This window comes from Rattus norvegicus, chromosome 7, assembly GCF_021556685.1.
Source record: "Rattus norvegicus strain SHRSP/BbbUtx chromosome 7, alternate assembly SHRSP_T2T, whole genome shotgun sequence".
Classification (NCBI taxonomy): domain Eukaryota; kingdom Metazoa; phylum Chordata; class Mammalia; order Rodentia; family Muridae; genus Rattus; species Rattus norvegicus.
The window spans coordinates 79,089,894-79,160,665 of record NC_141540.1 but is presented as its reverse complement, the minus strand read 5'-3'; the positions used below and the strand labels follow the sequence as shown (position 1 = coordinate 79,160,665).

The following is a 70,772-nucleotide window of genomic DNA, read 5'->3' as shown; positions in this document are numbered from 1 at the left end:
GACCCACTGTGAACGTGGGGAGCCCCGTGGCATTGGGCTGGCTGGCACTGGGTAGAGGGAGAGAGGCAGCTCAGCACCTTCGTCCATTTCTCCCTGCATCCTGATTTTGGACAGTGTGACCAGTCATTCTGTGTTCCCGGCCGTCAGTCCCTGCTGTGATGGATGTAACCCTCAAAGTTAGGCAAAAGAAACAATCCCTTACATAGTTTTAGTCAGGTGTCCGATCATGAGTGTGAGAAAAGGCGATCAATATATCCTGGTAATGAAACCAACATTCACTGGCCAAGGTGACGCTCTTTAGTCCTTAGAACACTTCCAGCTTCTCCATTAGCCTCTGTTTGCCTCTGGTCTACACTTTGTCCCACTAGGCCAAACAACCAAGCCAGACCTAGGGAGTGGAGCTCCCGGCCCAGGATCCTCAGCCAGCATTCTCTTATGCCTGCACCAGGTTTCCTCCTGTCTTTCCTTCTCTTTTGGGATTTCTCGGTTTGATTTCAGATGCCGCTATGCCCTGAGGATTTTTGTGTTTCCCTCTCCAGCCCACAAGTTATCACCTAAACTCCGGATCTGACAGAAACCACCTCTACTCCAATATGCCACACAGACTCTTGCATGCCTTAAGTCTACGTGTCAGACCTACAGAGAGAGAGCTCCGAGGGTAAGGGCATGGGCAGCTTTTGCAGAGGTTTGAGTTCATTTCCTAGCACCAGCAACAGGTGACAAACAACTGTCCCTAACTCCAGCTCCAGGGGATCCAATGCCCTCTTGTGGCCATCGCCCCCTCCCATACACAGTATTTAAAAAAAAAAAAAAGAAAAAAAAAAGACAAACCTTTAAAAAAAAAAAAAGAAAGCGAACTTGACAATGGCTTTCTGTCCTCCACAACCCATGACTTTTCTGTGGTCCCTTCCGGCAGTGATGGATGTCTCTCTCGTTAGACGTAGTGAGTACGTATCCAGTAAGCAAGTTACATCTCTGCCCCAGGCTCTCCGATTTGCCTCTACTTCTTTTCTTTAGGCTTCATTTTTGTAACCTTTACCTCAACACTGGTGTTAGCCCTCACTCCTCAGGTCTGTTCTCCACACTTGGCTGAAATGAGCAACTTACAATGGCCATCCCTGCTAACCCTTACCCTCATCGGCCCTGGGAACAACATTCTGTTACATCCCTTCAAGGACATACACATCCTCATCCTGCCTCTCAAGTGTGTGATTCAGATTTCTAAAGCGTATACTGAATGGCTGCTATTCCTCCACTCCATAGGCTTTGAGAATTAACTCGGGGAAGCCTTTTCTGACACTGTTTTAAGCACCCCCGAAACCATCTGTGCACCAGCTCTGTTAGCATCTTCCACAATGTGGTGATGGCTAATGTTACTTGCATCCTAGAAGTTCCTTCAACGTGGGAACATTTTTATGATGGTTCCCCAGTGTTCAGCTAATGGCTGGTACGTGGGGTACAGCCATAAAGGGATGAACAGGGATGAGACCTGGTGACTGTATGGAGCAAAGAGAAGCTAGCTGCTAGGTGCATTGTGTGTTCTAAGATCCATACCTAAATTGGGGGATCTCTAACATCGTTATTCTGACTGAAGGGAAACCAATGCCATTACCAACAAGGGTTAGCATCTGAGGTACCACTTCCCATCATGGAAGAAGTCTCCTCTCTTACTCATGCCCAAGATGACTACATCTATGACTACATCTATGAAGGACCTTATAACAATACAATCTGAGAGAAGGTTATAGAAGGACTCATATTTCCACTCACGTATTGGCCCATATTCTGTCTGCAATCCCACAGGGTCTTCAGCAACAAGTCTGGTATTTTTTTCATTGGAAAAACTGTATCGAGTACCTATTAAAGAACAAATACTAAGTAAGAAAGATAAACACGGAACTGGCACATAGCAGCTCATGTCAGTGATCACAGCACTTCAGGGGCTGAGGCAGGAGGCTTGCTGAGAGTTCCAGGCCAGCCTGAGGGTATATGTGAGGGGACATTATGAAATGGCCACCGTCTTATAGGAGTTCGGATCTGAGTCGGGGGTGGGCAGGATCCAATACTATAAAAGGGTTTTGCAATAAGACATAAGCCCTTTACTTCTAACATAAGGTGCTTTGGGGGAGAGCAAATAATTCAGCCTGGAGTTATCTAGGAAGGCTTCACCAACACAGCAAGGAGGCACTGAAACCAGAGAGGAAAAAGGGCCCTTCAGAAAGAAAAAAAAAATCATTTCTTCCAAAAACAGTCTAGCCTTTCTTTGCACCAAATCTTATGTCATTCCATAGCCTGTAAATTCCAAAGTAGGCAGTCTTCACCTGAAACTCACTATGTAGCCCAGGGTGGTCTCATTTATGACAATCTTGTTTTAGCCTCTCAAATGCTGGGCTTAAACTTTAAACCTTAAAGTAAAGCAGGGTGCAGCAGCACACCCTTGGAATCCCAGTATTTGGCAGGTAGAGGCAGGAGATTCAAGGGCTCAAGACCAGTCTACTGGGGAGCCTAGAACACACAGATTCTCAATAACGTTTGTTGAATGAATCCATGAATGGAGGCCTGAATGACAGTGCTTATTGAACAGGGAGTGTGGCATGGAGATGTATGCACTATATGACGGCTCTGGGAAAGGGAAGGACTTACTAAAAGTCTGGGAAGGTTGTGTGAGTAGCTGGTCATCTCACAAAGGGGTGGCCTTTTATCTCCTGATAACAATAGGCAAAGGTCATTTATTTAAGTAGGGAGTGTTGTGATCAGATCTTAATTTTAAGCACAGCATCTGGGCTCTGAAGAGCAAGCTGTGATGTGGGTGGATGTCCTGGGATTACAAAGAGAAATAGCTTCTTCCAAGCTAGAGGTGAAAGCACCAAACCAAGTGCCTGCCTCATGCCAATGACCCCAGTACTTGGGAGGCCGTGGAAGGAGGGCTGTCTAGGCAGTCAGGTCTACAGAGGAAGTGTCAGACAGCCGGGGCTACCTCGTGAGACCCTGTCTCCTAAAGAAAAAAAAAAGGAGGGCTGTGTGTGAAGGAAGATAGGCAGACAGAGCAACCTTGTAAAACGAACAGTATGTAAGTGTTTCTGAGCTAGGAACTAACTGGGTCCCACGTAAGTTTTGTGGCTGGACAGGCAATGAGCACCCCTTAAGACCGCATAGGAAAAGGAGTTTTGGATTTGGTGATATTGAGTCTGAAGTGACTGGGGAAGGCTTTCTCTGAATCTCCAGGCATTAAGCCACCACCACCCAGCTTCCTATCTCATTCTCTTTCTTGTTGTGATCACTCCAGGTCCTGAATGCTCCCTACAACTCGGTCTGCAGGGTGGGTGTGGGGGCACCACACCAGCAGGCCCCACATTCTCGAACGCACAGGGTTCAGGCTTGGTGGGTTTGGCTGTGACCTCTCCAGGAGGCGGCTCCCTGACAGGAAGGCAGGCAGGCTTGCCGCTGGGCACACACAAGAGCTTCCTGCGCTGTAGCAGGTGCCCAGGCCAGCTGCTCCAACCCTTCAGATTCAGATCAACAGGATGGGCCAGCCCAAGCGGAAGGAAGCCTGCAGGGAGGGACACTCCTGCAGACAGAAGCAGGGGCACCGGGTGGAGGGAGGCAGGAAGAGCTGCCTGGGTTGCTGAGTTGGCGCTCCTCCAGCGGATTCAAAGCTGGCAGTGACAGGAGGCCATTCAGTCATACCCCCACCCCCACCCCCGCTCCCACCCCTACCCAGGGCCTCTCTGGCCCGTGGGTACTGTCATTAAGTTTGTTGCTGGCTGGCTTTAGGTATACCAGAAGGAACCATCAGATAGATGCTGCTAGTAGAGCTAGCGGCCTCTAAAGCTATTCCCCTCCTTTACCTAGTCTGGTGCTTTAGCACGTCTAGCTCGGCAGGCTGAAAAGCCCATAGGAGGGCAGTGACTTTTGTCTCATGATCCGCCTGATCCAAGAGAGACGATAAAATCTCTAGTTTGCTTTAAGCCCCGTTATCACTGCCTCCGGCTCCAACAGCTGCTGTGAACCCGCACAAACGGGCAAGGGGGTGGGGCAATAGGGCGCCAACGAGGAGCCAAGAGCTCTGGGTCTAGGAGGCTACAGCCTCAGCCCTGGCTGCTGCACACAGAAGGCTGGCTTCCTTAAGAAGCTCAGCTTGCCCCCAATCCCTGGAGTGGTGAAGGGGGACAGGGACAGGAACTCGGTGTTTGAGCCAGTCAGGAATCCCACCAATAAACATGCTTTCTTCACCCCATCCCCACAAGCGGTTTCTTGGCGGGGCGTCGGCGAAGACTGTGGTCCCGCGGGTGGGGGAAGTGGAGTCCACCTTAGAAACAGCTCGAACACTGTATTTTAAACTTGAACTACACCAAACTCAAACTCGATTCTGCCACCGAGCACTCGAGTCTAGGGTTCCCGGCCACGCCACTAGCCCTAAGGTACCAGCTTCCCGTAGTCCCCACACCAACCGCCCAGAAGGACGGGAGGGACGCGCAGAGGCGGGCCCTGCTGCCAGTGCCTGTGCTGCAGATGGGAGGACGAGCCAACGCCTGCCGCCTGGGCGTGGGCGGTGAGTGCGAGCAGGTGTCTGTTCCGTGACAGGGCTCCCGCCGCCACCACCTCGCCCTGGTTCTCCCCAGTCCTCACGGTTTAGAGTGACAAAATCCGGCAAATGCTCAGAAATGCCACTCAGTGGTTCACCCGGCTCTTGCCTCCACGCAAGACCCACGAGAACCGCGCTTCCAAAGAACGTCTGGTGGCCAGGAGCCGCGCCTGCAGCCTCCGCCTTCTGCTCGGGGTCCCGCCCACTCCCTGGCGGGCCCAGACGCTGCGGGCGCGAAGGGGACTGGGCGGAGCGGGCTTCCCTCCCCACCCCCCACGTGGGCCGGCTCTCCGCAAAGCCTGGTCGCCGCCACCGCGCCTCTCGGCTATGCCCCGCCGGCGGCGCCGCCTCCGGGCATGGGCGGGGTACTGAAGACTTGGGCGAGGGGCGTCACGGAGTCAGGTGGTCCCCGTAGTTCCCCCGGGCTGGACGGAGGGAACACGGTGCCTCGGGTTGTGTACACGCTCCACTGACAGAGCTTCTTGCAGCCGGGCAGCCGCTGATCACGCGTGGCCCCGCCAGCCCATTGGCTGAGGCCTCACACACCTTTGCCGCTGATTGGTCGATACCACGCCCCGCCTTCCACCCCGCCCGCGGCGCGGGGCAGGCAGAGCGGCTACCTGCATGGGGAGGGGGGCAGACAGCGCGGAGCGCGGTGGCGTCGACGTCTAGTGTCTCAGTGCTCCGTCTGTGGCTAGGCAGCCAGCAGCCAAGCAGCTCGCGACCTACGGCCAGGCAGCCAACCATGCTTAACTTCGGCGCTTCTCTCCAGCAAGCTTCGGTAAGTTACCTGGAGATGCTGGTCCTTTCCTCCTGCTGTGTCCGGGAGCCAGCCGAAGAGCGGAGGGAGCATGAGCCCCTAAATAAACCACGCCTGAGAACCCAGGCTGCAGCGGGGTCTTGCAAGGGTTTTCCTCCCTGTAGGCTGGGAATATCATCGAGGGCATGTGCAGAAGAGGGGGTCGGAAGAAAAAGCCTGGGACGTGCACCAGGGGAGAGCGATCCTACCCCTGGGTGTCCAGGAGACAAGGGGGACTCTCGGGGATACCCCAGGAGGCGAGTGAGCTGGAGGAGCTGTCTCCCTGGGAGCGCAGTTGAGATGGGAGGGGGCGCCCTGCACCTGGCTCTGGCGGGAGATGCCCGTCTGCAGCAGGAATGCGACTCCGGGTGGCAAAGACTACTCATGGGCTGTCTACCCGAGAGGCGGGCGCCTGCTCGTCGGGGGAGGGGGGAACCCTGCCAGGTGGAGACCGCGCGGCTGGGCTAGCCCGGGGCTGGGGGAGGGGATGGCCGGCTTCGCGCGGGGTATGGATGGCACGCGGGCTCTCCGGCCGCCAGGGGGGCCGTGGCACCCCCGCAGACGTCGGGAGGGGGCTCTCATCCCAGGCGGAGGCAGGTGGCTGCCTGTAGACTACTCTTGGCAGGGTGCAGGGTCCTGCCTTGGAGCCCGACAGCTGGGCGGGGGAGTCGGGACCGCGAGACGCGGGGGCCGCGTGTCGAGGCGGGAACCGTGGGGCCGGGCGCCTGGAGCCCGTGCTGTGGGCGCCGTACGTCTGGGAGTCTGCAGAGACGCGGCTTGCGGGGGCCCAGGCTGCCGGAAGCAGCAGCCAGGGACGCCGCGCCTGCGGGAGACGCGGGTGGGCTGAGGTCCCGCGGGCCGAGTGGGCGGAGCGCCCAGGCTCCGGCCGCTCCCCGGGGGCGGCGAGCAGGAGGAGGGCGGCGGTCGGGCTTCCGCGGGGACCCGGCTCCACCTCCCGCAGCCGAGGCGGAGGCCAGGGATGGGCGGCGAGCGGGTGCGCCCGGGGAGCTCCTCGTCCCCGAGTGACCCAGCTCTGGCCTCCGCCAGGGGCGGGAACGAGGCCCGGCCCTGCTGTCGGTTCCTAAGGGAACCGCGGCTCGGGGGAGGTGGAAGGGGCGGGTGCCTCCAGAGCCGACACCGCCCAGCCCTCGCGCCGCCCGGCGCGCACTGGCGAGCGGTTGGCGGCGGCGCCCGCGGCCCCTCCCCGGCCGGGTGGAGGCGGGGGCCCGTGCTCAGGAAGTAGGGGAAAGGTGACGGCGCGGCAATTCCCAGTTCACGTTTCCTGCGCCGCCCGGAGCAGCCGCTGATCACGCTTTGTTCACATGCCTCGCCCCCTCCTCGCGCCCCCACCCTGCGCCGCCCAGCCAATCCGGGCACGGGCCGCAGGCCGGCTGGCCAATGGCAGGGGCGGGGCGCGGGGACGTGCGCGCGGCGGGCAGTGTTCCCGGTGACTCACCAGCCAGCCTCATTGAGGTTAGGGCGGCCCCATCCGTCGGTCCCCGCCAGCGAGGATCTCCCCCGCCGGCCTCCTGCGCCCCGCCCCCGCCTCCACCCGGCTTCCCTTTCCTGCCTCGCACCAGCTCTTCGCTCCCCTCCCAGCTTCCCCTCCCGGCGCACATTCTTCACCCCTGCCTGCCTTTTTTTCCACCCCTTTCTTTGAGTCGGTGACCATAGGCTTTTTACACTTACAGTGTTCATCCATTGCAGCTTACATAAAGGCGCGAACGATTATGCAATTACCTTGTTAGTGTATTTCAAGAGCATTGTCTTGTTTTCCCACCCTCAATGGGAAGATAGGCATCTTTAAAAAAAAGGCTTTCAGATTATCTTTGCCGTTTTATTTATGTATTAGGTTTTTGAGAGGAGGGTAGAGATGGCGATTCTTTTTAAATGAAGGTCAAAGAACTTTCAGTGTGAGACATTAGGTTGACGGTGTTGCACCCAGCACGATCGGTTATCAAGCCGTGTTTAAATTGAAACCAACTTGTACTCAGTTTTTGGGGGTTTCGTTATTGTTTTTCTTCATATCCCAAGAACATTATACCTTTTATGCCTGTCTAGTCTTTTGTGGTATAGAAAAGCATTGCATTGAATAAATCCGGTAAAATCATAGATGTGAAGAGAATGAGACTTGACCAAAACATTTTTTCCCTTTTTGGTTGCTTTGCGTGTGTTTTGCATTTCGAGATTCAGCTTCCAATTGCTTGGCCTTGACATTCCTGAGACTATACATGTATCCCACCATGCCTGACTGTATTTGTGTGTGTACACTTACTTTATTTAATCTTCCCATATGTGATGATGTTACCCATTTCACACTTTAGATAACTAGAGACCACTCTCACCTGGAAGTAGTTTACTTTTTAAGTCAAATTACATTTTAGGACACTGGTCTTAATCCCCTTTCTGGCAATAAGGTGGCCCTTAACTTTAAATTAAAACAATGAACATTGTACATCCCTGTGGTTTGGAAAACTAATAGCCGATGGCTTTAACTTTCGTTTGTGTAGGAGGGGAAAATGGAACTAATTTCTGAAAAGTCCAAAGAGGGAGCACATCCCTGGGACAAAGCTGAACAGAGTGACTTTGAAGCTGTGGAAGCGCTCATGTCCATGAGCTGCGACTGGAAGTCTCACTTCAAGAAATACCTTGAAAACAGGCCTGTCACACCAGTGTCTGATACCTCAGAGGAAGACAGTTTGCTTCCAGGGACGCCTGACCTTCAGACCGTCCCAGCATTCGTGAGTATTCCTCAAGAGTGGGCAGAAGTGACAGCATTTTTCAGTGTTTATGTAATGGACCTCTAATTTCTCTCCTTGTGTTTGTCTTTGTAGTGTTTGACTCCACCTTACAGCCCCTCTGACTTCGAACCCTCTCAGGGGTCAAATCTGACGGCACCAGCGCCACCTACTGGTCACTTCAGATCGCTCTCCGATGCTGCCAAGCCTCCCAGCATCGCTCCTTTTAAAGAGGAGGAAAAGAGCCCATTAGCTGCCCCTCCCCTCCCTAAGGCTCAAGCCACCAGTGTCATCCGTCACACAGCTGATGCCCAACTCTGTAACCACCAGTCCTGCCCTGTGAAAGCAGCTAGCATCCTCAACTACCAGGACAATTCTTTCCGGAGAAGAACCCACATAAATGTCGAGGCTACTCGAAAGAACATACCCTGTGCTGCTGTGTCACCAAACAGACCCAAGCCTGAGCCCAGCACAGCGGCGAATGGCGCTGAGAAGGCTGGCACTGCGCCGTATGACTTTGCTGTGCCTTCCTCAGAGACAGTCATCTGTAGGTCTTCTCAGCCAGCTCCCACGTCCCCAGTACAGAAGTCAGTACTGATGTCTTCACCTACAGTGTCCACTGGGGGAGTGCCACCCTTGCCTGTCATCTGCCAGATGGTTCCCCTTCCAGCAAACAACTCTCTCGTTACCACAGTTGTCCCCAGCAGTCCGCCCAGCCAGCCACCCGCTGTCTGCTCACCCGTGTTGTTCATGGGCACTCAGGTGCCCAAGGGCACGGTCATGTTTGTGGTACCCCAGCCCGTTGTACAGAGCCCAAAGCCTCCAGTGGTGAGCCCCAATGGCACCAGACTGTCTCCCATTGCCCCTGCGCCTGGATTCTCTCCTTCAGCAGCAAGGGTTACTCCCCAGATTGATTCGTCCAGAGTAAGAAGTCACATCTGTAGCCACCCAGGATGTGGCAAGACTTACTTTAAAAGTTCCCATCTGAAGGCCCACGTGAGAACACACACAGGTACTGACCACGTGAGCTTTGTCTCTGAAATGGGTGTGCATGTGGAGTCCGATTGCAGCCACAAGTGCAAGTGGGGGTGTTGGGGTGGATAATTCAGTATCTCTAAAATATTCAGTTTGTTCCTGGGCCTGGTGACACACCCTTGTAATCTCAGCACTTGGGAAGTGAAGGCAGAGGAAACAACATATCTAGTAGTACACATAATATATATGTATTTGTTACATTATTATATTCAGACGGGGTTTCTCTGTGCAGCCCTGGCTGTCCTGGAACTCACTCCGTAGACTAGGCTGGTCTTGAACTCAGATACCTTCCTGCCTCTTGTCTCTCAAGTGCTGGGATTAAAGGTGTGTGCCACCACACCAAGCATATCTAGTAATACTTTGATAATTTATGAACTGACCAGCCTTCATTTTAAGTTATATCTCTGTATTTATGTCTCTATATGTGGTGACGTCTATAATTTAAAGACTGTACATGTATAGTAACCATCCGGCTTTCTTTGCTTCAGGGGAAAAACCTTTCAGCTGCAGCTGGAAAGGCTGTGAAAGGAGGTTTGCTCGTTCCGATGAACTGTCCAGACACCGGCGGACACACACAGGTGAGAAGAAATTTGCCTGTCCCATGTGTGACCGTCGGTTCATGAGAAGTGACCATTTAACCAAACATGCCCGGCGACACCTATCAGCCAAGAAGCTGCCAAACTGGCAAATGGAAGTGAGCAAGTTAAATGACATCGCTCTGCCTCCGGCCACAGCGTCGGCACAGTGACGGCCAGAAGATGGAGACTCAGAATAAACTTTGGTCAGAGTCGAGCCGGTGACCGTGTCAAATGCTTCTGCAAGTCTGCGGCCCTCCAACAGGGCCTAAAGCAGAAGCCCCTGGCCTGGGGGGAGGCCCAGCCTGGGTTAGATGACGAGAAGTGCTTCAGCCACAGGCAGTTCACAGAAGGGCGGGGTTCATTTCTTACCACGTAGAGAGATGAGAACACTCGTGTCCCTTGAGTAGTTTTGGAAGGTTTCGGATGAGATGAGCACAGCACAGGTTTTGAATCACATACATATCAGGTACTTTGTTTTTGCCATTTATACTTGAGACCAGCTTTGCAGTGTGATTCTTTTAAAGCGTTGGTTTCGAGAATATAGAGGCTGAAATTACGGTACAGAAATGCAGCTAGAAAGTGAGTTTGTGTCATCTTCTCCTAGAGTTATCTTGCTTATTATTCCTAGTCTTTACAGTCAACTCCGTGGACGTGGCTAAGTATAGAAAACTATCATTTCTTCCACTGTTGTTGGTATTTGAGGTTGAACAGCTGTACATTGCTAAGGGGAGCCCAAGGATTGGAACTCTCATTAATTTAATTGCTTGGAAGTGCAGCTAAAGTTCTTTTTTTTGGCCTTTTGTTTTGAAAGTTTAGGCATTTTACTCTACCTTAGATATTAGTTTGCTTGCAGTTTTTTGTGTAGATTTGAAAACTGTACACCAATGTGTTTCCTATAGACTTAAGATACGCTGCGCTTTGTTTAGAAAACAATCTGGCAGTGAAAATATGTGTCGTAAAGAAGAGATGTCAAGAATTTGAGATGACTCCTTGAGAAAGATGGCTTATGTCATCAGCAAAGGACACTTACGTCAGACGTACACTGTTTCTATCAAATCAGGAAGTTAGTGACCATCACAGATGGACAGGTGTCCTTTTATTTATAGGAGTTTGTCAGGATGTCTGAGTAGATAGGTAGGAAATTGTTACTAGAACATTCACTTCCGACTTGACAAGGATATTCATGGTGCAGATATGTTCTTCCTGCCGCTGCAGTGTCTGGGTGTCCGGGAAACTCCGAGACTTTAAAGTGTCATAATGTGGTCACACCGGCAGTTCTGGGGATCCAGAGCCTTGCTTGTGTTCTGTAAGCTCTGTCACCGAGTTGTATCCCCACCTGAAAGCAGTGACTTTTGCTAACAGTATTTCTGTTCTGTTGTAAAGTGGATAGAAGACACACTTGGTAGTAAAGGTAAATTATTCAAAGTCCACAGTGAAAAACTCACCATACCTTCCCATTTAAACCGTTTCTGTATCTCATAGGTTTCTGACATGCAAACTTGAACCCTTGAAAAAAAGAGTTTTCTTAAAAATTATAAAAAAAATCACGAGTTACAATTTGCACAATATTTTTTGTTGTACTTTATACCTTGTTTACAATAAAGACTTTTCTTTGGTATACATAGTGGATTTATTGCATGTGATAAAACCCATTCTCCATCTCACCTTCCTACTGATCTCATCTAGATTAGGACCTGAGGCCAGGTTTCGTTAAGATGATGTAAGGGGTGTTTGAGTTAACCATAACCCAGAGAATTCACCCGCAATGTGACTGCCACGAGAGAAGGCCGACCTGTCACTCACTCAGACCAGGAAGAGATAAAACAGACAAACTGCTACTTAAGCTGCGTGAAAGGCCAGCCCCCTCTGCAGAGAAACACTTGCTAGTCCCTTAGGAGAATGGTAACTAGGGTGTGATTTTTTTTTTTTTTAATGAGGTCATTATTTTAGTTGGTCTAAAACTCACTGCTCTTGACAACATCTGCAAAGGCCACCTTAGTCCCTGATGAAACCTCTGGCTCACTTTTTGAGACAGTTTCATTGTAGCCCAGGTTGGCCTGGAACTTACAGCAATTCTTCCTGTGCCCCTGGAATGCTAGGATTAGGTGCGCACCACACTTCCAAGTTCGCATAAGTCTTTCCCCGTTTTGTCTGTTTTTACCATCCATCTATGAATCTTGTTTGAGGGAAGTTATGGTATGTAATTCCTCCATCATATATTCCTTGAGATTCTATACGAAAGACTAACTTAGATACTTAGCTGTTCGTGTCAGTATGATTTGTGGAGACGGATGTCATTCCGTAAGTTATAATAGTTTTGTGACTCAGCTGTCCTGGTGCGGTCCTTGTGACCTCCTGCATGGTTAACCATTTTGATGGATGAGGATGGGAATTCTACGATTCAGCCAGTCCTTTCCTCTGGAGCAACAGTTATTAGCAAGTGGTTATTGAACGAGTGAGAAAGTACCCCTGTAACAGTGGCCTTGATCCTGCCACCCTCCTTTCTCTTGGCCTGTACATGGTGGGGATTTACTTCCTTGTTTTCTGATACCGTCTTGTAGCCAGAGCTGGAGTTTTCTCCTTCAGTCCTTCCCTGCTACCAGCCTGTCTAATTCGGCTCTTCACAGCCCCTCTCTGGTTTTCTCTCTAGTCTCTTCCTGATAACCAGTCTTTCCTTTTGGAAAAGGGAAACTTGATCAAGGCACCTCTGTTAAACATTTCAAAGACGTGCAGAACACTCAGAGTGAAGCCCAGATGTTTCTTTCCCTCCTTGTGTAACCTGAGACAGGTGGTCAAGGCTGGCCTTGAACTCCTGACTCCTGGCCTCCACCCGGATGTGCAGAGAGCTTTGCTGTGCACCACGGAACTCAGCTGCTTTGGTTTTCATAAAACCAGGTTAGTCTTGCTCTGTGGCCCTGGCTGGCTTCAAATTTGTTGCAGTTTTGCCTCGTGGACTCCAGGTCTAAGCCACTGCCTGCAACAGTACTGGGTAACAAATATGTGTCACATATGTAATCTACATTTTCTGCTAGGCTGGGGCCCACCTCTGATTCCAGCACTGGGGAGGGTGACTGCAGATACAAGGTCAGTTGAGTTTACGTATCAAGTTCCAGGTAATGAGGACAACGTAATGAGACCCAGTCTTAGATTATTTCCTAGTAGATGCATCAAAAAGAAGTAAAGTGAAAATAAAACTAATTTTTAACATTAACCCTGTATATCCAAAATATTTCCACATTGAGTCGATGTAATGGCTAACGATCTATAGTCCATCTCTTCTCAAGTTATTCTTAGAACCCACTCTCCCATGCTTACAGCACCTCCTACTTACGACCACGTTTCAGGTGCTTGGTAGGCACAGGTGGCTGGTAGCAGCTGCTTGGGGCTGTTTATGGGTCCCCAATACCTGGTACCATTAGGTTTCTGCCAGCCCCTCCCCTCCAGCCCCACCCTATCCTGTACCCAGTGTCCAAGCTCTGAGCCTTATTGCTACTCCACGTGTGCGGAATGTTTTCCTTGACCTTCTCCCCTGACATTTCCACTATCAGCATAATCATTGCCCTTTACTGAAATTGCTTAATGTCTGCTTTTTTCCTTGACTGTAAAACTCCGTGATGACAAGGAGCCTCTGAACCTTGCCCTCAGCGTCTAGCATAGCAACTCACACATAGCAGGGCCTCAATCACTGCTGAACTGAAAGGGAACCTGTGGAACCGCGGGACGGGAATAACTAGATGTTACGGGACATGCAGGCTACGGACAACAGCCATGAGACGCTGAAGCCTGCCCTTCGATGCCTTGTTGGTTGGAAGGGCCTCCTGCACATTCCAAACTTAAAGAAGACTGATAGAGTTAGCAGTCGTGGCACATCTGTTGTGGCTTTTTTTGTTTGTTTTTGTTTTAAACAGGGCAGGGATAAGATTTGGTAGGGCTGACACACAGGCCCTTCAGGAGAGTCAAATTCCTCGCCTGGAACTGCTGGGAAACGTCACGTTACCATTTCCTCTCATCTTGCTCTCAGGATGTGCAGGGAGCACAGAGGAGCCTTGCGGAGAATTTTGGGCAAACCCTGTGCCAGGGAGGCCACAGTCTACCTGAGAATGTATGGGAAGTCTTCCTTCTGCCACTCAGCTGGTAATGCTCTGGTACCTAAGTCCAGTCCTGGTGAGGAAGCCCGGGCTGAGACATGACCTTGAGCTGACTAACGGCAGGGCCTCCCCACCACAGAGCAGGGGAAGTGTCAGCAAATGAGTGTGGGTCAGCTTGAGAGACTTGGCATCCTAGGATTCTCTGGAGAAATCTAACTCATAAAGCAAACATTTTACACACATCAACACAGAAACACACATCTCCGAGAGGTTTATTTATTATAAGGAATTAATTATAGGGGCCAATAAGCTTACAGTGAGCATGCTGAAATCCCAGAATCATAATGCAATTCTAGTACAGATGCCAACAGGCCTGAGACTCACTTATGGGGCTTGCTTTCTTATTTTTGACAAAGAGTCTTATGTAGCCCACGCTGGCCTTGCATTTACAATGTAGTAAGCATGACTGTGAACTTCTGATCCTCCTCCCTCTATCCCCTTTCCATGTGCTGGGGTTAAGGCTGTGCACCACCATGTGCGGGAGACTGAACAAACACTTCTTGTGTAAGCGAGCTCCCCATCAGCTGAGCTGTAGCCTGTTCTCTTGGTTCATTTTGTGAGCTTTCACTCTGTAGCTCAGGTTAGCTTGGGACCCACAATCCTCCAGAGTGCTGGGATATAGGGGTGTGCTAACCACCCACCTTCCATTTGAGTTTGGAGGCAAAGGAAAAACAACCTTGCTGATTGAGACCCACCCACATTAGAGAAGGTAAGTCTGCCTTACTCAGTTTATCCAGCTATGCCTTTAGAGACCCACCAGGATATTAGACCACAGATAGGCATTCTGTGGTCCAACCAACTGATGCACAAAATTAAGCACCATAAGCTGTGGATTCCAGTTCACCGCTGGAAAAGGTGCTTCGTAATTCTGAGTCTTGGTACCCACCTTCGACAATGGGGCTAAACAGACAGGCCTGTTCTGTTTCCCTCCTAGAGCAAGCAGCAAGCTCCAGTGAGATTTTGTACACAAGAGCCCTTGAGAAGCATAAACCATTGTGTGTTTGTGGTTGTTATTCCGAGGTCCATGTGTGGTAGCATGCAAGTGTCAGAGAATGCAGTAGGATGCCCACCAAGGGCATCCATCTCTTCTGCAAGGAAAATCCACCTGGAATTGGATGCTCACAAAATTCTGGTACCTAGATCTAATTATTTGGGTGCCCAGTTACAGGAAGCTCACTGTAAGGAAGTCAATCTAATGGTAAGGAATACATAGAACACAAAACCATAAGCATTTGCCATTTGATTAGAAAGCATAAGTTAGGACAGAGACATCCTAGACACAGACAGGTCATCAACCAAGTTCATGAGTCTACCCAGTTTCCTCTGCCCTGCTCAGAGTGACCCAAGCAACAGTAAATTCTGCAGGTAAGTCCAGCTGACTCATAGCCTCCACCTAGACACTCCTTGGAGGAGCTACATATGGTAGAAAGTTATGCTCTGAACTCTGTCACTATCCCGTGGAAATGTGGATAGGTATGAGGGACAAAGGCATCTTTCTCCCCTAATAAATATCTGGTCTACCCTGATACCATGGTTTCAAGTGACAGAATTCCAAAGAGTCATAAATAACCCTCTCGTCTTTGTTTCATTCTAGCCCAAAGAGTTGAGCGGAAAAGGGCTGTGTGTTGCTCTAAACCTTAAAACCTTCACTGCTCTTTACTGGGAGTTAGAAACTTACTGCTTTCCCCAGTGGGTACCTATGACCCAGTGCTGGCTGTCCAGCCTGCAGTGGGACTCTGAAAGGAGAAGGGCTCCTCACTACATAAAAGGTGGTGCTTTGCCTCACTGTGACGTTCTTGAAAGAATTTACTTTTCAATTCTAAGCTTAGCCACTAGCAGAGCCAGAGTCTACATTTGGGAAAAGAAGTGTGAAATTCTGCAAAGAAAATGAAGTAAAGAAAAAAACAAGGCTGAGATTGAAGACCCGGACCTGCGGTCCTACAGAGGGAGGTGGAGGCAGAAAGATCACATCAAGATCCTGTCTCAGAACCAAAACAAGGCAGTCAAACAGAACAGAATAACATGAGGAGGAGCCATGACCCCGTGGTACACTTCAAGAGAAGTCATTCTTACTTATCTGATTAGAGTATCAGAACCTTGAATATCGATTTCAGAAAGAGCTTTCACAGCCTTGCTGAAAGATAACCATGAGCACTTCGAGTTCATTGCCAACAGACAAAGAAAAGCAGGGCGACCTTGTGAAAGGAGCCCCCTGGGGTCATCACCCAGGATGCTGCTCTCAGTTCTCTATGACCCGTAATCAGGAACCCAAGCAACCAACCTAACCGTGCTGTGGCTTTGTTTCTCCATCTCTAAGTTTCATCTGACCTACTTTCCAAGATAGACTCAGACTATGGGAAGAGGTGAGGGATATCGGAGGGCAGCAACGGCTGAGATTATGGAGATTATGTAATACTCTGGCTTTCACCCCGGAAGGAGGAGATGGGTGGAGTAAGGGAAGAGAACGAGGAGGAGAGGGGGAAGGAAGAGGAGGAGGGGGGAAGAGAAAGAGAGAAAGAAAGGAAGGCAGGAAAAAGGAAGGAAGGAAAAGGGAAGAAAGAAGGAAGGAAGGAAGAAGGAAGGGTGGATGAAAAGAGGAAGAAGAAAAAGGAAAACTGGGGAGGGGACCAGTGAAGTTGAAGAGGACTATCTACATTTCACGGTGGCTCTTACACTGCTGCAGCTGAGATCAACTATCCAGTCAGAAACTGCTCCTATAGTTAGGGCCAACAATCTGGTGTTACTCTAGCCTCGTCCCAAATATTCTTAGTTCGGGGAGTGGCAATCTCTATCTTGAGTAGGTACTCAAGCAGTCTGCTACACTGACAAGAGAGCCAGGCTGTGGAACCGACAGAAGACTGAATCAACGACCTGTGATTTCCAGGGTCTCTCATAAACAAGCTGTCTGGGAAATCCCACCGTCATGTTGTGAGGACAAGCAAGCCTGTGTGGAGCTTGACATGTGTGGAGGTGAGCATGGTGGGGAAATGGAGCCTTTGCTAGTAGCTGGCACTTTCCTAAGCCATAAGAGAACACCTTAGAAGGGTGTCCCTCAGTTTCACTGAGATTTCAGGTGACACGTCAGGGTAACTTACAAACACAAATTACTACTAAGTTGTACAAAGTGCCTACCTGGCAGAGCTGGCAAAAGGGTTCAGTCCCGAGAAATGGCACTCAGTTTTGTCAATTTCCATGCTGACTGGGAATGGGAAGAATATGTATGTTTGTGTGAGTGTGTGAGGGAAAAGTGTCTGCATCAGTGTGTGAGCATTTGTGAGGATGTAAGGGAAGAGCATGTGACTGTGTATGAGAGCATGGGACACTGCAAGAGTGTGGGGGGGAGTCTCAGAGAGAAAGAGAAAGACAGTGTTTGTGTGTGCGTGCATGTGCATACAAATGTATACATGTGTTTCAGAGTGTGTATACATCCATTCCTGCTCGTGTGTGCACATGCATGTGTGTATATGCGAGTGTGTGTGTCTATGCATGTGTGTCTTTGTGTGTACATGAGTGCATGCATGTGTTTGTCTCTCTGTATGTGAATGTATGCATGTGTGTATGTGCGTGCTTGTGTGTCTCAGAGAGAAAGTGTGTGTGTGTGTGTGTGTGTGTGTGTGTGTGTGTTTCTTGGGTTGCTGCTTTATTTTTGTTTTAATTTTTGAGGCAGGTCATTCTTTTTTTTAATTCTTTTTTTCGGAGCTGGGGACTGAACCCAGGGCCTTGCGCTTGCTAGGCAAGTGCTCTACCACTGAGCTAAATCCCCAACCCCAAGGCAGGTATTTCTTAAGTAGTCCACTCTGGTCTCAAACTTCTAAACCTCCTGCCTCAGCCTCTCAAGTGGTAAGATTGCTGTCATGTGCCATGACGCCTGGCTTGGATGATATATTTTGAGGAAAATGTTACAGTTTACATATGAAGTGCTTGCCAAAAGTGTTGTGCTTAGGGGTGGACACTCAGCTGATGGTGCTGCTTTAGGAAATTCTGGGAGCTTTAGAATGTGGGACGTATCTGAGGAAGTAGCTTCCGGTGGAGTCTTGATGGTATCTTGTTCCAGGCCTCTGGTCTATCTGTTTCTTGTCCACCATGAAGTGAACAGTCTCCCACCATACCCCTGCCACCAATGCTCTGCCTCCAGCTAGACCCAGAAACACTCAGCTAAGAGACCACAGAGCCTTCCAAACTGGGAGTCAAGCAAACCCTTCCTCCTTTAACTGGTTCTGGGGTTCCTTCGGATGAGTTTTGGGGTTTTTGTTTGTTTGTTAGTCTTGCTTGTATTTCTTGTAGTCCAGGCTGGCTAGAAACACATCACACAGCAGATGGTGGCCTTAAACTCTGAATCTTCCTGCCTCCATCTAAGAGCTGAGGTTACAGGCAATGCCACTACACCCAGCTTAGGATTTGATCCAACTCTATAAAAGTAATGAATATGAAGGATTTCTGGGGCACTGGAAGAACCATTGCTAAGATTTTATTACTAACAACTGTTAAGTTTCAAACCGAGGACAAATGGCTGAGGTGCCTACTTAATATATCAAATCAGTCCTGGCTGCCAGATTCTCCCAGCATCCCTCAGTCTCTACCTGTTATGAGGTTTGGCTTGAATATCCCATCTTCTACCCTGAACTCTCCAGCCCAGCAACTGGGAAGCCCTTCCCCCAGAAGCTCTTCCCTATGTAGTCTAGCCATTTGGCACCTTGGGCCTCCTAACTACTGCACCCAGGGTCCCTCTTTCCCCTCTGCCTCCCCTGCACCCCCACCTGTCCACACATGGCCCTCATTCAGCCTGGTCATGTCCCCTCTGGACTCTTCCAGATGTCCCTGTCCTAGCCTCTACCTATACCACTTGTCTATCACAAACCTTCTCCCCCACCATTCCAGGAGCAGTCCTGTCCTTTCCTTTTATTTACTTATCTTTTCACTCAAGAACAGCAGTAATAACAACAACAAAAACTCGACTGGAGCCTAGTGTGGTGGTGCATGTCTTTAACCCCAGCACTTGGGAAGCAGAGGCAGGGAAATCTCTGTGAGTTCATGGCCAACCTGGTCTACATAGGAAGACCCTGGCCAGTCACGAGTGCTTTAGCAAACCCTGTCTAAAAAGAACAAGCAAAAATCCTGAAGTAGATGTTGCAGCATCTGTCAGGAGGCTGAGGGACGAGGACTGTAGCAAGTTCGAAGCCACATAGTGGGTTCCGGGCCAACTCGGGCTACCCCATGAGACCTCCCACCGGCAAAATAGAGTGGCTGAAACACAGAAGTTTACCTCCTTGTAGTTCCAGAAGGTAGAAATCTAAAATCAATGTGTTGGTAACACTGATTTTTCTACGTCTCCCTCCTTGGCTTTAGATGCAATCTCCTCCCTGCGTTTTTACAGGATCTCGTCTATATCCGTCTAAGACAGTATCTGTCTCGGTCAGGGTTCCTATTGCTGAGATGAAGCACCGTGACCAAAAGCAAGTCAAGGAGGGTTTATTCAGCTTACACTTCCACATTGCTGTTCCTCACTAAAGGAAGTCAGGACGGAAACTCGCACAGGGCAGGAACCTGGAGGCAGGAGCTGATGCAGAGGCCATGGAGGGTGCTGCTTACTGGTTTGCTCACCTGTTTTCTTATAGCACCCAGGACCTCCAGCCCAGGGATGGCACCACCCACAATGGGCTGGTCCCTCCCCTATCAATCACTAAGAAGATGCCCCCCAGATGGATCTTAGGAGGCATTCTCTCCATTGATCCCTTCTCTCAGACAACTCTGGGTTGTATTAAGTTGACATATAGCTGGTCATCATGATGTCCTAATTTTTTTCTTTAACAAAGCTCTCATATTGTACAGGAACAGCTCCATAGCTCAACTTAACATTAGTTCTTTAAAGGTTGTATTTACTAATAAGTCACATACTGAATAATAGGAATTGTAGGGGAGGGTATAGGCCAGTGGTTAGAACACTTACCTAGCATATGCTAAGTTCTATTCCAAGTACCTCCCCAAAGAGAAAATAAAAAGAATTGGAGAGGAAGCATAATTCAGCCTATAACATTGGTCAACATATGTGAGTCTGTATTGTTTCGTGTCAGTACACCAATAGCAGATGCTTTATAAACCAGTCTAAGATGTAGTGTTCACGTAGCAATCTGGGGAGTCAGATTTTTCAAGCGTGTACACAGTCACTTCATATTCCTGTGCTCAGCAGAATTTCCTTCCTTGTATATTCATAAGCATTCTTTGATAGCTGATCTTGTCAATCTGATGGGATCTGGCATCACCCAGGAGACAAACCTCTGGCCGTGTTTGTAAGGATGTTTCCAGAAAAGGTTAACTGAGGAGGGAGACCCACCCTGACAGGGCAGCGTCATCCTGTCACCTGAGGTCCCTGCCTGAATCAAACGGAAAGAAGAAATTGAACACCAGCATCCCCCATTGTTTCTATGCTGGCTGCAGCGTGACCCCCTCACACAACACATCTGCAGCTGCTTGCTGCTGTGCCTTACCATGGACTGTATCCCCTCAAAACTGAGAGCCAAAATAAACCGGTGTTCTGTAAGCTGCTGCCGTCAGGTGTTTAGTTACAGCAACTTGAAAGGGAGCTGACACCGGCCCTTCTCTTCCCCCTTTAAGCTTATCTCCAGACGACAACCTGCCCAGGGCAGCAGTCAGACCTGGGGTGTGCAGCTACATTGTCTGAGCCATGATTGCCCTTTTGTTAATGTATATTTGGCCTTGTTCAGTTTGATTTTTCTAATTTCTAAGTGCTCATTGCTACTGTGTGAATGTGTGTGCACATGACCCTGTGTGGGAGAATGAGTGTGTATGTGCCACGGCACACATGTAGAGGACAGAGGGCCGCTTTATGGAAGTGGTTCACTCTGAGCATTATGAGGGTCCTGGAATTGAACTCAGGCCTTCACGCTCATGAAGTAAGTGATTTCGTCCTCTAGGCTGCGTAGCTGGCCTTCAACGTGACTTTTCCGAGGAACTGTGTATCCTCTTCTAAAATTTAAATTTAGTTCAGCAGGAAAATGCAGAGAGGTCCTGGTCAGCCTTGGGGGCTAGAGGTGCAGCCTGGCAGTGCCATCCGTTCTTGGTAGGTGTGGTTCTGCGGTTCTGCTGATTTTGGTGAAGGTTGACTTCCACGAGCATTTGCTGCTGCTTTTCTGACTCAAAGCAGCGTTGCGCTGACCCCTTGTGGCTGGACAGGGCCATGACTCCAGGATGGTCAAAGGGTTGTGAACAGATGTGACCCTTTCAAATGGTCACAGTCTGAAACCTCTAATGCTAGGTCCTCTAGAACTCTCTTTGCACCATTGCTGACAGATAACTTCCTGACTGATCGGCCTTAGCAAAGGATCTAGTGTAACAAGGGATCTCCAAGAATGAAACCTTTATAAAGCACTTATGGAATCGTTTGTTACTACGGTATAGCCCGTGTTTGTGTGATGCTCACTGACAGAAATCTTTTTGCCTCAGGAGGCTGCTTATTTCCTCCTCCTGAGGAATACTCTTATCTATCAAGAGGTAGTGAAGAAGGTTGGCTTACAGTGTAAAAGGATCCAGTGGTAGGCCTGGCAAGATGAGCTGGTGATTATAGTAGTTGGGAGGTGAAGGGGCTCAAGTTTATCTTCAGCTGCACATCAAGCTTGTGACCAGCCTTGCCTCCCTGAGACACAGCCTCAAAAAACAAATAAGGACAATAACCCACTCCCCAAACCAGCCAAACAACAAAAACCCATTAAACTCTTCTCGTAGGACAACACACCTCAATGCCTACATAATTAAGAGTACCAAGATCTCATTTGGCTCAGCTGCAAGGTGTTGTAGTGTCCATGTAGTCTACAGGAGAAAAGAGGCAAGATGGCCTCCTCCCTTTCACACACTGCCAGAGTGGGCCACAAGCAAAGGTTGTAAACCACCGTTTAATGTTGCAATGGTGTGGGTGTGACTGGTTTAAGTCACAGGAACTTCTGAAACAGATGCTTTCATTCCGGGACCACTCACCTGAAGTTTCCCATGTGTAGGTGAGCTTGACAGGTCTTACAGCCAGCAAGAAAGGACAAGTGTGCAGCTTCTTTCTTTTTTTCCAAAGAAAAGTACAGTCCAGCCCTAAGAAGCCCGAGGCAGAGACAGGAAGACTAATACTTCAGGGTCAGTCTGTGGGCTACATAGTTGAAGGCTAGCCTGAACCACACAGTGAGATCCCCAGACTGCTAAGTAGGTAATATTGTGACCCTCTCTCCCCACCCGTATATTGTTGAGTGGGTATATATGTACACATCTGTGTGTGTGCAGGCACTTGCACATGTGTCACACCAGCACATGTATGTATGCATAGCTTGTGTGTGTGTGCATGTGTGTGTGTCTGTCTGTCTGAGTGTCTGAGTGTGTGTGTGTGTCTGAGTGTCTGTGTGTGTCTGTCTGTCTGAGTGTCTGAGTGTGCATGTGTGCATGTGTGTGTGAGAGTGTGTCTGTCTATCTGAGTGTCTGAGTGTGTGTGTCTGTCTGTCTGTCTGAGTGTGCATGTGTACATGTGTGTGTGAGTGTGTCTGTCCGAGTGTCTGTCTGAATGTGTGTGTGTGTGTGTGTGTGTGTGTGTGTGTGTGTGAGCGTGCGTGCAAAGGCCGGAGGTCAACCTTGGGTGTTGTTTTTCATATGCTCTCATTTTTTTTATTTGTGCATGTCCTCATAAAGTTTTATTGAACTAAGCTTTTCAAAATACTTCTATTTCAACGTATTTTTATAGTAAAATGTTGAAGAACCTCTTTGTGTGTTTTTTTCAAAACTAAAAAGATCAAATCTATAAATCATAGGCACAAGAAGAGAAGGACACATTACTGGGAATAACATTGTATCAGTGAAATGTAGCATGCATTTTTCAAAGCACAGAGACTTGTTTGTGGTCATTTAGATACAATAGTAGTTTAACTACCAAACATGCCACATCTAAAAATAACCAGTTTGTGACACATTTTACTTTACATTTCTTTTGTAGCAAAGAGAAGAAGTTGAAGACTTGAGGAGAGAAGCCCCTGCCATAGAAAAGTCTCAGATCAAGAAGGGCAGATTCTACCGCAGATGCTCATAAGGAAAGATGGGAACAGTGATATATTTTAAACATTTAGAGGTATAACTGCCAATCTGAGTTACTCTACCCTACAAGGTTATCCCTCATAATGGCAGGAGATAGACCAGACATCAATAATTAACACAAATTAAAATGATTCATTACCACTGAAACAGCACAGGAAAGATACTTGAATACATCCTTCACACTGAATTATAACATGAACATAAGGGGTTGGGGATTTGGCTCAGTGGTAGAGCGCTTGCCTAGCAAGCGCAAGGCCCTGGGTTCAGTCCCCAGCTCCAAAAAAAAAAGAAAAAAAACAAAAAGAAGCTTAACATGAACATAAGAGGTAAAAGGAAGATATAGAAAACCCAAAGACACCACAAAAAACAATTACTAGAAAGGTATCAAATATGCAACAAAAAAAAAGAAAAGAAAAGAAAAGAAAAGAAAAGAAAAGAAAGGAAAAAAAATCATGTGAAATGGGCTGGAGAGATGGCTCAGCGGTTAAGAGCACCTGACTACTCTTCCAGGGGTCCTGAGTTCAATTCCCAGCAACCACATGGTGGCTCATAACCATCTGTAGTGGGATCTGATGCCCTCTTCTGGTGTGTCTGAAGACAGACACAGTATACTCATATAAATATAATAAATAAATCATTTTGTTAAAAAAAAAAAAAGGCCTGGAGAGATGGCTCAGCAGTTTAGAGCACTGACTGTTCTTCCTGAGTTCAATTCCCAGCAACCACATGGTGGCTCACAACCATCTGTAAAGAGATCCAGTGCCCACTTCTGGTATATCTGAAGACAGCTACAGTGTACTTATATATAATAAATGAATAAATCTTTAAAAAATATGCAACAACAGACAATAATTAATATATAATTTCAATAATAATTGAATAACAACAGTCACATTCTCTAATCAACACACACACAAGATTGCTTTAAGAATCAGTCATTACTCTTGTTGTTAGAGGTGGAATTATGTTTGTGTGGCTTTCTTCTTTTGGGTTAGTTGAAAGATTACTTTCTTGCTTTTTCTAGGGTGCAGTTTCCCTCCTCGTGTTGGAATTTTCCATCTATTATCCTTTGTAGAGCTGGCTTTTTAGAAAGATATTGTGTAAATTTGTTTTGTCATAGAATATCTTGGTTTCTCCATCTATGTTAATTGAGAGTTTTGCAGGATACAGTAACCTGGGCTTGCATTTGTGTTCTCTTAGGGTCTGTATGACATCTGCCCAGGATCTTCTGGCCTTCATAGTCTCTGATGAGAAGTCTGGTGTAACTCTGATAGGTCTGCCTTTATATGTTACTTGACCTTTTTCCCTTACTGCTTTTCTTTCTTTGTTTAGTGTATTTGGTGTTTTGACTATTATTTGAAGGGAGAATTTTCTTTTCTGGCCCAATCTGTTTGGAGTTCTGCAGGCTTCTTGTATGTTCATGGGCATCTCTTTCATTAGGTTAGGGAAGTTTTCTTCTATAATTTTGTTGAAGATATTTACTGGCCCTCTAAATTGGGAGTCTTCACTCTCTTCTATACCTATTATCCTTAGGTTTGATCTTCTCATTGTGTCCTAGATCTCCTGTATATTTTAGATTAGGAGCATTTTGTGTTTTGCATTTTTGACAGTTGTGTCAATGTTTTCTATGGCATCTTCTGCCCCTGAGATTCTCTCTTCTATCTCTTGTATTTTGTTGGTAATTCTTGCATCTATGACTTCTGATCTCTTTCCTGGGTTTTCTGTCTCCAGGGTTGTCTCTCTTTGTGATTTTTTTTTATTGTTTCTATCTCCATTTTTAGATCCTGGATGGTTTTGATCAATTCCTTTACCTGTTTGGTTTTGTTTTCCTATAATTTTTAAAGGGATTTTTGTGTTTCCTCTTTAAGGGCTTCTACCTGTTTACCTTTGTTGTCCTGTATTTATTTAAGGTGTTATTTAGGTCCTTCTTAAAGTCCTCTATCATCATCATGAGATGTGATTTTTAAATCAGAATCTTGCTTCTCTGGTGTGTTGTGGTATCCAGGACTTGCTGCAGTGGGAGAACTGGGCTCTGATGATTCTAAACGGCCTTGGTTTCTGTTGCTTAGGTTCCTGAACTTGCCTCTCACCATCTGGTTATCTCTGATGTTAGCTGGTCTTGTTGTCTTTGGCAGTGGCTTGACCATTTTGCACTCTAAGGTGTGTCAGCACTCCTGGGAGACCAGTTCTTTTCTGGTGGGATCTGGACACAGAGAGCTGTGGCACAGGGTCAGCTTTGGGCGCAGACAAAAACCAGAAGGATCAATTTCTTTCTTTTTTCTCTTCTTTTCTTTTCTTTTCCTTTCTTTTCTTTTCTTTCCTTTCCTTTGAGACAAGGATCTCTTAACAGCCTTGGGCTCAGCAATTAGGTTAGACTGACTGACCATCAAGCCTCAGGAATTTAGCTGTCTCTGTCCTCAGCACTAGGATTACAAGCATATGCCACCACATCTGGCTTTTTAAAAAATTTACATTTATTTACTATCTATTTGTGAGGTCAGGCTGCCATCGTGCTTGTGTGGAGGTCAGACAACTCCTGGGAGCCAGTTCTCTCCTACTGTGTGATCTGCAGTAATCAGGCTCAAAGTTCTTAAGCTTGCAGAGCAAACACTCCTGTGCTCTCCCTGTCTGTTTTAAGGAAGGTTTGCTGTGGTTACAAACCCTAATTGCACTACTTTTTTACCTGACTGTGGCTTTGGAGGGCAGTGTGGAGGATGAGGAGGAAACACAGGCTGCAGGGCTCCTGGCACAGTGAGGACCACAGGAAGTTTGGGGGAGACTACAGACAGCACCATATTCTCAGCTACTCCATCCGCCTGGGCATAGATCTCACTCTCCTAGTTCTGATCTTTGCCTTTAAGGTCAAATTGTGGACTTCCATGGAAGACAGACTCCACACTCCAGTGACCTGAGTGCTGAGCCTCTGGCCAACATGCTGGGCTTCCTCGGTGCTGGAATGAAGAGGTGTTGATGGTTTGGAGTTCTTTTCTTTTCTCCTTTTTTCTGAGTTTCCATTCTGTGGGCCTTTTTTTTCCAGGCCTTGCTCAGCAGCTGTGTAACAAATGCTTTTTAAAGACAGCTGGAGGGGCCTGGCCCAAACTGCCCTGCATGTCTTGACCAGTGTGCAGGCACCCTGGGTGGCCTCTGCAGTTGTATCTACAAGGGTCAACAGCCGCTGAGGGAGAAAACTGAATGGAAACTTGACCCTGGCCCCCAGCGACTCCGCTAATCTGGTTCAATGCTGGTTTAGCACTGAACTCCCTCAGGGGCTACATCTGGGGTTAGGGTTTGCCAGCAAGAACAGTTTTGGATCAGGGCTCAGCCCAGCCCCAGACTGAACCAACCCCCAGGGGAAGAACAGGGGAAGCTGAGACCCCCTCCCATTTCATTCTCCACTGCTTTGAAGGTGAAAAGCAAATTATCACGCTCCTGAGTCCAGCCTAAGGTTCTTACCTCATCTTGAACAAACTGTTTTGCTTCCTGGAGGAAATGCCGAGTTGGTTTTTCTCAGATATGAAGTGGACACCACTAATATTTACCCAGACAAGTTTGTTTAAAGGACGGCTGGATGTGGCACTGCGTTTGAGTTATCTTGCAGTGCCAAGTTCTCAATAAAAGTTAACTACAAGAGAAGGTGTGGCTGTGCTTACCTGGAGTTACCCTGGGCAGGGGCACAGAGAACAGCAATCGCAAGTCTGATGCTGACCCGGGCTATAGCAGGCCCAAAGCTACTTCTGAGAACTTGTCTCAAAAACATAAACAGGGCTGGGGATTTAGCTCAGTGGTAGAGCGCTTGCCTAGGAAGTGCAAGGCCCTGGGTTCGGTCCCCAGCTCCGAAAAAAAAAAAAAAAGAACCAAAAAAACATAAACAAAGAAATGAACACAAAAATCAATTCATGCTAGCTTATGTTGTCTCCTAAAAATTCTATTCCATGGGGCTAGAGAAATGGCTCAGCTGGTTAAGAGCACATACTGTTCCTGTGGACTCTCAGTCATCTGTGGCTCCAGTCCTGAAGATCAGACACCTTCTTCCAACATATATGCAGACAAAACACTCATACACACAAAATAAAAACAAATAAATCGGAATATAGTTAATACAGCAAATAAAATCATCATCATCATCATCATCATAGCGTGTGTGTGTGTGTGTGTGTGTGTGTGTGTGTGTGTGTGTGTATGTGTGTGTGTTGTTAGGTTTGCACAGTTAGGTGCCAAGTGTCTTTACCTGCTGAGCTATGTGCCCATCCAGGACATATTCTCTTAACACTCACCTCCCTCCCCATCATAACCACATTCTGTCAGTGTATAGAAACTCATGTTTCTTCCGGCTGGAAACCTCTCCTTCCTCTCCCTCCTTTAATCTTGCTCATTGTGAATGTCCATTTCAGGGTAGCAAAAGGGAACGGTTTATTCTGAAACCAGCCAGGAAAGGCCTGTGTAAACTTGAATAAGTTTGCGAGGGCTGCCAAGTAAAGGACCACAGACCTGCTCCTCGGTCACGGACAGAAGGGTGTGAACAAGCTGAAGGACCCCAGGGAGGCTTGCTGGCCTGAATCCCTTAACATTCGCCACCAGCTAAGGCCTTGCCCTCACCTGTCTGTCTGTTTGTCTGTACTCACGCGCACACACTGAGAGTGTGCATGCCCTTTGTTGCCAGCGTGACTGAGGTGGCCTTTTTCATAGGACAAGCAGGGTCTGCCCAGCCTTCACCCTATATGACCGCTGCCTTCACTAGCCGGTTCTCAGACAGTAGAAGCCATGCCCTGCTACTGTCCTCGGGGACCTCTGGAAACCAGTTAGCACAGAATGCCTTTGCTTTGGGGACTTGGGGTTTTAGGCAAGAACATAAGAGAGAGAAACTGAAATACATCATGTGAAAAACATTGAATTTTGCAGTCACTCAGTTGTACAATTGCATTTTGTCTCAGTCTGCAGAGGCACTGGTTCCAAGTCCAAAGCCCTCATGCACATAAAATAAAGAGGAATGAATCTTTGAGAGCCTGGAGCCCCTGGAGTTTTAGGGTCCTGGACACAGTCCACTGTGGGTATAGGCAACAGGATGATAATAATGGAGAGGTTCTCGGCAGGGGCTCATTAGTGATTTTTTTTTATCTTACGCAGTATTTTCTTGGAGTTTCAATTTTGTGTGTAACAAGAATGTTTATTTTTAGAAGAGATTTTCAAGGGAATATCACCGAGAAGAAGAGAAATGTCCAAAAGTGTCTCAGACCATACACGAAGGAAGACACTGCAGTCGACCATCGACTGTTGGGACTCATACCTTTCCCACACTTCATTCTGTGTGGGCTTTAGTCAGCCATGTGAATTCCCCTTCATGTCCCATAATTGCGCTCTTGTGAAACCCCCTCTCCCTCAATTCAAGGAAGACCTCCCTGAGAAACAGGACCAGTACAGCCTCAGAGAGGTGGGGAGCACAATATATATAAATGCCCTGCACTGCCTAGGCAGGCTAAGAGGCAGGGCCATTGGTTTCCTGAGCATTGGCAATGGAATGCTATTATCATCCAAGCTGGACAGCGGCAGTAACAGCCTTCATCTGAAGCCTGAGGTACTTTTCAACTAATGCATCTTGGGTATGAGAAGGGAAAGGTCAGGCTTGAAGGGTTTTAAAGACAAGAGGAGGGCTGTAGTGAATAGACGGTCATGTTTATTGGTTTGTGACAAGGCCTCATGCAGCTCAGGCTAGTCTCAAGTTCATTCTATAGCCATGGGTGGCTTTGAATTTCTGATCTTCCTGCCTGTCCCAAGTGCTGGGACTATAGGCATGTGCCACCATGTCTGAATTTATGCGGTGCCGGGAAATAGCAACCCCCTCCCCCCCAAAAAAAACTAAAAACAAAATTGGGGTAAAAATCTAAAATTAGTGTGAGTGGAGTAAGAGTCTGGCTTTGCCTAGCTATCCATGAGGCCTGAGTCCCCTCAAGAGCCCTGAGGAGAAAGCTAGCACAATACAGAGGAAGAAAGGAAGGAAGGAGGGAAGAAGGGAGGGAGGAAGGAAGGAAAGAAGGAAGGAAGGAAGGTAGAAGTCAGCAGGGGAGGGTGCCGGCAGCAGGCCAGCCAGTGGGCTCCAGGCCTTGGGCATGTCTTTTATTTTCATGGGTCAGTACCTCCTAAGAGGACCTCCTGTGCAGTTTGGGTGACAGGCTTGAGGGATGTCAGGGGTGACAGGCATGTTTTTCCTGACAGCTTCCACGTTCTCAGCTAAAAAACAAAATCCCTCCTTTTTGCAGAACACAAAAGCTGATGAGGCCTGCAGGGTGTGAGCACTGCTCTGGTCAGTCTATGTGCTTCTTGAAATGTATAGCACTCTGAATCCATGGATTGCTCTGGGAAGAGTCTGGGGATGGGCTTTGAAGATGCCTTCAGGAGAGGTTGTTAGGCCCATCACATCTGAGGACCTGGAGCTTCTCCCAGGTCCATGCAAAGGACCACTTAGACTGTGGTCTGGTGTGGATTCTGCTGCCCGGGCTCTTAACCTCCACCCTTCTTCTGCCTTGCTCCACTGTCATTGTGGTAATAATATCTCAGATGTCGGACGTGACAGAAACAAGGGAAACAAAAGCGGTTACTGAAAAGTAACCCATGCTTTTCTGAGACAGGGGGATTATGCAGACTTCTGGGAAGGTTCCCAGGTCAGAATTCTGGGAGACTGGACGGTCGTTTAACGGAAACATGGGAAGGAAGATCAGATGGAGGTGAGGGCACGGACAGGGAGAAAGCTCGATGACATACTTGAGCCAGTCCTGGGAGGGTCATGTGGTGGTGGAAGTGTTAAACTGCTGAGGCTCATGACCTCTGATGGCCTGGTTCTCAGCTCGAGCCTCCTGGTGAGAAAGGAAGCAGCTGTTAACAAGTCTGAAGTCAGTGTCTACCCTGGGCAGATTCCAGCCCCAAGTGCCAAGCTGTACTGGTCTGGCTGTCTGGAAGAGAGAGGCACCCACTGCCAGGTGGTCTGGTTGGTCTGTGTGCAAACATCCAGATGGCATAGATATGACAGAGCTTGCCTGGGAAGATGGCAGGTCCCAAGCAAAAGTGCCAGAGGCCTCATTGGGGGTAGCAAGTCTGAGGCCTTCAGGAAGCTTTGCTCTGTGGGTCCGTTTTGCTACAATATAATGATATTTATTAATAGTGAGTGTAAGGCCAGCCTGGCTACATTTCAAGAATTCACTCTCCCCAACTTGGCAAATTATTTTGAATAGCCAGGCATAGAGGTATAGACCATTAACCCAGCACTTAGGAGGTAGGGCACAGGACCAAGAGTTCAAAGGCATCCTTTGATACATAGGGAGTTTGAGGCCAGCCTGAGCTACACAAGACTCTTCCTCAAAAACATTAACAACAGTAAAGAAACAACACGGAGTCACAGTGGAGCATGGTGGTACATACATGTCTGTAATTCCAGCACCTAGGAAACGGAGGCAGGAAGATTAGGAACTCAAGACCAGCTTGGACTGCATGAGACTCTCAAAACAACACAAGTAAAAAGATTTCCTTTCTGGATTAGCATCCCTACAGAACAGAGTAGGAGCACACACGGGTATCATTTCTGAAAGTGTTTCATGGTGCTCAGGCTGGCCTTGAACTTCTGATCCTCCTACATTCACCTTCCACATGCAGGTTTATGTGGTGCTGTGCATGCCAGCCAAGTGTTCTGCCAACTACATTCTATCTCCAGCCCTTAAATTGATATTGGTATTCCCCTGTTCAGATTAGCACTATTCACAATAACCAAAAGCTAAGTGGTCTGAAAGTCCATCAAAAGAATTCTAAGTTAAATGTGACAAGGGCTGGTGAAATGGCTCAGAGGGCAAGAGCCTGATGACCTGAATTTAGCCCCCTGAGATCACTGCCACGGTGGAAAGACTGACTTCTAGAGCTGATTTCTTTTTTTTTTTATTCATTTATTATATGTAAGTACACTGTATCTGTCTTCAGACACACCAGAAGAGGGCATCAGATCTCTTTCTGATGGTTGTGAGCCACCATGTGGTTGCTGGGAATTGAACTCAGGACCTCTGGAAGAGCAGTCGGGTGTTCTTAACCACTGAGCCATCTCTCCAGCCCTAGAGCTGATTTCTTATGCACACACACACACACACACACACACACACACACACACACACACACACACAGGCCATGGTGTGCTTGCATTCCCAGATACACACATTTATCACATATACACACAATAACAATAACCAAGATAAAACTTTTAAATAAAAAATTTGGCATATAAACACATGTGATGTCATTCAGCCTTCAGGAGGAAGGTACCAGTGGCACATGCTACAGCATGGATAAAGTATGACAGCATCACGCCAGATGACACAAACCCACAGTCTGGTCCCACATCTATAGGATGGCACTAGTGAATGAGTACACTGAGAGAAAAGGGCCACTACTGGGGACCACAGGGAGGGGGAAAGAGTGGACAGGAGCTCACCTGGTAAGACGCTTGCAGTGACATACACAGGCCCTGAGTTCAATTCTCAGAACCAGAAGGGAAAAAACACAGAAAGAGAAAAGGTGACCTCATGTTAAATGAAAATGAACGCTAATATGGAACCTGGAAATTTAGAAATGGAGAGCTGGAGAGATGGCTCAGTGGTTAAGAGCACTGACTGCTCTTCCAGAGGTCCTGAGTTCAAATCCCAGCAACCATCTCAAAAAGCCCTCAAACTGAATGTTTCTCCACTCTACTGAAGGACCCTAGGGGCTTTCGCCAGCCTTACACCCACCTGCCTCTGGGCAAGGCTAGGCGGGAGCCGGCTGAGTCACCTGATTACCTGGTTTGGGCGCCCATGGCAGGGGCAAACTGTCTATGTGTTGATTGTCTGTCGGTGTTGGTTATCTCATTCTGTGTTCTTGGACTTGGACTGATGATATTTTTGGACATGAGACAGACTGAATCTACCCTGTTAAGCATCCTATTTAACCACTAGGGGGAAGTTAAGGAAAGAGGAGAAAACCCGTCAGTAGTAAAGAAGGGCAGATTAGTTACTCTCCTTGGAATGGCCCACCTTCAGAGTAGGGTGGCACCCGTAGGGACCTACCTTCCATTTGCAGGTGATCAGAGCAATAAACAGCCTTTAGGTCAGGATCCCTTGGGCATCTAGACCCTGGTTACCTGGAAGGATCTAGTGGAGGACTCCCCATCTTGGATAAAAGACTTTTTGTCTCTGAGACTCTCACAAGTCCTGGCATGAAGGAGAAGAACCCCACGGACCAGCGAGTCTGTAAAGAACATCCTCCAGGACCCTTCCACAGTGGATCTGATACTGATGGATCCTCCACCCCCTTACCCCACTACCATGACCCCGGTTCCCATGGCTCCTCTCCAAGGATCTCCCTTGAGCTCTCATCCAGCATCCCTTTACTGTCCCCTTCCTCTGGCCCCAGAAAGGGGGCAGGGTGAGGAGAGACCTTCCAAACCAGGACCAGACATGGGGACCTGGAACAAATGGGTCACTTCACCTGATACAACAGTGGCCCTCCCCCTCTGAGCCTACAGATCCATAGATGAGGATGGCACTCAGACCATGAAATATTGACCTTTCTCTTTTGCCAACTCTTATAACCGGAAGCCCCCCCCCTTTCAGATAACCCCAAGGGGCTGATTAATCTCAGACTGTTTTATTTACTCCTCAGCCTACCTGGGATGATATCCACAACTCATGAGAGCACTCTTCATGACCAAAGAGCAAGAGAGGATAATGCAGGAAGCCAGAAAGAACGTCCCTCAGACACAGGGGCACCGTTCATTGACCAGGCTGTCATTGACAGCAGGTTTTCCCTGACTAGACCTGACTGGGACTTTAATACAGCAGGAGGTGAGGAGCACCTGAAGATCTACCACCAGACTCAAGGGGGCCACACAACGATCCACCAATTTGACCAAGGTATGTGAGGTTAAGCAGGAACCAGACCAGTCCCCTGAGTCTTTCTAGAGCAGCTCATGGACGCATTCCGCCAATATACACCCTACAACCCCAGGAGGAAGGAGCACAAAGCTACTGTGACTGTGGCTTTTATAGACCAGGCTCGTAGAGATATCAGGGAAAAGCTTCAGAGACTAGAGGGACTACAGGATAAGTCATTGAGGGATTCAGTGCAGGTTGCTGAGACAATCCACTGCAACAGGGAGGCAGGAGAAGGAGCAGAGAAAGAGAAAGGAAGGAGATGAAAAGGGGAATGAAAAAAGAAAGATGACAGGAAAGGGATTTACACAGAGTCTTGGCTACAGTAGTTAGGGAAAACAAAGACAAGAGACTCCAACCAAAGAGACAGAAAACCCCTTTGAAAGGACCTGTGCATGTATTGTAAGGAGAGGGGCCACTGGATGGGAGAGTACCCTAACAAACAGAAGCTGGGGGACAGGAAATCCCAGGCTTTGGGAGAAGCACCTCCAAATGGTGAAGGCGTTAGGCCTGGGGGAAGACAGCAGCTAGGGAGGACAGGGTTTGGATGTCCTCTCCATACCCAGGGTAACTCTGAGAGTGGAGGGGAAACCCACTCAATTGTTGGTGGACACAGGTGTTCAACACTTGGTCCCCCTCCAAGCTGATGGTCCCATTCCCAAGTAAAAATCTTGGGTCTTAGGAGCCACTGGCAATGGGCAGGGTACCCCATTCATTTATAGTCATCCCAGACTGTTGGGGCGAGACTTACTCTCCAAGATGGGGGACCAGACACACTTTTTGCCCAATGGGCCGCAACTCGCTGGCCCAAAAGGAAAGCCCATACATGTTCTGACTTCCAGATTAGACAATGAGTGTAAATTATTTGAAACCACCTTTACTCAGAACCAGGACTTGACTTTGTGATTGGAAACATTCCGGTCAGCCTGGGCAGAAGTGGTGGGGATGGGTACAGCAAAATGTCATCTCCACCTCCACCCGCTACCCCCCACCCCACCCTCAATGGTGGTAGAACTCAAGGTGCAGGCTACCCCAGTGTCTCTCAGACAATACCCTATGACCCAGGAGGCACGAGAAGGAATTAAGCCTCACATCTCCAGGTTCCTCCAGCTTGGGGTGCTGCTTAGTGCCATTCAGCCTGGAACACACAGTTCCTGCCAGTTAAGAAGCCGGGCGCTAACGATTATCACCCAGTCCAGGACTTACGAGAGGTAAACCGTCGAGTGGCTGACATCCACCCTACTGTGCCTAACCCCTACACTCTGTTGAGTTCTTTGCCACCTTCCAGAATTTGGTACATGGTCTTAGACTTGAAAGATGCTTTCTTTTGCCTGTCCTTGGCACTCCACAGTCAAGAATACTTCTCCTTTGAATAGAAAGACCCAGAGGATGGGACCACAGGTCAGCTGACGTAGACTAGATTCTCCAATCAATCTGGCCACCTTGCTACCCGATCCCTACCTCGAGCCACCACAGCACAAGTGTAAAGCAATATTGGCAGAAGCCCATGGGTGGAGAAAAGACCTCTCTGATGACCCCTGCTCAGAGCCAAGGCTAACTGGTTTACAGATTGGAGCAGTTTTCTCCAATGAAGGTCAGGGACGAGCGGGTGCCACCGTGGTGGACTGCACCAATGTCACGTGGGAGGAATCTCTTGCCCCTACCTTAACTCACCCTCTCCTGGCACATCAGCACAGAAAGTGGAGCTAATTGTGCTCACCAAGGCCTTGGAACTTGGGGCCAGCAAGAAAATTAGCAACTATATGAATAGCAGTTAAGCCTTTGCCACAGTCCACGTCCACAGGGGCTATATACCAAGAGAGAGGACTGCTCATGTCAGAAGGGAAAGAAATAAAGAACAAACAGAAATCTTGGATCTCTTGGATTCCCTGATGAAGCCGGCAACTGTAGTATTCATTGCCCAGGACATCAGGAGGGAAGAGACTCAGTGATCTGGGGCAATAACCAGGCAGATCAGGTGGCTCCAGAAGTGGCTATTCAGGACCCTGTCCGGGTTATGGGCCACTGAGACACCCGCTGGGAAATGGTATTGGACTAAGGGATGGCCTCACTGAGAATATACAGCAGAAGAAAAGGCCCAAACTGTTAGCCACCCCACCAACTGTTACTGAGAGTGTAGCGCCCACCTCATCCGGCAAGGAAGACGCAACACAGATTCTTCTCAACAGCCTTTACTGCAGGACACCTTCATTGCTGATATGGGGACCACGAGCGGCAAAGTCGCTCGCCTTATATACACAACAGTATGCTAATAATCTCTCAGGGATTGGCGGGGCATGAGTCAGCCCACTATCACCCCACTGTCATCCCAGCTACTTGTCCTCCAGAGATTGGCGAGGCACGAACCACCCCATTAGCATAGTACCGCCCCAGCCAGACTGACGCCAGGTGCAAAACCCCACGCATGCGCAGTACTATTGTTCACCACAGGAGGGTGCCGGATCACCTCCCCTGAAGAGGGGACAAGCCTGCGCATGCGCGGTAAGTTGTTTACATTCAGACGGGGCTGGATGTCGGCACCATCTTTGCTTTACCGCGCTGCTCCCTACATGAGAGGAGGAAGAACAATGGTGCACTCAAAGGGGAAAACTACACTCCCTAGAGAACAAGCAAAAGACTCACTTGGCCAAATGCACAAATGGACTCCTTTAGGGGATCAGAAGCTCATCTAAGCAGTCGAGGGATCTACGGTATACATAATGGACCTTAGGTTTTTAGCCAGAGAGACAGTAGAGCAGTGTAAGGTATGTCAGCATGTAAATGCTCATGCAGCCAAGAGCTAACAGGGCAAGGGACCTAGGGAAGAGCAGCCTGGGGTATATTGGTAGGTCAATTTCACAGAAGTTAAGTCAGGAAAATATGATTACAAATACCTCCTAGTGTTTGTAGATGCTTTCTCTGAATGGGTAGAGGCTTTCCCTACCAAGCAGGAAACAGCTACTGTGGTAGCCAAGAAGATATTGGAAGGAATCTTTCTGAGGTTTGGAGTGCCCAAGTTAACTGGACCAGATAATGGTCCTGCTTTTGTTTCTAGGGTAAGTCAGGGATTGGCAAAGATATTGGAGACTAATTAGAAGCTCCATTGTGCATACTGTCCCCAGAGCTCAGGACAGGTAGAGAGAATGAACAGAACCCTAAAAGAGACCTTAGCTAAATTGTCCTTGGAAACTGGCACTGACTGGGTGGTGCTCTTTCCCCTGTCCCTGTTCTGAGCCCAGAACACCCCCTACCATCTTAACCTGACCCCTTTTGAGATTCTGTTTGGTACCCCAACTCCCTTGGTGTCCACTGGGTCCTCTCTGAAGGTATCCCAACTCACTGACAGGAACCTCTTCTTGGGGCTCCAAGCCCTTCAGTCAATACAACATGAGATTTGGCCCAAACTCTGCCTTATATGCTCCAGGAAAGCCAGAGACCCCTCACCATTTCCAGACTGGCATTGGGCACAGTCGCTGGAACCCCAATGGAAGGGATCCTTCCTGGTGCGGTTAACCACTCCCACAGTCCTCAGGTGAACCATATTGCAGCCTGGGTACACGTGTCCCATGTGAAACCTGCAGATGCCTTGCTCCCTGGGACCCCCACTGGTTGGTACAAAAGAGGGGCAATCCACTCAAGCTCAAGATTGCTCGACCCTGATCATGTCTGCCTGGTGGTACCTCTGGATTTTGATCCCTTCCCCCATCCTATGCAGCTCCCATGTGCCTGTCCATCAAACCTGGACTGTGGTTTCCACTGGAACTGGAGATGAGTTTGCCTCCGTGATGGACTCCAAACCCTTCAACACCTGGTGGCCTGACTTCACTTTCAACCTGTGCCAGCAGGCAGCAGGACTTGACTCATGAGACATTCCCATCCATGATACCACCTGCAGGAGACCCCCATTTACGTTTGCCCTCGAGATGGAAGAAGCCGGGCAGAAGTTCACCAATGCGGGGGTCCAGACAAGTTTTATTGCACTGCTTAGTGAATGCGAGACAACAGGAGACACCTACTGGAAGCCCTCCTCCTCTTGGGACTTGATCAGGGTAAAAAGAAAATACACGACTGGGGGCCCTACCAGAGGGACCAAGGGTATTGGGATACTCCCTGGGCAAACACCACCTGTAACCCAATAATGATCAGATTCACTCAGAAAGGCAAAGAAGCAACAGGATGGATAAAGGGAAAAACTTGGGGACTCAGGTTGTACCAATTGGGGTATGATGATGGCCAAGGTGAGAAAAGGGCTAGCCAAACAGAAGAGAGAAAGAGAGCAGTCAGGGCTGGTTCAAGTCTTGGTTTAACTCCTTCCCTTGGCTAGCCACCCCATATCCACCGTGTTCTCATATCCACAGGACCCCTAATTGTTCTCCTGCTATTGTTGACCTTTGGACCCTGCGTATTGAACAAGCATATAGCCTTCATAAAAGAGAGAGTAGGAGCAGTGCAGCTGATGGTCCTGTGCCAATGATATGAGACCCTGAGGGCCTGAAGAATATGAGTTAGTCAAGGCTAGGCCAGGTTCCAGCTTCACACCTTGGGTCAAGGCTAGGCCAAGTCCTACTCTCCACCCACAGCAACATTCTTGAGTAAAAAATTCTCAGAATGTACTGACTGATCGTCACCCGACCCCCTGGAAAGTCCCAGGTAGAGTTCAAATGTATGTCTTGATCTGCCATGCTTGCTAGTCAATAGATTTAAAGGTTAATATGCTTAGCCAGTAAGTTTGAACTGTAACCTTCCTTGCTGAGGTAACCTGGGCCACTAAAAGATATAAAAACTGCTTATAATAGCCATTCAGGGTGGCCTTCCAGTCACTTGCCTTGAGGGACTAGTTGAAGGTTGACCCCAACAGCCCAGAGAATAAACCTCTTGCTTTTGCACTGGACTGTGTCTCGGTGTCTCACTTGGGGGTGTCTTGAAGTAAGTACCACTGACCGAGGGGCGGAGTCTCACACAACTTCCTGTGCATCTCTCTGCCCGTCCTCCTGACTTTCTCTTACTCTCTGCCTCTTGACCTATGGTTGACTTTATTTAATCTTGTATACAATAATGAAGATAATAATTACAATAATTACAGTAATTAAGCTCTTGGATTAAAGGTGTTTTCTAGGGTTGAGCCACACCACAGCTAGAAAAAGGTTTTTCCAGTAAACAATACAATCCTGGGGTTCACAGTGTGATCAGCTATCCTGCAACAGCTGGTCCAAAGGCTGCCAGTCATAGGCATCTGTCATAGCTTCCAGTCAGACACGTGACCACTCCGAGAAGGCTGAAAGATGCAGGAACAGTGTCCCAACCACTAAGGTCTGAGTTCTCGGAGAAAATCCCTCTACAGTGAGAGGCTATCGTCCCCAGAAGTGAGGCAAGATAGAGAAGAGCCCAGTGGCAGAGCACCAGACAGAGATTATGGTCGGACACACGTCAGACTCCTTGAGAGGACACAGCACTGTTCTTTCCTTCTTGAGCTGCATCTGAAGTAAAATGACCACTCCAGGTTTCGTTCCCCCCCCCCCCAAAGACAACATGCTTAAATCTCTGCCCCGTGGGCAGCTATTTTTGCTGCTGTTGTTTATAGCTCACGCCACAGTGAGTCAGGGTGCTTGTGGGCCACAGAATGACAGAACGATCCAGAAGCGCCCTTAACCTGTTATGGTTTGAATCTTAAAAGTCCCTGAAGGCTCTTGTGTTTAAGGTTTGGTCCTCAGGGACAGAGCTATTGGGAGCTAAGGGACAGTAGAACCTTCAGAGTGTGGAGCCTACTGTGGAGAAGCCAGTGGGTAGGTGGGCATGCAAGTGTGTGCTCGAATGCCTGTGCATGCATGTGAACGTGTGTGCTCCCTTCTTTCAGGTCCCAGTGAGGTGAGCAGGTTTCCCCAACAGTGGTCCCTGCTGCTGCGATCTGCCTTGCTGCAGACTGGAAGAGGAGATCCTGGGTGGCCATGGGCAGAACGTTCTGAAATGGAGCCCAAATCTCCCATCCCTTGTGTCACTTTTCTCAGCTTTGTGTCACAGGGGCAGGAAGCTGTCCAAGAGCTCCTCCCTCAGGTGGCATTGGGATCCCATGAGATCCCTGTCACCTGTGCTACATCCTCAGGTGAAAGCATCCCTTGGGATGGATGGAGCACTGATAATTGTTTTTCCGAAGTTCCCTGGGGGTTTCTCAGTGTGCGAATGGGGTTGAGGGCCACTGCCTCTGCAGCTTCAAGGTGACAGCCGTGTCCTTGTCACTGGAATTGGTGTCCCATCTTATTTAGGGAGCATTTGTGTTCCTATGCACACTATCATGTCATTGTGGCTAGATGGCTCACGTGATTGCACAGTCGGTGATCAGAAAATAGCAGCTCGATGGGACTCACATTCCAGGCCAAAATTTGCAACCAAAGACATCCAATCAGTGGAGTGACAGATGGTGGTCCCTGTCCCGGGGAGTGTCCGTGCTTAGGGCATTATTGGAGTCCTAAGCTCCAAAGTATCATCTGTGTCAGAAGGGAGCTTCTGGGAGTAGCCAAGAGCACTGGCGTTTTTGTCCTGTTTTGTCTGTTTGTTTTGAGACGGGGGTCAGGTCTCCCCGTGCAACCCAGGCAGGCCTCGAACTCCCAGTTTGCCTGCCTCATAACCTCTGAGTGCTGGGCTTATGATCATGCACCACTATGGGATGAAACTTAAAAGTGACAGTTTTGGGGCTGGGGATTTAGCTCAGTGGTAGAGCGCTTACCTAGGAAGCGCAAGGCCCTGGGTTCGGTCCCCAGCTCCGAAAAAAAGAACCAAAAAAAAAAAAAAAAAAAAAAAGTGACAGTTTTTCTAACCAGGCTAGTTCCCAAATAATTGAGTTGGAAAGCTACTGATTTATTCAACAGTTTTAAGCACAATAACTGAGTACATATTCTTAACCCTCTACCCTCTCTAACTACTTCCCAGCCACTTGCTCCGGTTTCTTGCATCCAGTCTCTCCTCTGCTCCCTCTGCTGTGCCTGTCTGTGTTAGTGGAGGACTCCCTTGGTGACTCCTCCTCATGCCCGAGCTCATGGCCATCTTCTTACTTTTTCCTAAGCCTCCCTCTCTTGGACCCGCACCTGCTTCAGGGCCAAATCCTTCTCCCTGGCTCTTCTCCTGCAAGAGGATCATAAGTCCAGCCTTTCTATCTCCTCTGCCCAGGCATTGGCTGTTCAGTCTTTTATTAACCAATGAGAGATAGTTGGGGAACATTCGTAACTTAATACAGGAGATTCCTCAATATCCATTACAACGCCTGGGACTCTTGCACAGAAATCAGCATCTGAATACACTGAGCAGAAGACCAACAGCCAAGGTGCTCAGCCCAGAGGCAGTGTCATTTTAAACAGGGCCATGGATATAAGAGCCTGCAGTGCAAGGTCTGCTTAGGGCAGCTCGGTTTCTGTGATACAGAAGCTGCCTGTGTGTTCAGTTTAGGTGGCAACAAATACTCAAGTCTTGCTGGGTTTATGTTCTAATGTTATTGTCTTAGGGTTTTACTGCTGTGAACAGACACCATGACCGAGGCAACTCTTATAAGGACAACATTTAGTTGGGGCTGGCTTACAGGTTCAGAGGTTCAGTCCATTTTCATCAAGGCGGGAGCATGACAGCATCCAGGCAGGCATGGTGCAGGAGGAGCTGAGTTCTACATCTTCATCTGAAGGCTGCTAGCAGAATACTGGCTTCCAGGCAGCCAGGGTGAGGGTCTTAAAGCCACACACACACCTACTTCAACAGGGCCACACCTTCTAATAGTGCCACCCCTGGGGCCATGCATGTGCAAGCAATCACAGTCATCTTGTAGCATAAGTACACAGAATTTCTTAGTGCTTTTGTTGTTCAATAAGAATATATTATTTATGTAATCTATACATATATAATCTATATGTAAGCATTTATGTATATGTATATACACATTTTGGTTCTTCATGTTTTTCTAAGACATTGCTCACACAAGGTATCAGCTTACAGGACATGCCACTAGGCTTCTCCCAGGGACCTAGCAACTGCTTACCTCATCACCTGTTGGTATCAGGAATTGCCTTTAGCAGTGACACTGACAAACACCCCCCACCTCTCAACCCCCACAGTCCTAACCACCCCCTCCAGAAAATTCATATCAAGCCTCCAGGGCCTAGTACCTGTCTCTTGGCCTGCGCTGGTGCTGGCTTCACACAGCACAGCAGTGTGTATCACAGTTTGTGAGAAATAAGTGGTTTGCAAAAGCCAGAGTCTGGGATCTGGATGTAAGCTTCTCACACGTTATAGGACTGTACAGACAGCTGGGCCACTCAGTGACAGATCACATGCTCAGTGTGCCTGAGGTACTGGGTTCAATACCCACTGAGCCACCTCCCTAACCCAACCCATCATTCATTTCTGAGGTCAAAATTATTCTCTTCCCAGTGCTGGAAGGAGAACCTAGAGCTTCGTGCTTACCACACAAACATCCCACCACTGAGCTACATTCCCCAGCCCAGGCCAAGCCATTTCTGCAATGTCTTTCTCTTGGAAACTCGCCATCAGGATGCCTACACGTGTGGGCGCATGCTCTCTGCTCAGTTGCTCTTCCCTTGGTAAGGTTAATGTTTGGTAGACCAATGTCACATGGTTGTTCACTGTAAACTGAGGATGTCGCCACAAGTGTCATTCAGACACATTTGACACCATTCGCCACGAGTGAGCCCCTTGGCATCTCATTTCACAACTTCTAATGTGTGAGGTGAGCATGAAACACAGAAGCAGACGGTGCGACTAATGACCACCACTCTGTGGGGCCTTCAAGGGCCCCAGTCACTACTGCGTATCTATGGTGTGGCTAACCTTCCTGCAGGAGAAGCCCTTCCTTCCCTCTCAGGTCCCCACCTCCCAGGAGGAAAGCAGAGTAAACCATTCACACCAGTCTCCTGTTGTCCACAGAGGCACAGTATTCACAGACGGTGGAGCTGGCGTCTGCACTGTGTGAGAGGCAAGTCCGCAATATTCCTTCCTTTTTGCTCCAAGAGCAACCATGGAACCCAGGCCTGGACTCTCTGCACAACTACCCCGGGACAGAGATGGCACAGATATAGGTCCCTTTGCGATGTCTTGTCGAGATAGTTTAGGATGTGGCAGGGAAGCCTTTTTATTCCTTGGTGTCCAGGAAACTGGATATGATGGATGGTGGACACTATGCCCCTGAGAAGAAGGAGCTGTGTGAACAGAGAAAGCCTGGCCAAGGGGCAAACCCCATCTTCCCTCGAGAACACTGGATCCAAGCCTTTGGAAATCTTCTGGACTTCTGGCTATCTATACCTATGGAAAACTTTTAAAAAATAAATGGCTTGTGTGTGTGTGTGTGTGTGTGTGTGTGTGTGTGTGTTATGTATGCATGTGTGTTCACGTGTGTGTCCAGTTGGGCATGCACACACGTGTGCATGTACATGGAGCCCAGGGATTGACATTGGCTGTCTCTCTGGAGTCCTCTTCATCTTATGCATTGAAGCAAGGCCTCTCGCTTGGATTCGGAGCTTGTCAACTTGGCTAGTCTAACAAGTCATCTTGCTCCTAGGATCCTGTCTCCGCCTCTCAAGCCTGGCATTACGGTGAGGCCACCACACCCAGCCAGCGTTCACATGGATGCTGAGGCCCAAGCTCTGGTCCTCACACTTGCACGAGAAGTGCTTCGGCCCTGAGTCATGTATTTATTTTTCTTATGTTAAGAAAGTGTGCTCGCTAGTTTTAATGTCAACTTGAAACAGGATAGACTCATTTGGGAAGAGGGAAACTCAAATGAGAAAATGCCCCCTGGCAGATCGGCCTGTGGACAGATCGGCCTGTGGGCAAGCGCGAACATTTTCTTGATTAATGGTTGGTATGGGTGAGCCACCTTATAGAAGACAGTTCCCCCTGGACTGGTGGTACAAGGGGCAAGCCAGTAAGCAGCGCTCTTCTGTTGCCTCTGCAGCAGCTCCTGCCTCCAGGTTGATGCCTGTTCTGACTTCCTGGGATGACGAACTATAAGCCGCAAGAGGAAACACACCCTTTCCTCCTCAAGCTGCTTTTGGTCCTGGTGCTTTATCATAGCATCAGAAACCTTAACTAAGACACTCAGTTTGAGGGGTCCTCATTGAATGGTTGACTGGATAAGTGAGCGAATGAATAACATGGACATGTTCAACGGACAAGAACCTAACAGAGGCTGGGTGCCGGACTGCAAAGCTTGGGGGGGTAGAAGCAGGAAGACACAGGAGCTCAAGGCTCTTCCAAGCCAGCCTGAGCTGTATGGAGCCCAGGTTCAAAAGGAAACAAAGTTTATTTTTAAATCAAATAAACTTTAAAAACAAGCTAAACAATAAGGAACATAAACAAAGATCTTCTAACTAATTTTTACAAAGCTCCTCCTTGTGCCCACTCTGTCTTTCTAATTTGAATACTGTGCCATGGGAATCTAATGGTTGCAACACAGCAGCCATATTTGGACCTTGGGTGTATTTGTTTTCTAGGCTGCTGTAGCAAATGATCACAGATTGCTTGGAAGAAAACTTTGCTTTCTCACTGTTCCAAAGGTCAGAAGTCTGAACTCTAGGCCAGCAGGACTGGTTCCCTGGGGGCTCTGAGGGAGAGCCTTTGCATAGCTGACTCCTGGCCTCTGGCAGCTGCCAGCCATCACGCCTTTTCTGGCTTGCAGACGCATCAATCTCCTCTGTCAACACATCGCTCTTCCTGTTTCTCCCTCTGCCCACTTTTGGTGCTGGAGATCAGACCCAGGGCATGAGAAGCACACACTCTACAGTGAGCTGCTTCTCTTCTTGCTATTCAACCCAGGGTGTCCTTGAACTCACAATCCTCCTGCCTCTACTTACTGGTATTATATTGCTATGCCTAGCATTGTTTGGCTGGTTGGTTGGATTTTTGTTGCTCCTGCTACTAGGGTTTTATTTTATTTGGGGCTAGCATGTATTTCTTGTATGGACTAGTGAGTTCCTCATGATATTCTAGTGCATGCATACAGTATGCACGGGTTGAGTTTTGACTGCTTTTAGACAGCTCTCGCCTCTTACATGTAAGTGAAGACAACCTTAGGATTTGATTGTCTTCAGAAAAAGCAGTTTAGAACTGGATCTCTGACTTCTCTTTTCTAAACTCCTTCCAGCTCAAGTGCTCGACTCTCTTTTCTGTTTCAAAAGAATTTTTAAACGATGTTTTTAACTGAACTAGAATTATATCATTTCTCCTTTCCCTCCCTCCAGCCCCTGCCAGCCACCCTCCCTTGACCCCTCCCATGCCTTCCCCTCAGGTGGATAGCCTCTTTTTCTTTGATTATTACTTTTACATGATATATTTGTATGCATGTGTATGGCCAATTATATATAAATACAGCTAGTGGAGTCTGTTTTTGTTGGTGTGTATATGATTTCAGGCCTGGGCTCCCGTGACCTGTTGGTCTCTACATTGTGTCCAGTGTGGTTTTCTGTGGTGATCTGCTGTGAAGAGAGGCTCTGAATGTGGCCCCAACACTGGTAGGTGTAGTTAATAATCCCTATTCTCACCCACGGGTCTATTGGTCTTCACCACCTGTCCCTATTTCCAGGGTTTTGGTCTAACACTAAGCAAAAAACAATACCCTGTCTGGCCCATCCCCAGGCCTCTCCCTCCTCCCTTCCTCATTGTTGCTGCACTGCTGCAGTTCCTGGTTCAAGCCCGGTGAAAAGCAGGTCTGGCCCTGTTCCTTGCCAGGGACTCCATGCGACCCCTACGCTTGGCACACTCCTGCCCCCTGCAGCCCCTGGTTCACAGCAGCAGGAAAAGAGAGTCTGGCCCTGCCCCTTGCATCCTGCCAGGGATTCTGCTTGCTGGGCCACAGCCTGGAGAAAAACAGCTTTCACACTGTCTTTTCCAGGGTGCTCACACCGCCACCCGAGTACCAGGCTGCGCACGCCTGTACACTCATGCTTGTGCCTCTCCCTAGCTCTGCAGATTTTTCATTCCTACCCTGTCTTGACATTTGATACTTACTAGTAATTTACTTCCTGAGGAACGCCAGCGAGTTTGGGAGCCCGCGAGAATACAAACGGATGGGACATACCCTATTGGATCTGAGGCAGTACCTGACCAAGATCCTGGATGGAATTATAATTCCACAGGTGCTATCCTAGCCAGAGGTAGATTTATAACCTGTCTCCTGGCCGGTCTTTACAGGACAGTCTTAAACATCGGTGATTTTTGAAAAACTGCAAAAGGTCATTTCGTAAAAACAGGAAAACCCATCCCAATTTTTAGAACACCTTACAAAGGCTTTATTGCAATACACTAATCTAGACCCTGAAAACTTAGAAGGTAAGCAACTTCTGATGACCTATTTCTTTTCCCAGAGCTACCCTGACCTAAAAGACAAACTTAAAAAGCTAGGAAGAGGGCCCCTAACTCCACGGGCACAAGTTTTAGTGCTGGCCTTTAACGTGTACCCTGAGAAGAGATGAGAAGGCTCAAAGACTAAAATACCATATGCTGGCAATGGCTATATGACCAGCCCCAGCTATTGCCCCAGACTCCTGGTCTTCTAAGACTAAGGGACCACCAGGCTCCTGCTAGAGATGTGGTCAACAAGGTCATTGGCAAGGGCTTGACCTAATCCCCACAAGCCAAGGGACCATGTCCTAGGTGTCATCAAGAGGGACACTGGGCTGTCAGTTGCTCTCATGTTGCACAGGACAGGGGGACACCACGTTCAGATGACCCTTCAGCAGATCTCCTAGACTTGACTGTGGACGACTGAAGGGGCCTTAGTTCCCTGGACCTGACCACTGCCATCACCAGCTGAGCCCTGAGTAACTATCATGGTGTGTATGGGTAACCCATCTCCTTCCTCTTGGACACTGGGGCCACTTACTCAGTCCTAATGAAGTTTTGGGGACCCACTTCTCTCTCCCATTCTCTTATGGTTGTGTAGGGGGCAACCTTACCTTCCTTACCAAACCCCACCGTTTAGGTACATTTTTAGGGGTGTGCCTCTCACCCATTCCTTTTTGGTAGTGCCAGCATGCCCTGTCCCCTTTTTGGGAAGGGATCTTCTAGCTAAGTTGGGAGCCTCTATTTTGCTCCACCCATTTGCCCAAACTCAAGCTCGCCAGCAGCCTCTCTGCTCCTTCTAGCCAGCCAACCTACTAACACGGACATGTGGCTTTCCTTTACCAGATTCTCAGGTAGACCCCAGGTATGGGAGGTCCAGAACCCCTCTGTTGCTAAACAGTCTTTCCAAATAGGATCTGGAAACTGCTTTCTATCTGTCTTTTTGTTGTGGCAAACTGTTTTAAGACATCCAGGGGTTGGGGATTTAACTCAGTGGTAGAGCACTTGCCTAGCAAGCGCAAAGCCCTGGGTTCGGTCCCCAGCTCCGAAAAAAAGAAAAGAAAGAAAAAAAAAAAAGACATCCAGGACACGTTCTGTAGGACAAATTCTTCCTTCTGCTCCACAAAAAGCTTATCTTAAAGAATGTTCATCCTGTTAACTCACACTACAGGAAACCCACTCAGACCTACCTCTCGTGGACCAAATAGACTCCACCCAGATAAGTACATCTGCCTAAAGTTCCCACTTTCTACCTATTCCAAAGGGTGGGATTCCTCTGGGTTTCAAATGTACATCTAAGAAAAAAATGTTCTTTTCTCCCAAGTGTGCTTAATCTTATTCTCTACCTGTGTGTGTGTGTGTGTGTTGTGTGTGTGTGTGTGGTGTGTGTGTGTGTGTGTGTGTGTGTGTGTGTGTGTGTGTGTTTCAGCATCTTGTCAAGTCCAGACACTTACTACACCTGGGACAGCTCCAGAGAAGCGACTTCCAGATGTTTCAGTCTCCTCTTACAGACACAGGCGCTTCTATGGGACCTGTTCCTTCTGACCTCAGATAGTTCCACAGACTCTGGACAACAAGGAAATAGCCAACTCTAAGACTGGACAAATATCCCATACTCATTTTTCTAGGTTCCCTAGAGACATGTTGCCCCCAAAGCAAGCAGGAAGTAGTCAGAGATCATGACCACCCTATTCCTACTCTAACGTCGCCTCTAATTTTTCTTTTTTAATTTAATCAAAACAGGGGGATGTTGGTATTCTGTCTAAGCTCCACCCCCACAGCTACCTGGTAATAGCCAGGTATGCTCTGCTCCACGGTTGCCTGGCAACAGCCATCTGTGCTTGACTATATAAGGGGGTGCTCGCCCCTTCATCTCCCTCTTGCTCTCTCTTGCTCTTCCTCTTCTCGTGCCCTGTTTGTCCCTGTCCATTCTCTCCCCATTCCCCTCTTTCTCCCCACGTGCCCATGGCCAGCCTTTCCTCTCTTCTTCTACTCTTCTCTCATTAAAACTTTCCACGTAGAGCCATGTTGGATTGGTGTGTTCTGATTGGATGAAAGCCGAGATTTAAACCCCAACAATCCCCATCAAAATTCCAACTTAATTCTTCATAGAATTAGACAGAGCAATTTCAGATTCATTTGGAATAACAAAAAACCTAGGATAGCAAAAACTATTCTCGAGAATAAAAGAACTTGTAAGGGAATCACCATCCTTGACCTCAAGCAGTAATACGGAGCAACAGTGATAAAAACTGTATGGTATTGGTACAGAGACAGGCAGGTAGATTAGTGGAATAGAAGTGAAGACCCAGAAATGAACCCACACACCTGGTCACTTGATCTTTGACAAAGGAGCTAAAACCATCCATTGGAAAAAAGATAGCATTTTCAACAAATGATGCTGGTTCAGCTGGAGGTCAGCATGTAGAAGAATGCAAATTGATCCATTCTTACAGCCGTGTACAAAGCTTAAGTCCAAGTGGATCAAGGACCTCCACATCAAACCAGATAGATACACTCAAACTAATATAAGAAAAAGTGGGGAAGAGTCTTGATCACAAGGGTACAGTGGAAAATTTCCTGAACAAAACACCAATGGCTTATGCTGTAAGATCAGGAATCGACAAATGGGACCTCATAAAACTGCAAAGTTTCTGTAAGGCAAAGGACACTGGCATTAGGACAAAGCAGTAACCAGCAGATTTGGAAAAGATCTTTACAGATTCTACATCTGATAGAGAACTAATATCCAAAATATACAAAGAACTCAAGAAGTTAGACTCCAGAGAGCCAAATAACCCTATTAAAAATAGGGTTCAGAGCTAAACAAAGAATTCTCAGCTGAGGAATATTGAATGGCCAAAAAGCACCTAAAGAAATGTTCAACACCCTTAGTCATAAGGGAAATGCAAATCAAAGCAACCCTGAGATTTCACCTCACACCAGTCAGAGTGGCTAAGACCAAAAACTCAGGTGACAACAGATGCTGGTGAGGATGTGGAGAAAGAGGAACACTCCTCCATTGTTGGTGGGATTGCAGACTGGTACAACCACATTGGAAATCAGTCTGGAGGTTCCTCAGAAAATTGGACATTGCACTATCTGAGGATCCAGCTATACCTCTCTTGGGCATATACCCAAAAGATGCTTCAACATACAACAAAGACACATGTTCCACTACGTTCATAGCAGCCTTATTTATAATAGCCAGAAGCTGGAAAGAACCCAGATGCCTTTCAACAGAGGAATGGATACAGAGAATGTGGTACATCTACACAATGGAGTACTACTTAGCTATCAAAAACAATGACTTCATGAAATTCATAGGCAAATGGATTGGACTAGAAAATATGCTGAGTGAGGTAACCCAATCACAGAAAAACACACATGGTATGCACTCATTGTTAAGTGGATATTAGCCCAAAAGCTTGAATTACCTAAGAAATAATCCATAGATCACATGAAGCTCAAGAAGGATGACCAAAGTGTGGATGCTTCAGTCCTTCTTAAAAGAGGGAACAAAAATATTCACAGGAGGGGATATGGAGGCAAAGTTTGGAGCAGAGACTGAAGGAACAGTCATTTAGAGCCTGCCCCACATGGGTATACTGCCCATATATATATACAGCCACCAAAACTAGGTAAGATTGATGAAACTAAGAAGTGCCTGCTGACAGGAGCCGGATATAGCTGTCTCCTGAGAGGCACAGGCAGAACATGACAAATACAGGGCGGATGCTAGCAGCAAAACACTGAACTGAGAATGGGATCCCTGTTGGAGGAGTTAGAGAAAGGATTAAAAGAGCTGAAGGGGCTTGCGACCCCATATGAACAACAATGCCAACCAACCAGAGCTCCCAGGGACTAAACCACTACCTAAAGACTATACATGGACTGACCCTGGGCTCCAGTTGCATATGTAGCAGAGGATGGCCTTGTTGGGCACCAGTGGAAGGAGAAGCCCTTCCTTGGTCCTGCCAAGACTGGACCCCCCAGTGTAGGGGAGTGTCAGGGAGTGGGAAGGTGGGGTGGTTGGGGAGGGGAGCACCCTTATAAAAGAAGGGGAGAGGGATGGGATAGAGGGCTTATGTCCAGGAAACCGGGGAAGGAAATAACATTTGAAATGTAAATAATAAAATAAAATGCCAAAGGGAACTAAAACAAAAACAAAAACAAACAAACTAAAAAGACAAATGATTGCTAATGGGTGAAGAGTGTTCTGAAAGAAACCTAAAATCCATTGTGGTGATGGTGATGGTTGCCCAATTCTGAATACATTAAAAAAAAAAATCACTGGATTCTGCACCACAAGCTGGCGAAGGCTCTAGAACGCCTGGCTGAAGCCTGAACTTGAGGGCTGAGGAGCTCTGTGCAGAACTCTTAGTCAGGAGCAAGAGCTTGTTCTGCTGCTCAACAACCTGCACATGACACTTGAGTAATTCCTCTACCCTCATCTCTTCTTTTCTTTCTTCCTTTGTTTTCTCAGGGTGAGTCTTAAGAATCTTACTACATGTAACCAAGGCCGGCCATATGCTCCTGTCTCAGCCTCCAGAGTGCTGGGGTTGGCTTCTGGAGCAGCCTTCCTCCTCTACTTCCTTTGGGAGTAGAACACATAACAGTGAAGGTGGATGTGGGGTCCTGCTGATTGGGGCATCGGGTTCCTTAGGGCGAGTCTGATCTTCTCCATCGTTCATCTAATTTCTTCTAGTCACTTTACAGCACTGCTACTTGTAACAAAGCACAGTCAATGCAGCCAGCAGCCAGCAGCCAGCAGCCAACAGCCAGCAGCCAGCAGCCAGCAGCCAGCAGCCAGCAGCCAGCAGCCAGCAGCCATCAACCAACAGGAGGAGGAGAAGGAGGAGGAGGAGGAGGAGAAGGAGGAGGAGGAGAAGGAGGAGGAGGGGGAGGAGGAGGAGGAAGAAGAAGAGGAGGAGGAGGAGGAGGGGGAAGAATGAGGGAATGAGAAGAAAGAGGAGGAAGAGGAGGAGGGGGGAAGGAGGAGGAGGAATGAGGGGAAGATGAGGAGAAGGAGGAGAAATGAGGGGAAGAGGAGGAAGAGGAGGAGGAGGAATGAGGGGAAGATGAGGAGAAGGAGGAGAAATGAGGGGAAGAGGAGGAGGAAGAGGAGGAATGAGGGGATGAGGAGGAGGAAGAGGAGGAATGAGAGGAAGAGGAGGAGGAATGAGGGGAAGAGGAGGAAGAGAAGGAATGAGGGGAAGAGGAGGAGGAAGAGGAGGAGGAGGAGGAGCCACCATGCCCCTCTCAGGGCTCTAGCTTTTTTATACCCTTTCAAGAGTCCCCAGAATTTCAAATGTCACTTGCATAAACTATCTGAAATTGACAAGATCACACCCCTGCTGGAGCACCAGACAAATTGTCAGCTGCTATGGACCATCTGAAGCAGTTCCATATCCCATACCTGGGATTAAAATAACACAAGGTCTGGAGAGATGGCTCAGCAGTTAAGAGCACTGGCTGCTCTACACAGAGGTCCTGAGTTCAATTCCCAGCAACCACATGGTGGCTCACAACCATCTATAAAGGGAACTGATGTCCTCTTCTGGTGTGTCTGAAGACAGAAACACTGTACTCTCATACATAAAATAAATGAAATCTTTTAAAAAATGAAAACACATTCCTATAACATGTCTGTGTTTTTAAAGAAACTAAAATTCATGCTATAGACCTTTACATCACTCAAGAAGTAGTAGAGGGGATTACCTGATACCCAGGGACATCGGAAACTTCTTAGGCTCCTTCTCTGCAGAGGGGGAGAGAAATGGGACTATACTCTAGAGGGATTCATCTGTAACTTGTGGGGGAATGACTGGGTCTGGGGCCAGGCAGATTCTGGGATACGGCTCCTCTATGTTCTGAGAGGGCTGGGACAAGTTATGGGACAGAGAGGACAGGCTGTGTGGAGACAAAACAAGTCACAAAGCCTCTTAGAACATCCCCAGGACTGCTCCAGAATAGAAAGAAAAAGTGTTTGGTCTCAGTCTCTTTGATTAATTTTTCCCTCGTTAACAACCCTAGGTAGGGAATGAGTCCCAGACCAAGGCATTTCTCTGAAGAGTCTTTGGTCTTGGTTGGGAATTTCAGAGGGAGTCCCCTCCTGTCTGGGGGAAGGTGAGAACTAGAATAGGCTGGGGACAGCTTGACTCTCAGCTCCTCAAGCCTTGAGGTTCCTTTCATTTAGCATGTCAGCTGTTAAATGTCGGGGCGTTGTTTTCTGAGCCCCAATATCATCCCGAAACCCTATGATCATTCTTTTGGTTTCTTTTAAAAATTCTTTGTTGTAATTGTGTATATGCATAGGCGTGTCTATATATGTACACATGCATCTCTCTCTCTCTCTCTCTCTCTCTCTCTCTCTCTCTCTCTCTCTCTCTCTCTCTCTCGGTATGTGTGTGTCTGCGTGTATGTGTACATGCAGGGTCAGATGCCCATGCGTGCATTATGACCCTTTGAAGGCCAGAGATTAATGTCAGGTGTCTTTTGTCATTCTCCACTCTATTTTTGGGGACAGAGCCTGTCATTAGACCTAGAACTTACTGTTTTGGCTGGACTGGCAGGTCAGCATGTTCGAGGGATCCCCCTGCCTCTACTCCTTTGTGCTGACTGTAAGTGGGCCTGCTATTTTATGTGGGTGCTGGTGATCAGAACTCAGGTCCCCAACTGAGCCATGCCCACAGCCCCAGGTTCCTTTCTTTTTTTTTTTTTTTTTTTTTTTGGTTCTTTTTTTTTCGGAGCTGGGGACCGAACCCAGGGCCTTGCGCTTCCTAGGCAAGCGCTCTACCACTGAGCTAAATCCCCAACCCCCAGCCCCAGGTTCCTATTAGCATTTATTAATCACAAACGTACAGGCTTCATTATGACAGCTTTCCCTCCTCCTTCTCCCTGCTTGCTTTCCACCCTCCAAGTACTGGGATCATAGGCTGAACTCACATGTCTCACTCATTGCCACATTTTCATGCATGTGTGTTTGGTCACACTCGCACGGGGAGCAATCCTTCTTGCTCAGTCTCTCAAGTTCGGGGGCCTATAGGTCTGTGCTGTCAGACCCCACTGAAAAACCATGACACTCTTGCACCTTAGTTTAGAAATCTAATCTGGAGGGACTCATCTCCTTTCCTGCTTTTATTTGACACCCCCCCCCAACTGTTATTATTTGCCAACTGGGTGGGGACAGCTTTGTAACGATAGACGCCTACACTGAGTCACAGCCCTTATTAGGGACTTCGGGAAAAGGATCTAGTGCCAGACACTTGTGCCCCGTATGTTAAAGATGTCGTCGTTTTGTATCTCTTGGGGCTGTGCAGGTGTCCAGGAAGAGGTGCTTGCCGAACATTCCACATCTCCTTAGTACATACCGAGTCACCAGTAATCATTTCTGACACGTGAAAGCTCTGTGTGCGGGGACACCTTGTGGCAGTCCTCTCCCTGGGGAGCTGTCTCCTGAACGGAGGGACTCCTTGTTTTGTGTCCTTGGTGGTTTTGTCTCCTGTGGATTCAGGTTGTTTTGTAGCCTCAGAATCACTTCCTCGGCAAACTTGTTTGTCCACCGTTCAGCACGTTGAGCAGTTCTTTCCTCTGATGACTGAAGCAGCGGTGCCCAGCACAGTCAGAAAACGGCACACAGAGCCCTTCAATGCTCAGCCCAGTCAGAAAACGGCACACAGAGCCCTTCAGTGCTCAGCCCAGTCAGAAAACGGCACACAGAGCCCTTCAGTGCTCAGCGCAGTCAGAAAACGGCACACAGAGCCCTTCAGTGCTCAGCCCAGTCAGAAAACAGCACACAGAGCTCTTCAGTGCTCAGCCCAGTCAGAAAACGGCACACAATCCAAAATGCTGGCTTCCCTGTTTGGAATAAAAGTGTGAGAGTCAAGCAAATCTGGTATCCAAATGATTTCTGCAATGCAAACATACTGACACCCCAAAACAAAGGCACCCCAGCTTCCTTTATCAGTTGCTCATATTTTCAGTCTGTCATTCTTGGACTTTATTTTAGTATCTATTTTGTTTAAAATATATTTTATTTCTACAGCACAGTAAAGTGATCATAGTTCAGAGTGCGTCTAATCTCCTTGATTTAATAAGTATGTATCATATGCACAGTCTGAATATCACACTGTACTACAGATAATCTGTTTTATTATATAGTGGTAATGTATTCTTTGGGCGTGTGTGTGTGTGCGTTGAAACAGGCTTTCTCTGTGTAGCCCTGGCTGTCCTGGAGCTCTAGCCCTGTAGACCAGGCTGACCTCAACCTCAGAGATTTGCCTGCCTCTACCTCCCCAGCACTGGTAGGTGCCCCAGCATTGTCCCCACTTAATTAAGAGAATGAACTCCAGCATATGGCTTGATTACAATTACAGATTCTCAGTAGTGGTAAGAAGTTAGCTATGGCTTGTGGGGTTTAATTAATTTTTAATATTTTACTTTTCTGAACAATTTAGGAGAAACAGAGAGACAGGAGGAGAGGGGGAGGGAGAGAGAAAGATAGATAGATAGATAGATAGATAGATAGAGAGAGAGAGAGAGAGAGAGAGAGAGAGAGAAAGAGAGAGAGAGAGAGAAAGAGACAGAGACAGAGACTCTCAAATAGCCTAGCATAACTTTGACTTTCTCTTGAGTGCTGGAATTACATGTGGCTGGCCAAGCACATATACTTTTAGTCAAAAAGTTAATGGAAGGCAACTTTTCAAAAAGAAATACATAGTTGAAATGAAGAGAGAATATAGATGCTATTTTTTTTTTAATTTTAAGATTTTGGGGCCAAAGAATAAAGCAGCTAAGCTATAGAGCTGTCTCAGCTAAGCCCAGGGTGTGTTCTGTTGCACTGTAGTAATGACCCTTGTGCCCTGACCTGGCTTCGGCAAGCGACTCTGCTCTAGGAAACTAAGTCATTTCTGGGACCCCAGTTTGTCCCGTGAAAGCTGTAAAGCATGCTAGAGTTCTGAGGGTCAGCTTTATCAAATGAGGTGTTTGATTTTCTCACATTACTTGGAAATACTTCACTTTGGCTGAGAAGGAAGACTTCACCTGAACACCCTAGCTCTTGCTTTCTGGCCAGCCTGTGGGAGGACTGGGCATCTGGAATTGATGGAGAACAATCCCTGATTCCCGGAACTTCACCGTCTGATAAAGAGGGTCAGATGTGAATGAAGATGCGTTAAAGGAAGATACGGTCCAGGAGTGGTGTCATGCAACTCGATCCTAGCACTTGGAAGGTGGAGTTGGGACTATCTTTGGCTACATATTGAGTTTGAAGTTAGCCTGGGCTACATAAGACCTTGACTCAAAAACACAAAAATCAGGCTGGTTAAATGTGTCAAGGTAAAGTCACTTGCTGCTAAGCTTGATGGCCTGTGCTCCGTCCAATCCCTGAGAATCATTAGGTAGAAGGAGAGAACAGATACTGAAAGTTATCATCCTCTGACTTCCTCACAAAAACAGTGGCATGAACTTGTACACCTATGAGATGCACACACAGTAAATAAATGTAAAAACAAAAGTAAAAGTAAAGTTTAAAGTAAAAAAAAAAAAAAGCAAATGAACAGAAAGAAAGATGTTGGAAAGATTACTATTCCAGATCTCATTACAGAGCCATAGTACCAAAACAATATGGAACTGGCACAAAAATAGACATGAGGACCAACTAAACAGAACTGAAGACCAGAACATGAACACGAAGCTTCAACCCCTTAGTATTTGACAAAGATGCCAAAAACATAAACCAGGAAAGGAAAAGCATCATCAACAAATGGTTCTAATCCACGCTAGCCAGTGTTCCCATCACCTTTGCCTAAAGACTAACTCCAAGTGAGCTAATGAGTTAAGCAAACTGTCTGAGACACTGACTGGCAGAAGAGAACACAGACAGTGCCCTTTGTGATGGGTGAGGAAAAGACTTTATGACTCCATTTCCCCAGAATCAAGACCAACAATTGACTACACAGCTAAAAAATAAAAATCAGTGGGCTGTGGTTAAGAGCACTGACTGCTCTTCCAGAGGTCCTGAGTTCAATTCCCAGCAACCACATAGTGGCTCACAACCATCTGTAACAGGATCTACTGCCCTCTTCTGGTATGCATGAAGACAGTATACTCATATACATAAAACAAATTAAAACAAACAAACAAAAAAACAGGTGAACAGGAAGCCCACAGGATGGGGGAGAATCTATGCCACAGCCATCCAATGGAGAGTTTAGATCTAGAATATACAAAAACAAAAAACAAAAAACAAAAAAAAAACAAAAACCAAGCAGATCAAATGACTTATTAAAAAATGATTTGATCAGAGAGTTCTCAAAGAGAGAAAACCATGGCACAGGAATCTTTTAAAATGTTCATTGTCCCTAGCAAAGAGGGAAAGGCAAATCAAGACAGCTTTGAGACGTCTTCCTTGCCAAGGATGGACTTGACTTGAGAGGGGTTCTGAGGAAGGGGTGTCTGGGAGCAGCCAAACAAATCATGGGTTACAAGCTGAGGAGGTGGCCCATGTCCTGCTTTCTCTTGCCGTTGTAAAAACTCTGGAGAGCTCACCACCTGCCTTTTCTTTACGTATCAATTTAGTCATTACCCAAGGTTCCCTTCTGATTATCCTATGAATCAGCATTCCATGACTCCAGCCCCAGACAGCAAGCACAAGCACAGACAATACGATAAGATTCCTGTCACGTCTGGACCTACACTCCCTCTGTCCCAGGCTGACTTTGAACTCAGGAATCTGCCTGCCTGTATTAGCATAAATAAAAACCTCAGCTGGGTGGGATCCGGCCCTGGGATCACCGTTCCCCAAATCTATTTCCTTCCTCAGTATCTTTCTGACAAGTTGGCCCATAGTGCAGCTGCCTCTGTTCCTTTAGGTCTGTGAAGCTCCTTATACAATTCATATTGCATCCATACATTCTGCACAGTTGAGAAATTATATATTTTTGAACTCATGTTTGCAGCATTCCTTCCTGTACAGATATGGCATGAGGAGACTGCTCCCAGCCTGCTAGCTGCGAGGTAACTAAAGGATATCTGAGAACCCAGCATGCTGGGACAGCGTGGGTGTCTGACTGGGACAGCATGAGCATCCTTTCTCTTCAGAGCGTCCAGGTGTTCTGCCAAGCAAGTGCAAACCTGAGGAAGTGGCCTGCGCCATCCTTTTCTCATGAGCAAGTAACTTTGTTTCTAATTATAAAAAGCAACACATCTGAGAGATGAACTGCAGACAGATTTCTCAGTCTGCAAGGAGGTTTGGGTCACTCTGAACCAATGTAAGCTATTGCTAGAGAAAAAGGACTTGGTGAGAACTAACACTGGGGAATCTTTAAAAGAAGCTGACTTGGCTGTGTACCCCCTGTGTCCTGGTTAATGTGCCTCTACCCTTGGGACCCCAACACATTACACACTGACACCTTCCAATAGCCTTAAGGGCCGTGCTGAAGGTCACAGTGTCCTACTATTTTACTGAGACATTAGACATGCCCTAGCCTCCCACAAGCTATCTCTGACTATCATTAAGTCATTAACCTTGGCAGAGAGAATATTCTTTGAAGGAGGATCAAGAAGTAGCACACACACACACACACACACACACACACACACACACACAGGCACGTCTCACACCCCCAGTAACCATCAACACTTGTGGAGGCACCTGCCCTGCTGATTCTGGCTCTGTTCCAGGGGCAGGAACCGCGTTATTCTGCCCCTTACATGGCCAAGCAGGACCCTAATCATAATAGTAAAGACCAACAAAACAACTGACACTTAATGTTGGAAAGGATCTAGAGAGAAGAAACTCTCAGTGTTGGCTTCTGTCTCTATCCCTACATGTCTCCTTTTGTGCTATACCATATTGTTTTCATTATTATGGCTCTGAAATGCATCTTGAGATCTGGAATAGTAATACAGTAAAGAATTGTTACTTTTTTGTTATCTGTCTTATTTTTACTTTAAACTTGTTAAAACTTTTAGTTACTGTATGTACACACTCCTGGGTACACACGTTCATGCCACTGTGATAGAAATATGGGCTTAATCAGGATTGAAAACCTGGTACCGACACTCTGAAAATCAGCACGGGGAATCTTCAAAAAGCTAAAAAGAAGTCTACCATATGACCTACCATTCACATGTGCTCAAAGATCTCCACAGATATCAGTCAGCCATACTCACCATTGTTTTGTTCATAACAGCTAGGAAGTGGAAACAGCCTAAATGTCCCTCAGCTGGCAAAAGGATAGTGAAGACGTGGTATATACACATCGTGGGACATTGTGCAGACGGAAAGAAAAATGAAACCACGAATTCTGCAGGTAGGTGGATGGACCTAGGAAAGATCATGCTGAATGAGGTAACCCAGACCACATGTTCTCTCTCACCTATGGTTCCTAGCTCCAAATCTTTGGGTGTAAGTTTATAACCTGGAATAACTGCAGAAACAAGGAAAGTACAAAGGGACTATGTGGAGTGTGGGTGGGGGTAGGAGTGATAGAGGGGGAAAGAGTTGGCTATAAGTGATCAGAAAGGGAAATCTGGGGGCCTCTAGTGATAGTATAGGAAGACAGATACACAAAGAAGGTAAAGTAATAGTAAGAATGTCTGAAGAAGAGGTCAGAATCATACAACTTAGGGTTTTATTGCTGTGAAGAGGCACCATGACCAAGACAACTCTTATAAGGACAACATTTAATTGGGGCTGGCTTACAGTTTCAGAGGTGCAGTCCATTATCATCAAGGGGAGCATGGCAACATCCAGGCAGGTATGGTGCAGGAGGAGCTGAGAGTTCTACCACTTCATCTGATGGCTGCTAGCAGAATACTGACTTCCAGGCAGCTAGGAAGGTGGTCTTAAAGACTATCTTATCGACACCTATTCCAACAAAGCCACACCTCCTAATAGTGTCTGAGCCACCATATACAAACCATCACAACTAACTACCTAAAAATATTTATAATACATGATATATATATATATATATATCAATCATCTGGACACTGCTCCCTCTAAGAGCCAAAGGCCACCTAACAATAATCCTAAAATTGTTGACCAGCATAGTTCAAGAGACTCCCCAAACATTACAGACTATTGTTATTGGCCTTGGTTGCCCACTAAAGGCAGAAGGTAAGTCTTTATTGCTGAAGACACCATGCACTTTGGTCACAGGGCCCAAAGCACCCAGCCCCACCCCAAGCTGGGTCTGACCTGAAAACCTCCTCCCTGAGGACCAACTTTCATGGCACAAAAGGCACCGTGTAAGTTTTCAAAGGAGGAAGCAACCCATAGTCCTCCTATGACAACTATGAACTAAAAACAACCACCACCATTGCACAGTAACCCTTCAGGTACAATGGGGCACACACACCTTGGTGGAAACCAACAGCTCTCTAATTGGACCTAAGACCCATTCAATAGGAGGGAAATCATGCCTGGTACTGGAAACCTAGCCAGCTACCCAGGGTTAGAAAAGTCAGGGCTAGAAGGAGAATCTACAACTGTCACTTTACTAAATTCCTAACTGCATTCTGAATATTTGTCCTTACATCCACGGATAAGTGTTGTCATTGTCCTTATTAAGGACTTTAGTTTGCAACAGACAGAAACCATCAGTTATAAAACTACAGCCAATCAAAATAGAGTTGTAGAGTCCAGTTTCATCTACACTGTAGCTCCTGTGTCCAGTGCTCAAGGATCATTGTGGAAGAGGGAGTGGAAAGACCGTAAGAGATGGAGTAACAGGGAGATTGTGGTGAGATTTTATCTCCTGGAAATGTTAGGAACTACACACATTGTCTTACCACCATGACTGCCTCACCATGACCTGACAAGAATGACATCAATACCCGTGGTGGGCGGGGCCTTAACTTTAGACAGAGAACTACAGTCTAAGTGGCTAAGGAACGCCACTGAGAGCAGGAGAAATGTTCTCCCTAGGGGAGAGCATGATAATTGGCTATCCAGTACCAAATGCAGCCCTGGAAACTTGTGTCTAGAGGTATAAACATTACGCAGACTAAGAAGGTTGTATTTACGTATTTAGGAACATAATACAATATAAAATATATTTTATTAAATGTATATTTATTCTAGTATATTTACTATGTTGTAGTTTATTATGATATAATAAATGAACACAGCACACATTGTATCATAAAATAGTATATTAATTACCTTATGTTAAATGTTATATATAAATGTAACAACAATTAAAGAAAGAGACCATGAATTTGGAAGTGGTAGTACATGAGAAGTTCTGGAAGGAGGAAAGAGAAATGATGTAATTATAGTCTCAAAAGATTTTTTAAAGTTTGAAAATAAAAAACAAAACAAGCAAACCAACAGAGCACGTGCAGTGCCAGCTAGGCACAGTGGCCACATCAGTAGTCCTACCTGAGGTGGGATGACACTCACTGAGCCCAGAAGTCCTGGACTAGTCCCTGGAGAGGGGTCTCTTGGCAGAGCTGCAGGAAAGATGCTGGCCTGAGCCAGAAGTAGGCAGGGTGTCTGTTTTCAAAGCATCTGGGTAGTGCCAAGGTAGGAGGGGAATCAGCTTTTAAGAGACAGAGTAGAGGTTGGCTGAAGTCTGTTAGTGGTTACCCAGCAAGGTCAGGAGTGGTCAGCATTGAATTACACGGGCCCCACTGCGGTTGCCCTCAACATCAGGAGAAGCACGGGGACTGTGGCTGGAAGGTTTCAGCCGCAGTTCTTTATTCGTCCTGCAAGACTTTTGTGCTCCCCAGTGGGCTGTGAGGTTTCCTCTGGGGACACCCTTCATTTTTCTCCGGAGCCACCATCACCTCCCCACTGTTTCCAGGATGGGGCAACCTTTCTCTTGTTCGGTCAGATTCAAGGACGTCCATAATACTGTGATAGAATGCTGCAGTGCCAGCTCCAGGCTCCAGTCTGTGGATTCATGCCTGAAGCCACAGCCTTTTCCTGGCTGATAAGAAGGGTAACAAAGGCGGGACGTCAGAGCCAGAAGGAAGTAACGCCCCAGGGAGTTGCTGATTCTGTGTCCTGCCCAGAGACTGGAGGGGAAATCAGTCACATTCACCCAGCAGAAGCCACCCTCAGTGGGCTCTCTCTACTTCAGAGCATTTCTGAAAATTCCCTGACACCTGGCTCTCTGCTTGCCCTTCTGGCATCTTCTTCCTACAGCCCACTTCAAAGTAGGCGTGTTTACTCTCTAGTGTGCATATGAGTGCTCGTGAAGCACACACATGTGTGCATGCTCACAGAGAACAGGTCCTATCAAGTTTTGCCTCTGTCCCTCTCCACCTCATGTTTTGAGCAGAGTCCCTCGCTGAACCTACAGCTCACTGTTACACCCAGGCTGACTACAGGGTGTCAGGCTTTGGACTTTATACACAGATGCTTGGATCATCTCCAGGCCCATGTACTAATGTGGCTGGCATTTTTACCCACTGAGCTGTTTGGGGTATTTCCCCAGCTCCAGAATATTACTATTATTATTATTTCTTCCTCCTCCTCTTCCTCTTCCTCTTCCTCCTCTTTTCCTCCTCCTCCTTCTCTTCTTCCTTCTCCTCCTTCTCCTCCTCCTCTTTCTCCTCCTCCTTTTCCTCCTCCTTTCCTTCCCTTTCCTTCTCTTCCTGCTCCTCCTGCTTCTTCTATTTCTTCAAAACAGAGTCTTACTTTATATCACTGAGTGACCTGGAACTCACTCTGTATACCAGGAAGCATGGCCTCAAACTCACAGAGATCTTCTGTGACTGCTAAGATTAAAGGCATGAGCCACCAAGCCAACCCAGAATATTTACCTTTCGGTTTATGTTGAAGGACAGTTGATCACATTGAACCCCCATGACTGTGAATATTGTCTTGTTGTGGCTCAGCCCTAGCGAACGCTTTTAACCCAAGAGCTTTCCATGAACAGGATTAAATAGGTCAAGAGGCAGAGAAAGCAACCAGTTGACAGAGATTGAACAGAAGAAAACCCAGGAAAAAGGAAGGAGGGTCTTGGAGTTGAAGGGTATTTAAGACAGTGTGGAGAAGGAGAAAGGACTCTATCCTTCTGAGATATCAGTGGAGTAGGAAGGTCACCTGAGCCCTTTCTCTGCCTCTCTGAGCTAGCAGGCTTTCATCCCAGCATCTGGGTCCTGAGTCGTCATTGGTAAACTGAACATTTGGGCTTTCATTTTAAAAACAAGAACAGTAAGCACACAGTGTCATTGGCCATGAGAAAAGACTCCCTTACGGCCTCTCATCCCAGTCCTGGATGACTGGGCAGCTCAGTGGACACACCTGCCTCTGCCTACAGGTGGCTTTGCCAGTTGGGCAGTGGATTAGTATCCCTCAGACCTCAGGCATCGGCCAACCCATGGGCATAGCATGGGGACCTTGAGGAAGAAATGAAGAAGGTGAATCACAGGGTGGCAGATAGGCACAGTAGGCTGGGTGACACTTCCCACTGTGTGACAATGAGCCATTTTCTCAATCTCTCTGAGACTTGCTTCCCTCCTCTGAAAAGTAAGACACTGTGACACATAGTGTGAGCATTTGATAAAATGTCATTCCAAACACAGGAAACTTCTAGGCGGATACATGCAAGATACCGAGAGTTCTTGACTTGCTCCTGATCGTTAAAGAAATCCCGAGAAATGGTACCAGAGTGGCTGCCGTTCAGAAAATAGCAACAAAATCGCCCTCTCCCCCCTCAGGTAAGACCTGAGGGAGCAAAGCTTTCTCTTCTCGGGGCAGGGAAGGCCTTCCTGGGCATGACACAAAATCCAGAGCCACAGGGGAGGAGAGGATCAACTTTCACAAAGATGAAAGCAGTGGGCACAGTTGGAGATTAATGACAAATTCCTGAAAATCTCCACAACTGCATCCCAAACTGATAATTCCCTTAATAAGTAATTTCTATATGGCAATGAGGAAAAGACCTGAAGAAGGTGTAGTTCCGGCACTCAGGATGTGAGGGGAGGAGGTTTGAAAGCTCTAGGCTCTCCTGTAAGGGGCTCAAAAGCTCTAGGCTCTCCTGTGAGGGGCTCAAAAGCTCTAGGCTCTCCTGTAGACCCTGCCTAAAAATAAAAGCAGAAAACAAAAACTACAGTGCAATGTTGATTTCAGCTCTGTCTTAATTAGGATTTCCATTGCTGTGGTAAGACACCATGGACAAAGGCAACAGGGGAACAAAGGGTTTATTTCAGTTTTGTCTTAGGGTTTCCATTGCTGTGGTAAGACACCATGGACAAAGGCAACAGGGGAACAAAGGGTTTATTTCAGCTTTGTCTTAGGGTTTCCATTGCTGTGGTAAGACACCACAGACAAAGGCAACAGGGGAACAAAGGGTTTATTTCAGCTTTGTCTTAGTATAGGGTTTCTATCGCTCTGAAGAGACACCATGCCCAAAGCAACTCTTATAAAGGCAGACATTTAACTGGGTCTGGCTTACAGGTTCAGAGGTTCAGTCTACCATCATCACAGCAGGAAGCAAGGCAGCATGCAGGCAGACATGGTGCTGGAGGAGCCAAGAGTTCTACATCTTGATCCAAAGGGAGCAGCAAACCTCTCTTTCCACACTGGGTGGAGCCCTAGCATAGGAGCAGCCTCCAAAGCCTGCCCACACAGTGACGGACTTCTTCCAGCAAGGCCACACCTACTTCAATTAGGCTACACATCCTAGTAGGCCACTTCCCGTGGGCCAAACTTTCGAACTACTACAAGCTTACAGGTTGGACTCCATCCCTGAAGGAAGTCGGGGAAGGAACTCAATCAGGGACCCGGAGGCAGGCTTGCCTGCTATTCCACACACATTATGTCCAACCAAGTAACTCACTTCCCAGCCAGAGAGGTACAGTAGGAACCACAGGGTGCTGCTTACAAGCTGGTTTGCCGAACAGCTTATGCTCAGCTAGAGTTCTTTGCACTCCTGTGGAATCAATGCTGGCCACAGTAGGCTGGGCCCTCCTCCATTAATGAACAATCAAGATACACACACACCCCTGTCCATAAGCTAATCTGATCTGGCAATTCTGCAATTGAAACTCTCTTCTCAAGTTTCTCTAGGCTGGGTCACATTGATAGTTAAAGTTGAAGATATCAATCAAAACCTTTCCATATCTGGGACCAGCGAAATGGGTCAGTGGATAAAAGCTCATCAGCAAACCTGTCGACCCGAGTTCAATTCCTAGGACCTACATGGTAGAAGGAGAGACCGATCTCCCACAAATTGTTCTCTGACCTCCACACACATGCTCATTCACATACCCACATGCATAAACACACATGTACATTAAATAAATAAATAAATGTAAAACTAAAACCACCCACAATCTTCAAATTGACAAAGAAAGACGCTAACTTTGGTCATACCAAATGTGAAGTCCAAAGGCATACATTTTCTCATACTGGGATGGAAACGAAAACCACTTTTTACAGAGGGCACTTTGGTAAAGTCTCAAAACCTAAAATTCATATATTGTTGGTTTAGCAGTGACATTCAGGACTTTATCCTGTAGATAGATTTATGTAAGAAAAAAATAAGAAAATTACGAGCCACTACACGTCTATGAAAGGAGACTTGGCTAGATCTAGTGTGATCTCATCGTACTGGTGAGTTCAGGGGCTGACTTTGTACATTGTAATATGGAAAGCATATGCTAATGTGAAAGTGTATGCTAATGTGAAATGATATGCTGATATGAAAGTGTATGCTAATATAAAATGATATGCTAATATGAAGTGACATGCTAATGAGAGCATGTGCTAATGTGAAATACTATGCTAATAAATATGAAAGCATATGCTAATTAGGAGAGCATATGCTAATTAGGACAACATTTGCTAATTAGGGCAGCATATGCTAATGTGAAGATGGGGGCAGTGACTGCCCATGTTACTGCTGGCCAGTGCCATTCACAGTGAACATGAACAGATAACAGAGTCCGGACATACCCAGACATTCAGTGTTATGAACTGTGCCCCAAACCTCCTCTGGTCTCATACCTTCCCTCAGATTAACCTCAGTTAAGGTTTCCCTTTTCCCCACACCTCCCATCTGTTTTAGTGTTCATGTTGTTCAGACTTCATACTGAGCTAAATTGAGTGCCACCTCCTCCAAGAAGCCCTCACTGGTTCTCCAGGTGAAAGTGAGTCTTCATCTTGTAAACTCTCAAGTATTTTAATCATTTTATGGAAATCTTTGAGGTGGGTTCTGAAGAGAGGAAAAGAAAGAAATTGATATTTACTGGGAGACTACCTTGTATCGGCATAACAGGCCTTTCCTCCAAGCTTCTCCATCTAATTTTATAAGCATTTATGATTTCACATAAAGCATTCCTTGAGAGTAGGATTCAGAGGGGGCTTCAAAGGCATAGCCTAGCTCAATTCATCCAAGAAATGACTCGTGAGCCTCTCTGGCACATAAGGATTTATGTGTGGTGCTGGCCAGGGCAGGGCACACAGGGCAGGGTCTTAGCTCTCCAGCCTGACCTCAAAACCCTCAGTGGAGTAGTGAAGAGGTGAGTAGAAAAGGCTTCCTGGATGGCAGAGAGTGAGTGAGTATCTCATTGAGCCTGGTTTGATGCCCACCTACATTATAAAATCATACAGTCAGTCACAGTCCCACCTGGAGCTCAGTGCTGATTTGCATCTTATCTAAGGCAGCCTTTCCCATGTGCCATGCCAGAGTTACAAATCCTCAGAGTGCCTTTCTAGAACTGTACGGCCCAGTACTGCAGACAGCGGCTACACATGCCCTCCAAAATAACTAAATTGCAACCAAGTAAAAATTTCAATTTCCTTCCCTCCTTTCCTCCTTCCCTCCCTCCTTCCTTTCTTCCCACCTTCCCTCCTTCCTTCCCTCCTTCCTTCCCTCCTTCCTCTTCTTCCCTCCCTCCTTCCTCTTCTCCTTCCCTCCCTCCTTCCTTCCTCCCCTCCTTCCTTCTCTCCTTCCTTCTTTCCCTCTTTCCTTCCTCCTCTCCTCTCTTCTTTCCCTCCTTCCTTTCTCCTCCCCTTCCCTCCCTCTTTCTTTCCCTCCTTCCTTCCCTCCTTCCTTCTCTCCTTCCTTCCTTCCCTCCTCCTTCCTTCCTTCCCCCCTCCTTCCTTCCTTCCCTCCTTCCTTCCTTCTTCCAAGATAAGGTCTTCCTATGTAGCAAAGGTTGATCTCATGCTCATTTTATAAACCTAGCTGGCCTTGAACTTACGATCCTCATGCCTCAGTCTCTGAAGTGCTAAGATTACATGTTGTCACTTAGCTGCAGTAGCCAACAATAGCAAAAAAGTAGGCACGGGAAAGTCTCCAGAGCTGGGAGAGTTATATGATTGCCACATGTGGCAACTACTTTAGAGGACACAGACTGTGGTGGTTTCATAGGAATGGCCCTGAGGGGTACTGTTAGGAGGTGTGGCCCTGTTGACAAGTGTGTCACTGTGGAGGTCTCCTGAGCTCAAGGTACACCCAGTGTGGTACACAGTCCCCTTTTGGTACCTAAGCATCAAGATGTCGAACTCTCAGCTCATTTTCCAGCACTATGCCTGCCTGCATGCTGCCATGCTTCCCACCAAAACAATAATGGAAGTCTCTGAAACCGTAAGCCAGCACCAACCAAATGTTTACCTTTGCAAGAGTTGCCTTGGTCACGGTGTCTCTTCACAGCAGTAAAATCCTAAGACACAGACACAGATTGTTTCTGTCACTGTAATAAATTCCATTTTACGGTGGCCTTGAAATGCACCAGCTGAGTTGAACTTGGTGGCTCACATATCTAACGTGAGTACTTTGGAAACTGAGGCAGGAGGATCACCACGGATTCATAGTTGTTTGTTTGTTTGTTTTTTTGACTATATAAGACCCTGCTCAAAAACAAAACAAAAGCAGCTAAGCAAAATGCACTAACTACAGTCAATGTATCTGTTTCTAAGAGAAGGTAATAGGAGTGTGTGTGAGGGCCCCTGGCAGGATTTAGGTCGCGGGGCACTCTATTCCTTCTGCTCTCATCAGGACCCATCCCCCTCTTGCACAGTGACCTCCTTCCCTAACCAAGGCCTCCTGGGTACTTCCTTGAATCAGAGGCTGGATGCAGATAACCCGCCTGCTGTCTGTCCCAGGGTTTTGTCTCTTAATGCAGCTTGCCCCACACCTCCGGTTCGCCAGTGCGGTGCCTGGCCCGGAGGACGCCCGGGCTAGCCGCTAGGGGGTGATGGAGCCTCCCTTTGAATTCTAAATAAAGCCAAAAAGACGGACAGCTCCGAGGTCTCTCATTGCTCCAATCCCAAAGCTTCAAAAACAACACAAGAAACATCCGGGAAGGAGTGCAAACCATGCAGATAGTATTGGCTACCCAGAGAGGACGGTTTGCACCCATTTACAGATAGAGTGAACCAAAAAGGAAAAAAAGAAATCAAAGCAGAGCTCTCACCGCAAAGGTGAGGAATGGCGTGTCTTTCTGTTACAGTCTGCTCCGCATTAAGATGCTCCTCTAGTAACAGGCCGCTATTCTCTTGTAGGCATTTGACAAGAAAAAACAAACTTCGACCTTTTCTCACTCCTTCCACAATCTCTTTTATTGTATTTGTCACGTGCTTTAAGGTCTAAATTAAGAAATAGAAATGCAATCAGTGGCGTGGTTCTTGACAATTAGCTTGGCTTCCTGGTCCGCCAGGACCTTGGGAGCCCTCTGCGGGCCCTCACAGTGATGCCCCCTAGTGGTGGAGCCACAGTCTGAGCTATGACAGCGCCGCTATCCCTTTGGCAAGACAATACAGCTTTATCAGAATCAAAAATGGCCCTGCTTTCCGTGGGTCTCAGCTCTTACTGTGCACTGTTCAATGCATTGTTTATCTCGTCTTTAAAAAGTAAACTATCCCGCGTGTCTTCATACCGAGTCAAGAATGGTGGTGGTTCATTTAAAAAAAGCTCTTCCTGTCTCTGTGGGCCTACCTGGACCATATGGGACATTCCCCTTGTATCTCTCTGTCTCAACCACATGCTGCTTATAAGTGCAGGGAGAAGGTGATGGGTGATAGGTGGGCAGAGAGGGCCTTGCTTGAATCCTATGGTCCTGGCTTGCTTGGCAGACATATGACCTAACCCCTCTGGGAAAGATGGGAAGAGATGAATCAGTCCAACACCCTCCTCAGTAACTGCTATACACAGTCAAGTTTCACATCCCCTGACTTCCTTAACTTCCAGCACCGCCCCTCTTTGTCGGACCACCTTGTCCCTCCAGTATCTCTACCTGGCCCCTGGAGAGAGGAGGCACACTCAGGCACAGTCTTGCCTGTTAGACATGAGGCTGTTGGAAAGCAGGGCCGCTCTCCCAAAGTTCAGGAAGCACAGTTCAGACCCTCAACGCATTCCCTGGAAGCTTCCTTGGCTAGCTGATGTGCTGCAGGGGTAGTCCTTTCTACTCACCACTAACCACATTTACCAGAAACCTCCTTGGATGAGGGTTGTGGTCAGACATGGCTCCTTGGTCTTTCCTTTCTGCTGTGTGTGTGTGTGTGTGTGTGTGTGTGTGTGTGTGTGTGTGTGTGTTGTGCATGTACACATGGAGACCAGAGCAGACAACCTCAGGTGTTATTTCTCCTGCACAATCCACCATTTTGTTTTGAGACAGTCTCTCACTGCCCTAGAGCCAAAATCAGAACCAAAAATATCCCAGTTTTCTGTGGGTCTCTCAATGGACAGGCTAGGAAGGAGGGGGGAAGGAAGGAAGGAGGAGGGAAGGAAGGAAGGAGAGAAGGAAGGAGGGAAGGAAGGAGGGAAAGAAAGAGGGAGGGAAGGGGAGGAGAAAGGAAGGAGGGAAAGAAGAGAGGAGAGGAGGAAGGAAAGAGGGAAAGAAGGAAGGAGAGAAGGAAGGAGGGGAGGAAGGAAGGAGGGAGGGAAGGAGAAGAGGAAGGAGGGAGGGAAGAAGAGGAAGGAGGGAAGGAAGGAGGGAAGGAAGGAGGGAAGGTGGGAAGAAAGGAAGGAGGGAGGGAAGGAGGAAAGGAGGGAAGGAAATTGAAATTTTTACTTGGTTGCAATTTAGTTATTTTGGAGGGCATGTGTAGCCGCTGTCTGCAGTACTGGGCCGTACAGTTCTAGAAAGGCACTCTGAGGATTTGTAACTCTGGCATGGCACATGGGAAAGGCTGCCTTAGATAAGATGCAAATCAGCACTGAGCTCCAGGTGGGACTGTGACTGACTGTATGATTTTATAATGTAGGTGGGCATCAAACCAGGCTCAATGAGATACTCACTCACTCTCTGCCATCCAGGAAGCCTTTTCTACTCACCTCTTCACTACTCCACTGAGGGTTTTGAGGTCAGGCTGGAGAGCTAAGACCCTGCCCTGTGTGCCCTGCCCTGGCCAGCACCACACATAAATCCTTATGTGCCAGAGAGGCTCACGAGTCATTTCTCTGCTCTGCTGTACATGAGCAGGGAACAGGAATTATTTCTGACGCCACTGAAAATGTAGTTTGATGACGGCAGCAGGTGGGATTACCATAACAATCTGATCTCATGGGCTAAAAACTTGAGAAATAGCACTTGACTGTCAATGAGTGGCAGCTGGCGGTGGGCCCGGCCTTTAGAGTCTCACTGACCTTGGCAGGACACTGGATAATGGTGACATAGTTCCATTGTCCGGGGTGGGCAGAGCTGCCCAACTGTGGCCCCAGAACCTAAATAAAACCCTAAGAGAAGGAAGAGTACCCTGAGAATGGCTACGACTGTACTTACTGCCACACTCTCTTACAAGTAGGTTTGAAATGACTGCGGCTCATCCTTAGAAACGCCAACAGCAGCAGCATTTGTGTGTGTTTGGAGTCAAACGAGTCTCCAGCTCTCCGCCCTGACAAGTCGGTAGGATGCCAGCCTGAGGGTTAAGAGTGCTGCCTCCTGTCCCTCATGTCTCACATTCACATGAGAGCAGGCCTGTCTTCTGATTGCCTGACAGAGCCAAGACGGTTCTGTTCTTCATCCGGCTTTATTTTGGGGCAATGCTAAGAATCTGTCCAATGACACACACACACACACACACACACACACACACACACACACACACACAGAGACACCCCTTCTCCTGCCCAGCATTGGTTGGACAGCACCCTACATCTTTTGGAAAAGCAAAAGACAGTAAAGCAGCCTTGGTGAGCAGCTTTTTTTTTTTTTTTTTTTTTTTTTAATTAACTTGAGTATTTCTTATATACATTTTGAGTGCTCTCCCTTTCCTGGTTTCCGGGCAAACATCCCTCTCCCCCCTCCCCTTCTTTATGGGTGTTCCCCTTCCCATCCTCCCCCCCTTGCCGCCCTCCCCCCAACAATCTAGTTCACTGGGGGTTCAGTCTTAGCAGGACCCAGGGCTTCCCCTTCCACTGGTGGGTGAGCAGCTTCTAATGCAGGGCATAAGGCTCCTTTGGAGCAAAGGGTAGAGCAAATGACCTGCTCCAGGTGAGAACTTCCATTCCTTCCTTCCCCTCCAAAGTTCTGTGGTTACTGGGCATGAGCCGTCCAGCCTGGTTTACACGGTGCTGTGAGTTGAGCTCTGAGCTAGAGAATACTACCAACTGAGCTACACTCTAACCTTGGTATAAGAATGTCTTAAGATGTAACTCTCAGCCGACCAGGGGTGGAGCACACCTTTATTCCCAGCACTTAGGAGGTAGAGGTAGGCAGATCTCTGTGAGTTCAAGGCCAGCCTGGTCTACAGATTGAATTTCAGGACAGCCAGGACTACAAAGAGAAATGCTGTCTCAAAAAACCAAAACCCAAAACCCAAACAAAAACAAAACCCAAAAAACGGTGAACTTTTTTAGTGGGGTACGATAGCAGATGCCTTTAATCCCAAGAGACATAAGCAGGTGTATCTCTTTGAGTTCAAGAGCAGTGGGGGTTACATAGTGAATTCCAGGTCAGCCAGAGCTACACAATGAAACTCTATTTCAAAAAAAAAAAAAAAAAAGGAGGCTAACTCTTGCCCAGTATAGTCATAGTCATGTGAGCGTTAATCTCAGCACCCTGGAGACAGGAGCAGGAAAACCTCTGTGAGTTCAAGGCCAGCCTGGATGGATATATATATATATATATATATATATATATATATATATATATATATATATATATCATGTAAAAACAAACAACAAAACAGAAAGCACATCTCTCCAAGGGTCTCACATCTGTAATCCCAACATTCTGAGGCACTGAGGAAGAATGGACATAAGTTCAGAATTAAAAGAAAAGAAAGAAAGAAAAATTTAAATTAGGGATGGGGGAGCTAGAGAAATGATGCAGCAGGTAACAAAATATATAAAGCAAACAATAATGCCAGTAAAACTGGTTAGAACTAGGCAGGGTGTTGTAGACCTGTGGTCCCAGCAGTGAGATGGTTGAGAAGTTCCAGATCACTCTGGGCTTTACAGTGAGACCCAGTCTCAAAAGGAAAAGGAAAACCCAAGCACACACACAGACACACACACAGACACACACACAGACACACACACAGACACACACACACACACATGTGCATGCATGCATGCACACACACATGCATATGCACACATAACACACACGTATGCACGCTCACACACGT

The 70,772-nt window shown here is 47.5% G+C and overlaps 3 protein-coding genes and 2 long non-coding RNA genes across 5 annotated transcripts in view; 3 read left to right on the top strand and 2 right to left on the bottom strand.

Annotated features, from left to right (window-relative positions):
* Window positions 1–7,003, bottom strand: part of LOC134479897 (uncharacterized) — a 13,052-nt gene extending 6,049 nt beyond the window's left edge. Inside the window, exons 1-4 of the mRNA XM_087559892.1 lie at window positions 6,841–7,003; window positions 6,531–6,775; window positions 5,376–6,465; window positions 1,771–1,857 (exon numbers count right to left, since the gene is read on the bottom strand). Coding sequence (XP_087416018.1) covers window positions 5,767–6,465; window positions 6,531–6,775; window positions 6,841–7,003 — 1,107 coding nt within the window. The 3' untranslated portion in view covers window positions 1,771–1,857; window positions 5,376–5,766. The remainder of the gene's footprint in view (window positions 1–1,770; window positions 1,858–5,375; window positions 6,466–6,530; window positions 6,776–6,840) is intronic.
* On the top strand, window positions 5,285–11,353 carry Klf10 (KLF transcription factor 10). The gene is given in 4 exon segments (NM_031135.2): window positions 5,285–5,366; window positions 7,895–8,125; window positions 8,219–9,134; window positions 9,646–11,353. Coding segments are annotated over 4 exon segments (1,443 nt in total). The 5' UTR covers window positions 5,285–5,330; the 3' UTR covers window positions 9,906–11,353.
* A 5,023-nt stretch (window positions 11,354–16,376) lies between these two features.
* On the top strand, window positions 16,377–26,592 carry LOC148004765 (uncharacterized). Its single transcript, XR_015625487.1, has 3 exons — window positions 16,377–16,853; window positions 22,864–22,995; window positions 25,823–26,592. It is a non-coding gene; the product is annotated as an uncharacterized LOC148004765 (long non-coding RNA).
* A 3,029-nt stretch (window positions 26,593–29,621) lies between these two features.
* Window positions 29,622–37,790, top strand: LOC148004764 (uncharacterized). Its single transcript, XM_087559760.1, has 3 exons — window positions 29,622–29,680; window positions 32,631–32,881; window positions 36,615–37,790. The coding sequence occupies exons 1-3, from the start codon at window positions 29,658–29,660 to the stop codon at window positions 36,683–36,685; spliced, it is 345 nt and encodes a 114-aa protein (XP_087415886.1). The 5' UTR covers window positions 29,622–29,657; the 3' UTR covers window positions 36,686–37,790.
* Window positions 37,791–52,359: 14,569 nt separating this feature from the next.
* Window positions 52,360–60,153, bottom strand: LOC102550353 (uncharacterized). Its single transcript, XR_015625469.1, has 2 exons — window positions 59,625–60,153; window positions 52,360–53,092 (listed from the first exon to the last, which is right to left on the bottom strand). It is a non-coding gene; the product is annotated as an uncharacterized LOC102550353 (long non-coding RNA).
* Window positions 60,154–70,772: the final 10,619 nt, after the last annotated feature.

Coding starts and splice junctions, on each gene's coding strand:
- LOC148004764 (XM_087559760.1), top strand. CDS start 29,658: ATGGGAAGGAAGATCAGATGGAG. Junction 29,681..32,630: donor GGAAGGAAGATCAGATGGAG/GTGAGGGCACGG, acceptor TTTACTCCTCAG/CCTACCTGGGATGATATCCA. Junction 32,882..36,614: donor GATCCACCAATTTGACCAAG/GTATGTGAGGTT, acceptor CATCCTATGCAG/CTCCCATGTGCCTGTCCATC.